This window comes from Amblyraja radiata, chromosome 3, assembly GCF_010909765.2.
Source record: "Amblyraja radiata isolate CabotCenter1 chromosome 3, sAmbRad1.1.pri, whole genome shotgun sequence".
Taxonomy (NCBI): Eukaryota; Metazoa; Chordata; class Chondrichthyes; order Rajiformes; family Rajidae; genus Amblyraja; species Amblyraja radiata.
In genome coordinates, this window is record NC_045958.1 from 70,358,400 (window position 1) to 70,430,488 (window position 72,089).

At 42.1% G+C, this 72,089-nt stretch overlaps 1 long non-coding RNA gene across 1 annotated transcript; it reads right to left on the reverse strand.

Annotated features, from left to right (window-relative positions):
• Positions 1-17,498: 17,498 nt before the first annotated feature.
• On the reverse strand, positions 17,499-32,597 carry LOC116970683. Its single transcript, XR_004411261.1, has 3 exons — positions 32,555-32,597; positions 18,079-18,082; positions 17,499-17,509 (listed from the first exon to the last, which is right to left on the reverse strand). It is a non-coding gene; the product is annotated as an uncharacterized LOC116970683 (long non-coding RNA).
• Positions 32,598-72,089: the final 39,492 nt, after the last annotated feature.

The window sequence follows — 72,089 nt, forward strand, 5'->3', positions numbered from 1 at the left end:
ATGTTATTTATTTTATTCAGTTGCATTTGTGACTTGTTCACTGTGGATTACAGAATAATAGGGAAAGAGCAGGGAAGTGGAACTAATTAGAAAGCTCTTTCTGGTTTAATGGATCTATTGGCTTCCACCTGTGCTGAATTATTCTCTGGTGTAATAATAGCTAGTAATTCATCCTTGGGTGCATTACCTAATTACACAACATAGCAGTGTCTGAGTTTTGGGCTTAGCTTTCTAAACTCAATTTCATTAAAGCCAATGAAATTGAATTCTATAAGCAGAGACCAAGGTATATTAATATTTTGTATTCTGGTTGTGAGCAATGGAGGATTTCTATGTTTTCCTTTCCTTGGAAAATAAATGTTTTTGTTTGCCATTGCTATTTCATAAAAGATATATCCTGAAAATTAAAATTCTACATTTGTTAAAATTCTACAGTAAATCACTTTAAGCATTTTAATCCAGAATTATATTGCCCAGATTTTCCTGGAACCTTGGGCGGCATGGTGGCACAACAGTAGATTTGCTGCCTTATAGCTCTTACAACTCCAGAGACCCGGGTTTGATCCCGACTACAGATGCTGTCTGTCCGGAGTTTGTATGTTCTCCCTGTGACCGCATTGGTTTTCTCCGAGATCTTCGGTTTCTTCCAACATTCCAAAGACATACAGGTTTGTAGGTTAATTGGCTTGGTATAAATGTAAATTGTCCCTAGTGCGTTAGGATAGTGTTAATGTGCAGGGATCGCTGGTGGTCGGCCCAAAGTGTTTCCTTGCTGTATCTCTAAATCAAACTAATCTCACAGTGTTCACAGTGAACTGTGTTTCCATACTCACTCTTCAGCTCAGTTAATTTGTTTGAACTTTGTGTTATTAATGTGACTTCCAGGACCTTGCTGAATAATAGAGCCAATATCTTTAATATAGTAATCAGTGATTTTCAGGGATAAAACAAGAAATAGCAAACGATGCAAAGGAAACAGCACAGACCAAAGTCAAAATAGATCCACAAAGAGCAAAAAGGATAAAGGGAAAAGGACACCAAAAGAGTTTCAAAGGTTGTAAGAGAAGATTTTCAACATATGCAAGTAAAACTACAGTTTCAACTATTTCTTTTTCAGAGCCAACAAGCTTGAGTGGAACATCAAGGCGAAAAAAACAGCCCAATAGATATTATTTTAACCAGCATCTGCAGTTCTTTCCAACAATCTTAGTGTCTGTAATAAGATAAAATATCTAGGGCATATTATTACAGAACAAATGACAGATGATAACCATATAACCATATAACCATATAACAATTACAGCACGGAAACAGGCCATCTCGGCCCTACAAGTCCGCGCCGAACAATTTTTTTCCCTTAGTCCCACCTGCCTGCACTCATACCATAACCCTCCATTCCCTTCTCATCCATATGCCTATCCAATTTATTCTTAAATTATAACAATGAACATGCCGCCACCACTTCTACTGGAAGCTCATTCCACACCGCTACCACTCTCTGAGTAAAGAAGTTCCCCCTCATGTTACCCCTAAACTTCTGTCCCTTAATTCTGAAGTCATGTCCTCTTGTTTGAATCTTCCCTATTCTCAAAGGGAAAAGCTTGATCACATCAACTCTGTCTATCCCTCTCATTATTTTAAAGACCTCTATCAAGTCCCCCCTTAACCTTCTGCGCTCCAGAGAATAAAGACCTAACTTATTCAACCTATCTCTGTAACTTAGTTACGTTGTCTCGTTGTAGGACATTGATCATCTTTTAATCTGGATTTTTAACTTAAGTATTATGATGTGGATATTTATAGGCAACGACGCATGCTGTATGTACAGGCGAATATCCTCTTGCGTAAATTTGGTGCGTGTGCAGATGTGGTGAAGATGTCGCTATTTAGAGCATACTGCACACCCCTCTACACTGCGCACCTGTGGTCGAACTATTTAAAGACAAGTATGCAGAGACTAAAGGTGGCTTATAACGATGCCATGAGACACTGCTAAGGCAACCTAGATGGTGTAGTGCCAGTAATATGTTTGTGGCTGCAGGAGTCAGTACTTTAGAAGCTATCCTAAGACACCACATGTATAAATTCATTTGCAGGATAAATGACTCTAAAAATGTGCTTATTGTGGCCTTGACAAACATAAGGGTTAGCACTACACGCTACCAATCCCAGCTGTGGAGACACTGGTATCGTTGTTTCGTTGTAGGACATTGATCATCTTTTAATCTGGATTTTTAACTTAAGTATTGTGGGGTTTTTTTAAATATAAGTTATGATGTTTTTATGTGATATACCATGATTTTATATGTATTTATGATATTTGATATGCAATGCATTTTTAATGTAATGTTGCCCCTTGTCTGGACCTTGAGTCTGTAATAAAGTTTATTACTATTATTATTATTATTATTATTATTATTATTATTATTATTATTATTATTATTATTATTACTATATTATTGTACCTTGAAGTGACAATCCAAACATAATGTTTAGGAAGGAACTGCTGGTTCTAGCTTAAACTGAAGATAGACACATATAAAGCTAGAGTTACTCAGTGGATCCGGCAGCATCTCTGGAGAAAAAGGATAGGTGACATTTGGGTCTTGACACGAAATGTCACCGATTCTGTTTCTCCAGAGATGTTGTCTGACCTGCTGAGTTACTCCAGCTTTTTGTGATTATCTAAACACAAAGTTTTGAGTTTAATTTTATTCATAATGCCTATTCACATGGATAAAGAAATGGAAGATAGGGTCAGTAGGAGTATGGTGTATCATCGTTGAGGATTGTAAACGCCTAAAAATCATCATTCAACATCTGGAAGTAGTCTGCAAGATCAATCCTTGGTTCCAGATCAATCACTGTGGGAAAGGTCGGGACAACTTATTCGTACTGATTAACAGTTATTTGAGATGATTAGAAGTAAAGCATGTGGGGCTCATGTACCTCCATGACATACAGTGCATTCAGAAAGTATTCAGTCCCCTTCACTTGTTCCACATTTTGTTACATTACAGCCTTTTCTAAAATGGATAAAATTCTTTTTTTAATCATCAATCTACACACAATACCAGTTAATAAAAACGCAAAAATAGGTGTTTAGAAATTTTTGCAAAGAAATTAAAAATAAATGACTGAAATATCACATTCACTTAAGTATTCAGACCCTTTACTCAATAAAGTTGAGGCACCTTTGGCAACGATTACAACCTCAAGTCTTCTTGGGTATGATGCTACAAGCTTGGCACACCTGTATTTGGGTAATTTCTTCCATTCTTCTCTGCAGATCCTCTCAAGCTCTGTCAGGTTGGATGGGGAGCGTCGATGCACATCTATTTTCAGGTCCCTCCAGTGATGTTCGATCGGGCTCAAGTCCGGGCTCTGGTTGGGCCAATCAAGGACATTCACAGACTTGTTACAAAGCCACTCCTGCATTGTCTTTGCTGTGTGCTTTGAGTCTTTGTCCTGATGGAAGGTGAACCTCCGCCCCAGTCTGAGGTTCACAACGCTTTGGAGCAGGTTTTCATCGAGAATCTCTCTGTACTTTGCTCCGTTCATCTTTCCCTCGATCTTAACTAGTCTCCCAGTTCATGCCGCTGAAAAACATCCCCACAGCATGATGCTGCCAACACCATGCTTCACCGTAGGTATGATATTGGCCAGGTGATAAGCGGTGCCTGGTTTCCTTCAGACGTGACACTTGGCATTCAGGCCAAAGCTTTCAATCTTAATTTCATCAGACCAGAGAATCTTGTTTAGTTGCTTTTTGGCAAACTCCAAGTGGGCTGTCATGTGCCTTTTACTGAGGAGTGGCTTCCATCTGGCCACTCTACCATAAATGCCTGATTGATGGAGTGCTGCAGATATAGTTGTTCTTCTAGAAGTTTCTCCCATCTCCACAGAGGAATTCTGGAGGTCTGTCAGAGTGACCATCGGGTTCTTGGTCACCTCCCCGACCAAGGCTCTTCTCCCCCAATTGCCCAGTTTGGCTGGGCGGCCAACTCTATTAAGAGTCCTGGTGGTTCAAAATTATTTCATTTAAGAATGGCGGAGGCTACTGTGCTCTTCGGGGCCTGCAATGCTGCAGAAATTGTTTTATACCCTTCCTCAGATCTGTGTCTCGGCACAATCCTGTCTTGGAGGTCTAAACTCAATTTTGAATGTCAAAGCAAATGATCTGAATACATATAAATGTGATATTTCAGTTATTCATTTTTAATTACTTTGCAAAAATTTCTAAACACCTGTTTTTGTTTCTTCATTCTGGGGTATTGTGTGTAGATTGATGATAAAAAAATGAATTTAATCAATGTTAAAATAAGGCTGTAATGTAACGAAATGTGGAAAAAGTGAAGGGATCTGAATACTTTCTGAATGCACTGTATATGATTAAAACAATTAAGATCTACTGCCATCTAGGCATGAGGAAAACGTTCATATTAATTATGTGTTTGAAGTTTTGATCATATCAGTTTGAACAATTTATGAAAACCAATGGAATAAAGCACAATTTCAATTCATTTTGCTCTCTATCTTACCACATTGAAGGTGGCATTGAAGAAACAGGCCAATGAAGATCAAATGCAAATTACTTTGAAATACAAATTTGCAGTATATCCTCTAATATATAAAACATTATCATACTTCACACTAATGGAAATGCTGGTGTTCAGACGATTCACAATGCGGATAAGTTTTAATCAGCTGAATTTGGTGCAGAAAGTGGAGGGATGCTGATTTAAACGTTACGATGCAAGCCGCAAGGAGAAATGGGGCAAAGTACTGTAAGAGATTTTGGACCTGAAAACTCCCAATAGATCAAACAAGTATAAGTAAAGGATTACGGAAATAGTGTTCTCTAAAGGGCCTATCCCACTTTCACGAGGTAATTCACAAATTTTCCCGAGTTTTTCCCTTGATTCAAACTCGCAGAATGTTTGTAACGAGTCCGTAGGAGGTCGTAGGAGTTCGTAAATATATCGTAGCGGCTCGTTATGCTAGCCGTAGGTATTCGTGGCATCAGGTAAGTCGGAACGTTTTCTCCAGCCCAATAAAAAATGTCCACAAGTAAAAAAATGGTCGGGATGAAAGAAATTGCAACTTTTTACTCGTAAGGAAAGCATCGAAATAGTCGTGGGAATTCGTAGACATAGGAGTTCGTGAACATAGTCATGGAAGGTCGTAAGAGTTCGTAGATTACCACAATCATGATTTATTTTTAGGTCCTTTAAACTCGGCAAAGGTTTTGAATTAAGTCGTGAAAGTGGGACAGGCCCTATAGTATACTGTAGGTAGAGAAGCTACATCCTCCGTTCTGGTATCTTTCTCTCAACTTTTCCTTTTGTACTTGATTATACGTCACATGCAGAAAAGTGGAGCTTGATGGCAAGATGAGATCAACCATGAAGATGGGTAAAATATTTTTAAAAATCCATGCAGACCTCTTGCTTCTAGCAGAGGACAGTGGCGTGGATTACAGGGTTGAAGTGAACCAGAACTAAGAACTCTCAAGAACTAAAAAATAAAATTTCCAATTGAAGTAAAGCTGAGAGTAAATGAATGACTCCAAGCTGGATGTTACACAGACACTTGCAACATCTGGTGAATCTACAAATTCAATCAAAGTAACACTGGAAAAATCTGAGAGAATGTGAATCTCCGATTCAATTAGATTTGTAGCATTTGTGAATATGTTCAACAGTTTAGAGTTTTTGTTTTTAAAAAGGGGTATCAGCAACACAGTATTGCACTGAGTGCACCCATCTCGCAATGTCGGAGACCTGGATTTGACCTGTATTTCTGTGTGGAGTTTGCATGTTGTACATGTGACAGCATAGGTTTGCACAGGTGCTTTGGTTTATTCCTGCATTCCACGGTCATGCTTGTTGGTATATTATCACGAGTGTAAGTGGGTAATAAGACGGTTCGGAATTGTTAATGCCCGTGTATGAGAGAATAGGTTGCACGTTAAAGTACAAAGTCAATGGGTAGAAAAGCATCCTTCTAAATTGTAAGGAAAATATGAAAATATGAGTGTTCTATCTTAGGCCCCCTTCAGTCATGGCTGACCATGGGTGTCTCCAGGGTTGGAGGACACCTGTGCGTGACTTTGTTTAACGTGTGGGGACTGGTGCACACACAGCCACCACACGGTCTGTGACAGATCTGGGTCAGGATCCAGTGGCACAGAGTCCAAGTCGACCAGAGACCCTTTTCTGCTGCAGCCTTCATCCGCCTTCCCAGCCGTTGTGACGCTCCACTAAGGTCAGCCATCATCTTCCGCCTGTTCCAGCGTTGAGGTCTTGGTTGGATTGCTCTTTGTCAGAGTCCTCCCCCTCGACCTTACCGCCATGGGAGGCCCTACCAGGACCATAGCTCCAGATGGCATCACTCTCAGGATATCAGGATCAAACAAGCTTCTCCATCACAACAAGGTGACAATCCACGGAGAAGAGTGTTCTATATGTAATAAGTAATATTGATTGTTAGCTATGTTTTAATGTTTAAAATAAGTTATTTTAGGTTGTATCATGTAACTAACTGCAGTCAGGCTAGCAAAAACATAGAACATAGAACAGTACAGCATAAGAACAGGTCCTCTGGCCCACAATGTCTGTGTCGAACATAATGTCAAGCTAAACTAATCTCGTCCATTTGCACATGAACCCCACCCCTCCATTCCTTGCACGTCTATATGGCTAACTAAAAACCTCTGAAACACTGCTATTGTATCTGCATTCACCCCCTGGTAGTGCATTCCAGACACCCACCACCCTCTTTGTACAAATCGTGACCGAACATTTCCTTTTAAACTTTGTCCTTCTCTCCTTCAAGCTATGCCATCAAGATTTTGACATTTCCTCCCTGGGAAAATAGTCTGACAGTCCATCTTGTCGATATATCTATATTACTAAAAGTGTGATCTTGACCAATTCCTGTTGTTCTGTATATTGATTTTAGAAAAATCGCTGCCACTTACGGCTGTGATTTTTGGTCATCTTACTCAGAGTCCCCCTCCGCTGCGCAGGACAAGAGGATTGTTCCCATCGATTAAAAATAAAAGAGTTATTAGTGTTTAAAAAATGTTGAGATTATCTCTCCTGAAGGCCACACCCTTCTGGAGGGACTATAAAACCCGGAATTGTTGAGTGCCTCAGTCAGTCTCTGCAAGATGGGGGAGCGAAAGGATCACGTCTCTCAGTCTGAGCTGCGAATAACACTGAACACATGTCTACTAAACTGTGAGTGGTTTTACTGACCTGTCAGTGCCCTTAATGTGGTTTGAAAATATAGTTTGGAAATGCTAAAGCTGTGTTGCCTTTGGTTTGGAAATGTTAAAGCTGTGTTGCCTTTGGTTTGGAAATGCTAAAGCTGTGTTGCCTAATTAAAGTTGCCTTGCCTAATTAAAGTTGCCTTGCCTAATTAAAGTCGCCTTGCCTAATTAAAGTCGCCTTGCCTAATTAAAGTCGCCTTGCCTAATTAAAGTCGCCTTGCTTACTATATAATTAAAAGTCTAATCTTGACCACTTCCTGTTTGAGCTTTATATTGATTTTAGAAAAATAAATGCTACCACATATGGCTGTGATTTTTGGCCATCTTACTCAGAGTCCCTCTCAGCTCATCAGGTGCTGAGGATTTTTCCCATTTACTAAAAATAAAAGAGTTATTAGTGTTTAAAAAACGTTAAGATTCTCTCTCCTGTCAATAACACCATGAAGGCCACGCCCTTCTGGTGGGAGGGGGAGGGACTATAAAACCCTGAAATGTAGGCGTGGCTCAGTCTCTGCAAGATGGTGCTGGGAGAGGTCACGACTCTCTGTCTTTAGTGGCCTTGCACCTTGCTTGAAATGGTTTGAAACTGCACTTGAATTTGGTTGCCTTGCACCCTGCTTGAAGTGGTAAGAAACTGCACTTGAATTTGGTGGCCTTGCACCCTGCTTGAAATAGAATTTCAAGGAATAGGCATGAGTCGACTGCCAGCCCACCAGCCATGAGTGAGTGAGCAGCCAGCACAACAGGCTTGAGTGACTGAGCCGCAAGCCCAATAATCCATTCGGCCCACAACGTCCATACTAGCCCTCTGGAAACCAGTCCTTTCAGCCCACAACACCCATACTAGCACTCCAGAAAGCCCCCCCCCCCCCCCCCACTGGCCGCCAATATTGGAATTGGTGGAGAGGTGGAATATTGCATTGGGGCCCAGCCCTCCCGTGTGATGCTGGGACCCAACGGGTCCCACTTAGTCTAGTTTCTTTCTAAATTTGTCCAATCTCTCTTATAGCTAATTATAGCTAATGCCCTCTAATCCAGGCATCATTAAGATAAACTTATTTAGCACCATCTCCAAAGCTTCCACATTTTTCTTGTTATGTGGCATGCAGTGACAAAAACTGCACTCAATATTCAAAATGCAACCTAACCAAAGTATTATATAGTTGCACTTACAGTAACTTCCTGATTCATATACTCAATGCCCTGACCAAAGAAGTTAAGCATGCCACATGCCTTCTTTACCACCCTATCTACATGTGTTGTCACTTTCAGGGTCATGCCATTAATTGTATACTTTCCCCTTACATTCAACCTCCCAAAGTGCAACAACTTGCACTTGCTCAGATTAAACTCCATCTGCCATTTCTAACATTTATAGAATGTTCCAGAGGTCTGTGGAGACCCTTGAATATATTACATACACACGATCTGAACAATTCCCACCTCACATGTGTCACTCTTTGCACTCTGCAATGGTCTTTCTTAGGTTAAGTACTCACTGACCATGCATATTTTATATTAATGGATCCCAAGAAGAAATTGAGGAAACTAAACAATTGTTTAGGATAAATATAAATCACCCAAGAATAAACACCTGGTTGAACAATAACTGAACTAGCGTTTAGCATGTCAAGCAATTATGACAGCAAACCTGCACAAACTGAAATGTCAGTCAACCAAAGAGACCAGACTTTGCAGGTGTATATTCTTGTAATGATCAATTATGTATCTCAGGTTCTCTGTTATTACTGGATAATTTGCTTTTTCTACTTTTGCAAAAGCTTCCATTTCAAGCATCTTACAAACACCAAGGATGACAAATACCACAGTACAGCAGCAATTACTTCAGGAAGTATGCAACCTATTTAAGTTTTGTAATCCCAAAATTGAATCTTCATGGCCATGCTCCAGTGGTGCAATAGAGAGATCTGTGCAAATGCTGAAGAAACTCACCTATATACAAATTAAAGCTTGTTGGTTACAGGCAAGAAAATGGAGCTCAGACCAAGATCCGATCAACTATAATCGCATTGAATAGTGCGAATCATATTAGTTGAATAGTTGAATCATATTGCCAGTTCCTACTCTGATTTCATCACTGATGTTCATGAAATAATGGAGTTTTATTGATGAAACTACTGAGCAAAGACACATTCAGTGACAGGGAAACTGTCAGCTGCACTTATTACTGCACAACTTACGTGTTCATGTTTTCCAGAGATATGCTGTAAAACAGACGGTTCATGTTTTTATGAGGGTGACAAAGTCAAGGGTCTGTCCCACTTGGACGACATAATCCACGAGTTTAGTAGACCCTAGACGAGTTGAAAAAAGTGACTCGCCGAAGTAAAAGACCTCCTATGACCTCCTACGACTATGTCTACGATCTCCTACGACTATGTCTATGACCTCCTGCGGCTTTGTCTACGACCCCCCCTCGATCTCAGTCTTCCACACCTAAGACCAACTACGACTAGCTACGAGTGGAAATGATCACATGATAAATGATGTCATGTTTGCATTTTTGTTATCGGGCCAGTTACCGACCTACGACTACCTACAACTACCTACGACTACCTACAACAACCTACGAGTAAAAAAGTATCATTTTTTTCCATGCCGACCTTTTTTTTACTCGTGGACATTTTTTATCAGACTGGAAAAAACGCCGCAACCTTCTTGAGGCCACGAGTACGCTGAGACCACTCATGAGCATGAGGAAGAGTTACAAAGACTTCCTACGACCTCGTGGCGACCATGATGTGAGTATGAGCCAAGGGCAAACTGTGAGTATGAGTCAAGGGCAAAGGCAGAGGTCGCCAATTAGGTCATGAAAGTGGAACATGGGCTTAAAACTGCTTGAAAACAAATTCAATGCAAAGAGTCACCACATAAAGTGCGCTGACAAAGTTACAAAAGCATTCAATATAGTCCTTCCTTCTCCGCCCCCCCCCCCCCCCCCCCCCCCCCTTATGAGCATATCCAATACCAAAGGCACATTCATCTATTTGGACATGGAAGTTATGTAAGATCTCAATTATGCTTTTGAACACGTTTTCCGGGGATTCCAGACGGGAGAGCCTGTTGCTTAGTTCAAGGCCTGTTTGATAATTGAATTAGGTTCACATTGTGAAGTCAATGGGTGATAGATTTCTTTCCCCACTGTTATTTTCAGCGGAGCTTAAATGTTTTTCTTTTAGCTTGGAGTTACTGGGAGTGTACTCATGAGTGAGTGGACTTGCTGCTCAGTTTCTGTAATATCATAAGTGATTAGAATTAGGCTATTCGGCCCATCACGTCTACTCCGCCATTCAATCATGGCTGTTCTATCTCTCCCTCCTAACCCTATTCTCCTGCCTTCTCCCCATTTCATAGAGAGTTATATAATGAAAGCAAGCCCTTTAGTCCACCAGTTCCAACCAAACCATCAACCACATATTTATGTTAATCCTATATTGATCCTTTCTTCTTTCAAAATATTTTCCTCACATTTTCATCAACTCCCATCTGATTGTGCAACTCAGCAAAACACTAGGGGCAACTTATAAAGACCAATCACCCTCCATGCATATCTTTGGAATGTGATAGGAAACCACAGCACATGGAGGAAGTTCATGCAGACACAGAATAGGCAAACTCCACACAGACAGCATCCCAAGGTCAGATTTGAACCCAGGTCCCTGCCTCCATGAGTTAGCAGCTCCACTGGCTACACCACCGTGCCGCAAGTATTTGTTTTCCCACTTCTCCCTTACATAGATGAACGCTCTAAATTCTCAGTGCAAGATTGTATCATTAATTTATACTTGAACTTCTCTTTCTGTCACATCACAAAAATCTTGAGTAATAATTTAAGGAGCTGGCTAAAGGTGTAAATGTTTTTTTTTTAATATTCATTTTTGTGTGAAGTTTCATAGGTTTGCATTAAGCATGGACGTGAAACCTACATTATGTTCTCATCTACATTTATATTCATTAACTATTCAATGAGATGCAGCGTACCAGGAGAACGTTCCCACTTAGCAAAGCTAATATTCAAATACACTACAGATAGATTTAGCTATCTGTGTCTGCATAATTCAATGACCCAAAAATTAAACTTGGAAGAATTATCAACATATAGTTCCACCGTAAATTATTTTGTGTTGGCAAAACTGATCAGATTGCTAGAGATTTTGTTACCATAATTGGACTGTTGTCAAACTAAATATTTCTCTCTTCCAAAAAGTGTTGATTTATCCAAACACAAAATGAGACAAATCCAAAATCTTTCCTCATTCAAAAATCCACGGAGCAAATGGCATAATGGATAAATAGATCACACAATCTTACTCTGAGCCATGTATGCTGTGATATTCTTTAATCCTTGCAGTTACCTCATCTGACCAGAAGGACAGTGGTCAAAAGACTCAAGATATGTATTTAACTTGTCAGTTGCATATCAGTCTTACCAGTAGTGTGAATGGTGATATAACTGCTCTGTTTTCTGTGATTAAACGGCCCTTTTGTAACACTACTGAGGCTAGATCTGCTGGGGAGGGAATTGAAATGAACACTTGAAACTGGCACACTACATCTCTTGACTGCTATGATGGATGAGCTTGCTTGCATTGATACGGTTGCAACCACTTAGAGTTTGGATTTCATGCAGTTATTCATGTTGTATTCCTTGTAAATATAACTTGAAATTTTCACTGCAGCAAGTACACTGTCATAATGTTTACCTTTGAAGACTTTTATTCGAGGAAGTGTAACGTGCATTTTGCTTGCAAAATGGGGGGAAAAAATTAGCTCAAAATGATTTTCACCTTTCCAGCATTCCTTTGTTGTTCCAACTTCAGAGCTGCTCATTCATTTTGCCTCCTCCATTTTGATCATATTCATACACTCCTAATCATTGATATCTGACAGCGTTTACATTTAGATATCATTTTTATGATATTCAAGTTTGGTTATGATTCTAGACTCCAGTTGGTGGACATTTTGCTTTATAAACTGGGACAATCATTTAAAAACTTCACAAGATTCTAGAGGAACCTTAAGCAGAAGATTTTTTTATCAGGTTTAGATCCATTCCTTACAAATCCAAGTTGAATAATGTATAGTTAAAAGGACCAATTTAGATTAGGCTTTATTAATATGAAGAATGATTAAACAGCACTGAATTTGACACTGGCCAAATTTGCGCATTATTATGATAACAAATAGGTTTCATCTAGCTTGGGTCCAAATCATACTGTTGAACTATTGCTACGAAGTGGAACAGAACTTATTTTTCTAGTAAATAAATTGTTACTGTCCTATTAAAGAGTTGATAATTACATTTATTCTTGAGACTTTAGAAAATAATTGTGAAGATTTCTCGTTTGTATTTTTCAAATAATTCATGTGAAACTTTGGTTTTTAACTTCTTAAATTACCATTCCTTTTGTTCCTCTGCAATCTCCACCGATCCCAAAATATATCTGCACTCCCCTAGTTCTGATCCGAATTTAGTTATCTCACCATTGATAGGCGTGTCTTGGAATGGTAATCCACGATAATCTGGAATTGCCTCCCCAAACCTTTCTGCTTCTCTGGTACCCTTTCCTCCATCAGGCCACTCCTTGAAAGACACTGAGCTTTTTGACCATCTTTTTGAATGTGTGAAGTGTACTCAGATGTCAGGTTTGCTTGGTTTGAGTCCCTGTTTCTGGTGCTGGTGTCGACCAAAGGTGCTGGTGGCATCATTTGCTGCACTGCATCCAGCTCTTAAATCTTGCCAAGCAGTATGATCTTCCACTCATTCCCCTTCTCTGCTCAATGAATAGGAGAAAATGGCTGCCAAGAGAAAAATAAGTTGTTATTTTCAAAGTTTTAAATTGATTTTAAATTGATTTTTAGTGGGGATTTTTGTAGGTGTATGCAAAAATAATATACTTATTTTGTCAACATTTTAACATTTTTTTTAACATCTGTCAAATGCTACTGACTGTTTGCGAATGTTAGAGATATTGTTATTAAATTGGTTCCACTACGATGATATCCTGACTCATCAATCTGGGGCTGGGTCTTGGCGCTGTCAAAGCCATCATGTGAGTGCAGTGGGCTGCTTGTGCTACATTGCACTACGCAATGCTAGGCTCACAGAAGATTATGTCCTTAGGGCCACACTGCACAATTGGTGTGGGTGACCAACAATCCTGGGGCAACTGCTCTGGTCCCTTTAATGAGACCTTTGGCACAACATGAGGCTCCAGTTTATACATGTTCTGCAACATATTTTCTCTTTTAAAGTCTCTGTCACCTAATGATAAACGAGCTGGAAAACAAATATGCATTTTATTTAGAAACACCTTTCTCAATCATAATTGACTAACACAAAGCACGCCTTGTTCGGTTTCTTGAATATCTTTTCAGGCTCAACATTTTGGCTCTATAATTCACAAATGAATCTCTGTGCCTGCTGGTTAATGTTATTGTAAAACAAAACTATTGTCTCATTATCCAGCGTTGTCAAGCCTCAGCTAATAAACCCAAACACTTCAGCAATGGGTGGCCAGATCTAATGGTTCCTGACAGAAAGCTCAGTTATTTCAGTTCATCTGTGGCCGAGGTTGAACACCATTACTCACCAGTGGACAAACCAAGACCCTTTCCTGAATCTCAGTTTAAGCTCTGTCCTTCTCATCAAATATGGATTATTATTGCTGTGTCCCCGCCTTTAAATGCAAGATTCTTTTTGCAAAGGAATATAAATTTGATTATTAATTCCCAAGGCTTTCTGATGACACAGAGCTACAACTGGTTAACTACTGAAAGAACAGCTATTCTTTCTCCTTCTACTACTCTCACAGAATCTGCAACTTCATGGCCAATTTTTATAAGGAAACTATCAAGCTGACCCTCTGCAGTGCAATTACTTTTTTATGACTTTCTGAATGCAACACTATTTATCCAGGTAAATTAAATTTAAAGGGTATCAGAATTATTGAGAGCTTGCATATTATTGGTTGCTGGATGGTGCTTAACTAACAGCAGACAAGATGATTAATTATTGCACTGCTGCTGCAAGGCGAGATGGAAAGTGATTTATTACTTTGACTCATTAAAAGAAGAAGCATAAGAACTGGCACATTCAGAGGCACAACTCAGTCTCCTCATTGCACTTGCCACTTGTGATTTGTGGCACATCAGGTTCCTTAAGGAATAGCTGCAAATTGATTTAATTTCTTCACCACATAAGTGGAGACTCACAGAGGTCTGGGGGCGGGGAAAAAAAAGAAGGCTGTGGCACCTTTCATGCTGGAGGTTGCTGGGGGTGGTTGTTATCTTATTTCCCTGAATTGTCACATCACTCCCACCCAATGCCCTACATTCAACAGATTACTAACTTCTACCCGCCCACCTCCGATTCTCAATCTCATGTATTGTAGCTGTGCTGCTAACTCCCTGCACTTTTCTTACTTTACCCTGTTGGAGAGTGAATAACTGGCTTCTTATTACTTGCAGCACAAGTAATGTTAAAGTGTCCCATGGCAGTTTACCTACTGCTGCAAATGGTCCATGGCAGGCAGGCACCATCTCCCTGGCCATACACTCATCCTTGGAAACATCTGGATAACAATGACACCTACGTCAGACTCCTATTTGTTGACTTTTGCTCTGCCTTCATCACTATAATCCCAACAAGCGTTATCTCCAAACTCCTGGACATCGAAGTCAGCACACCCCTCTGCTATTGGAACCTTGACTTCCCAAACAACAGACCACAGTCAGTAAGGAAAGGCTATAAAATCATCCTCCGTGATAATTCTCAACACTGGTGCCGCACAAGGCTGCTTTCCCATGCTTTTACTAACCTCCCTCACGCTCACGACTATATGGCAAGATTCTGCTCTTAACTCCATTTACAAGTCTGCAGATTACATGACCACACTGGGTCAGATCTCAAACAATGATGAGACAGAGGGAGATTGAGGGCTTTAGTACCACGCTGTCAAGAGAATAATCTCTCCCTCGATGTCAGAGAAATGAAGGATTTGATCATCAACTTTGGGAAGTGGGGTTGAGTGGGAATGAGTGGGATGGGTGAGGCCAGGTTGAGTTCACAATGTGCTCAATGACGATTGAATATCTATATAACTAAAAGTCTCATCTTGACCACTTCCTGTATACACAATACAATACAATACAATACCATTTATTGTCATTTGAGCCTCAGTGAGGCTCAAACGAAATTCCGTTTCCACAGCCATACAAACAAAGACAATTTCCTACAGACATACACACAATTTAATTCACACAAACATCCATCACAGTGAACCCACTGTGATGGAAGGCAAAGTCTTTTCTCTCCCCTGTTCTCCATTTCTCTCCCAATGTCCAAGCCCCAGGCGGGCGATGCTAAGTCCCACGGCCATTTTAGGCCGTGCCGGGCGATTTACGGCCCCGCTCCCGGTCTAAAAGTCACAATGTTGGAGCCCCCGGCGTGCGCTGGAATGTCCCACAGCCATGAAGCCGTGCCGGGCGATGTACGTCCCCACTCTGGGTCGTTCCAACCCCGCGACACGGGCTGGAGAAGTCGCGTTGCGGGAGCTCCTGGAAGCGATCTCTCCCCCCGGACCCGCAAGCTCCCGATGTCCCATTCCACCGGACCTGCGGCTGCGTTGCAGGAGCCTCCGAGCCCCAGGAGTCGAGTCGCAGCAGCGAGTCACCACCGCTCCCCACGCTCCGAGGCCGGCCAGCCCCAGGATGGTGAGTAGTCCGCAGCTCCGCAGTCTCCCAAACCCCCGGGTCGTTCAGGTTGGAGGCCGCTCCATGGTGCTAGGCCCCAACAACAACAGAGACCCGACAGGGAAAAGGTCGGGTATCCCGGACAGGGAAGATATTTTAAACAGTTTCCCCCTCCCCCGCCCCCCACATATACACATTTAAAACCAGTATTAAAAAAACACCAACATTACATTTAACTAGACAAAAAATAAAAAAAAGACAGACAGGCTGTAGGGGCCGCTGCAACGGGTGAGTCGCGCCGCCAATACACTGTTAATTGATTTTAGAAAAAAAGTAACCGTATAACGCTATGATTTTTGACCACCTTACTCACAGCCCTCCTCTGCTGCAGCAGGCCCAAGGATTTTTCCGATTGCTGAAAAATAAAAAAAGTAATGAATGTATAAAAAATCTTGAGATCAGCTGATTGATCCTCTTGCCTGTCAATCACCATGATGAAGATAACGCCCCTTCCGGGAGGGAGGGGGGGCAGGAGTATAAAAGCCCGGATGCCTGGACGTCAGTAAATCACTCTGGACGATCGTGAGGGAGAGGTAACAACTGTGATTCTGCTGTGAGTCAACTGAACTGTGAGTCAACTGAACTGTGAGTCTACTGAACTGTGAGTCTACTATGTGCTTGCAATAAATGCTTTGTTACCCCGCAATGAGGTTGCAATAAATGATGATTGGTTAACCCTTTCTGTGCTTGCAATAAATGCTGTGTTACCCCGCAATGTGGTTGTAATAAATGATGATTAGTTAACCCTTTATGTGCTTGCAATAAATGCTTTGTTACTCTGCAATGTGGTTGCAATAAATGATGATTGGTTAGACCTTAATGTCCTTGCAATAAATGGTTTGTCAGCCCCCACTGTGTTTGCAAGGAATAAATGGTTTGTCAGCCCCCACTGTGTTTGCAAGGAATAAATGGTTTCTCAGCCCCACTGTGTTTGCAAGTTCCGCAAGGTGCAGAGGTCATGCTGATTGCGTAACTTCCGCTAAGTGCAGATGTGACGCTGATTGCGTAACGTCCAGTAATTGCAGAGGTCACGCTGATTGCAGAAGTTCCGCTGACTGCGGAAGCTCCATAGTGGATAGGCCACGCTCAGCCGTGCAAGTAGGTTCAAGAAAGTTTACTGTCATATATATTGTGTGTGTGTGTGTGTGTGTGTGTGTGTGTGTGTGTGTGTGTGTGTGTGTGTGTGTGTGTGTGTGTGTGCGCGTGTGCGTGTGCGTGTGCGTGTGCGTGTGCATGTGCGTGTGCGCGTGTGCGTGTGCGTGTGCGTGTGCGTGTGCGTGTGCGTGTCTCGGTGTGTCTGTGTGTGAGAATGACAGTGAGTCTGTGTGTGTGTGGGGGTGGAGGGTGTGTGTGAGGTGGAGGCTGTGTGTGTGAGTGTGTGAGCGGAGGGTGTGTGTGCGTGACTTGAAATGGATTGAATTCACTTGAAATGGATTGACTTGACTTGAAATGGATTGACTTGACTTGACTTGAAATGGATTGAATTCACTTGAAATGGATTGAAATGGATTGTTTGCCCTGCACTCACTGCGCTTGACTTAACTTGACCCACAACACCCATGCTAGCACTTCAGAAAGCCCCCCCCCTCCCTCCCCCCTCCCCCCCTCCCCCCCCCTCCCCCCCCCCCTCCCCCCCCCTCCCCCCCCCTCCCCCCCCCTCCCCACACACACACACACACACACACTGGCCAGCAACATTGGAATTGGTGGAGAGGTGGAATATTGTGTTGGGGGACCAGCCCTCCCATGTGAAGCTGGGACCCAACGGGTCCCACTTAGTCAAGCATATGATAAAACTAACATCTGCGGATCCTGTAAACATTGATTGAGAGATGTCTCGGGGAGCAAATTTCAAAATTCTATATAATTTCTATCCCTGGTTATTAGACTCATGAAGTCAAAGAGCTATAAGGCACAGAAACAGGTCCTTCAGCCCATGCACCCATGCTGTCCAAGCTGCCTGACTGAGATAGTCCCACTTGCCAGCCCCAAGCCCCCATCCGTACAGACCTTTCCCATCCATGCACTTGTCTCAGTGTCTTTTCAACATCGTAATTGTACCCAGGTGAACCTCCTTTGACAGCTTACTCCATATACACACCATCTTCTGTGTGAACAAGGTCTTTTTAAAATCTTCCTCTTCTCATTTTAAATCTACGACCTCTAGTGTTAGACTCGCCTATCTTGGGGAATAAACTGTGGCTGTGCCTCTCATGATTTAATAAACTTGGTCTAACTTACCCATCACTGACATAATTCTCACCAGTCTGTTGCCCCAGAAGTTTTCTTATAGCCTTGTAGACTTTCTTACACAGAGGCACAATGCAGGCCACCTTCCAGTCTTTTGACACCTCTCACCTCACTCGTGGCTAACTGGGCTGCTAATGTCTCCTCCAAGGACCCGATAATTTCTTCCCTAGCTTCCCACAATGTCATAGGGTACACTGGATCAGATCCTGAGAATTTATGTACCTTTATGACTTTTAAAACCTCCAGCACCTATTCTTCTGTAATGTGGTCTCAGTTTGCTATTAATGTTAAACCTTAACTTTCTTGAGTTCTCTAACATCTATGTCTTTCAGTTGAGAAATTTTCACGTAACACCTCACCATTTCCTGTGACTCCACATGTAGACAAATGTTTTGATCTTTAAGGGGCCAATTCTCTCCCTACTTACTACTTTACATTTAACATATTTGTAGAATATATTTAGATTTTCCTTAACTTAACTACCAAATCTATTTCAAGTCCCTTTTTTGCCCTACTGATTTTCCTCTTAAGTTCCACCCATTACACTTTTGTGAATATGATATAACTTCATATGCCTCCCTTTTTCCTTCACCAGAGCCTCGATATTTCTTGTCACCCAGAATTGTATACTTCTACCATACTTGTACGCTAACAGTAACATACTATCGTGAACACTCCTTGTCTCATGCTTAAAAGCCATTAACTTACCAAACATGATTTTACCTGCAAACAGCCTCCCCCAATCCATATTTGAGTTCTAAAGGGCCTGTCCCACTTGGCCGTAATTACTGCGCCATTGATGCGACCTCATCATCGTGTTGAGATGCATGGGTAGCGTGTGGGCCACGCGGGACGGTCGCATGGAGAGGCGCGGAGGGTTATGGAGTTCCGCGCGAAATCGCGTGGCGCTCCAGGATTTTTTAGGGGGACTGCAATACGCCCGCATGCGTACGCGATACGGAGGCGTATTGCAGTCACACACAGGCGTCCTGACCTCGTATGTGTAGCGCGTGGTCACACATGATTACGTCACCGTGCGTAACCATACGCTGCCGCGCTGCCCATATGCAGTCGGCCACAATGAGAAAATAATTACGCCGTAAGCATCAATGCTTTCAGAGTAATGCCTTCAGAGTAACACCTTAATAAGTATTTCTGAAATATCCTTAGTTAAGGATGTTTCAAAAGTTAACATCCAGGTAAGGATTGCAGATTTTATATCCTAAAAGAACACTAGTAATCAAATTTGTTTTGTTTTTTAAATAACCACTAACAATTTTACTAACACCATTTAAAAAAAAATTTGCAAATTAATTCTTAAGCTGGGTTCAAACCCTCAAACTGCTATAATGGAATACAATTTTGTGTTTGTTGGGAATAATTCAGAAAGTAAATGAATTTTTCCAGCAAACAATAATTTTATCAATGTTTCACTTAACAAATGATGTCAACACGCTGATTAATTCTACTTGCAGAGCAGATAAAATATTTGAAGGCGCATGATGACGGGTGATGACGCGCGCCACTGTCGCTCATCAGTCATTACCGGCCTGTCGCGTGAATGACGGCCATGTGGGACAGGCCCTTAACTCAGTGGGTCAGGCAGCAAATCTGGAGAAAAAAGATAGGTGACATTTCGGGTTGGGCCCTGACCCGAAAAGTCACCCATACTTTTTCTCCAGAGACGTTGCCTGACCCATTGAATTACTCCAGCACTTTGTGTCTATCAATGAAATAAGTTAGTTGTTTTTAGCCAAAGCAGTTTGCAGCACATCAGTTCTCCACGTTCTAGATTGACACGTTAATCGCAAAGATAGCTCATTCACTAAGACACCTAATTCACTTTTATATCTTCAGTATTAAAAAGGTTATGGCCATTTTCATACTCGGAAATTAGCTTCTTGTTCCCTATTGCTTTTCCATGGACTTAACACAAAAGCTGTGATCGAGGACAGTCAAAAGCCCATAACTTTCTTAAAAATTAAGAGAACTGAAAGAAATTTTCAGTTATTATAGATTGAAGCATTCTGAAACAAATATGAAACAATCTTACTTAGATGACTTGAAATTAAAGCATATAATTAGTTAGTTACCTAATTGTAGCTAATTACAACATTTAATTACTAGATCTAAACATCTATCAATTTCTTAAGAATAGATTAACATTTTTAAATAGCCTAAGTGTCCAAATAATATTCACACAATAATTCACAATATAACATAATTTAAAAATCTCATTGTCATGGATTTATAGGCCAAATGGAAGGAATTTAATGTTTAACACCTGTAAATTAATGGCCATTTAAATCATCTTGCGAGTGAGTTTTTCTGGAATGCGATCATTTGGAACGTTGCGTAATGCGGTGATTTTATACGGCATATCGGCAGGAAAAATACTGGCGGTTCATATGGGGGCTAAATCACCATTTCGCAACATAAAATGTGAATTAAAGGCATCTTAAGAGTACTTTTATACATAAAATAAACGGCTTTCTTTTACCTGTTCCGTACCTGAAATCCGTCCCCGTTGTCGGCGTTGACGGCTTGAAGCTGATTTTAAAATTACTCCAGCGCTGAACTTGTCAGGCGATTAAAAAAAGAAAAAATACACAGAACGCCCGTCGGAACTATTCTTCAGCAAAAGCTTGCACTCCAACTAAATATATTCCAGGACAAGGTAGGAAAAAAGGCGCCGAAATCGCGCACACGGCCAGTGGCCGAATTGCAGCGCCGCTGAAGGTAAGTATTGTAACATACCTACTCAATGCCCAAGAACGAATGAGGGTGCAGAAAGTGGTGGAATTTTCCCAGTCCATCATAGGTACTGATTCCCCCCCAGCTCCCCCACGGAGAAAGGAATCTACAGGAAGTGCTGCCTCAAGATGGCAACTAATATCATCACACCTCACTGGTCACACTCTCTTCTTGTGGCTACCTTTGGAAAGAAGGTACAGGAGCCTGAGAATCATTACCTCCAGGTTCAAGAACAGTTACTTCCCATCAAGCATGTTCAACCACAGAGCACAACCCTAACCACAACCCTACCTCAGCACCAAACTTCTGTGGACTTGGTACAGGTTGCATTATGTACTTCAGCTTGCCTACTATGGTCTGGTTGCCAGTATAACTAATGTATTGTATTATTTTATATTTATTTGATGTGGTGTTGCGTTAATGTGCCTATAAAGTTGCAACAAGAATTAATTTCATTGTTCCAGTCCTGGGGCATATGACAATTAAATACTCATGACACTCTTGAAAACAAACATGTTGCTGATATGTTGTGAGCCAACAATGTGAATTATATTCAGCACTGTCCCAGATGGAACCCAATGCCCTTTTAGTTAAGAAAAGCCTAAAGTTTTATTCTTTGGCATCAGAAAACAAGTGAAATCCTTAACATTATAGAATGTTTTACTGACTCATTTGGATATTGTAGAAGCAGTCAGTAGGACTTTTTAAACTATTTGTCTCTAGTTATGCCATCAGCATTTATTTTGTGTGCTCCCATTATATTTTTACCACTGAATACAAACACATGAAGGATCCAGTTTTCCATAGCGAAAAAGGCTTTAGTTGCAGCCACGAGATTTACTCTCTGTTGGTCTTTCCCTCCTTTCCTTTACCAGAGAGAAGATGGGTCCAACTCTTCCCAAATCTAAATGGCATGAATCTGAAAGAAATGGGTTCTGGAGAAATGATGCTTCTCTCAGTAGCTCCAGCTCCTAGCTTGTAACTGTTACTCTTCATTCATATTCAGGCTCTGGAAATCCTTACCAATCATGGTTACGGCAAGGAGCAGTCGACAAGGGTATTTAGTCATTTTTCCTCTCTGTGTCTGGGAACTTCATGGTGCATTGAATTGAAATACTGCTCTGCTTTAGAAGCAGGTAAATGAATAAGCTGGAAGGACTTTCAACTTTGATCAAAGCAACATATTTTAGTCATAATTTGGAAGAGCAGCTGTCCCATGTGCAAATCTATTCCAGCATGAGCCAGGGCCCCCAGGATAAGCGGAAAGAGCATTTGGTTGTAAAATTAAAAACATATACTTAGAAAGCACATTAAAGAGAATCTCAAACCAATGTGTAAACCATGCTAGAAAAAATGGTTCATGTCTGATAATGATCACATGTTCCTTTCTATTTTAGTTTATTAACATCGTGTAGAATGATTTGCATTTTGATATATTGAACAGAAAGGAAAAAAAATATTGCACCTCTTATCAATTACATGATGGCATACATTACAATAAACATCTTCTGGAGACATATGCCTCCATTCTCAGGTGTATTTTCTTTACCTACCCATCATTTAAACACTGGACTTTAAGCTTGATTTATCTTGGAGATATGGGTTGATTTCCATGTTTATGTCCAGGTCAGGTTGTGTGAATTGAGTGTAATTCTCTACATTTATACTTGCTTCTGTGCTCCACCCAGGTGAAGAAAAAATGCCCTGACAATAACGGCAGACCTCTACCCCAGGAATTTCCTGAATTAATGTTTCATACTGTGATGATGCTATTGTTTCCTTAATGGCCAGTTCTCACGGTGCGACCTGAAGCAAGATGTCACCCGAGTGAAGTGGTCGTGGTCCAGCACGAGTTCCGCACGATAAAGAGTTCTCACGATAAAGAGTTCCCACGGTACTCGGCATTTCTGTTATTTGTGCGAGTGACTTGTCCGTCTCCCGATCTTTCCCGTTAATCTTGAATGAACATCGTGGAATGTAGTGTTGTTAATCACGTGGCACAAATGATGTTACTTTTTTTCACACACTATATTGTTTTTTTTCACCCGAGCTCTTTAATGAGCTGAAGAATAATCTGTTTTTTTTTAGACAAATGTTGTTTGGTGTGATGCACCTTCTCTCAATATGTGCAAGAAGTCGTCTTTTTATTTTGTCAAATAGGAATAAAGACTGTGTCTCACATTGACCGTGATGATTGTCTTATTTTATTATCTACTTAGAGGTGAAACTTTCAGTCTGAAGAAGGCTCTCGACCCGAAACGCCACCCGTTCCTTCTCTCCAGAGATGCTGCCTGTCCCGCTGAGTTGCTCCAAGCAACTGGTGTCTATCTTCAAAGGACTGACCACCGGGCTGGATGTCGGGGCTGGCGTGTTGCGTTTCACAGACCGAACTGTCCAATTAATAGTAACAGATAGGCACTCCCTCTCAACCACATTCTCTTGCCTTCTCCCCATAATCTCCTGACAGCCGCACTAATCAGGAATGTATCTATCTCTGCCCCTATTCTTCACCCTTTTGACAGTAGTTTTGTTTTATTGGAGACGCGGGAGACAGCGGATGCTGGAATACTGAGCAAAACACGAAGTGCTGGAGGAACTCGGTGCATTTGTGTTTAAGAAGGAACTGCAGATGCTGGAAAATCGAGGGTACACAATAATGCTGGAGAAACTCAGCGGGACAAGCAGCATATCAGAAGGGTCTCGACCCGAAATGTCACCCATTCCTTCTCCCCAGAGATGCTGCCTGCCGTCGAGTTACTCCAGCATTCTCTTTAAACCGGCATCTGCTGTTCCTTCCGACACATGCACAAGAAATAGGCAACTTTTCGGGCCGAAACGTTGCCTATTTCTTTCGTTCCATAGATGCTGCTGCACCCGCTGAGTTTCTCCAGCATTTGTGTGTGGGGGTGGGAGTTGGGGGGAGGGGGGGGGGAGAGATAAGGCAGCCTGAAGAAAGGGTCGCATGTCCATTTCCCTCCGTAGTTGCTGCCTGGCCCGCGGAGTTCCTCCAGTCTTAGAAACTGCTTTAGACAAAAAGAGACACAAACTGCTGGAGTAAAATAGCTCAGCAAGTGAGGTACCTGAACACTCAAAAATGAAAAAGAATGAAAATGTGATTATTTCACCTCCCTTCAACGATTTTGTGTTTCAGCATGAGAGGGATTATAACATTAGAGACATTCATCTTGTAGTGATGTGTTAATGAAGAATTGCAGACATCAATCTGATAGTAAAAAATATATTTATTTAACAATGTGGTAAAACAAGCACTGACAATCAAACTGCCCAGTTACTCACCGTTCGCAGGAGTTCCCACGGTACCCGCAAGAGTTATTACGGATATCGCACGGGCCACTGCGTTCATACAATGTTGCAACGCTCACCAAAAAGTGCTCTAGGCACTCTTGGAGAAATTCAAAAATGTTTGAATTTTCTCCCGACCTTACCAAGTCACACGACTGCCTGCCGTTAGCGCCACGGAGGTCCTCTGTGGTCCACGAATGCCGTACTGCTATCGCAGAAGGTTCTCACGATGTTAAATCTTGTTAAGTCTTGCTTCAGGTCGCACAGTGAGAAAGCCCTTTAAGGATTGACTACTCTTGTTCAGCTGACCCCTTCTGATGAAAGAATTTCTAGTCCAAAACAAAGATTCCATTGCAAAGTGCATTTGTTGCAAAGTGTCATTGGTGGCTTAATTGATGTGTCTCTACATTAATTGTATTTTTTATGATCATTTGTATGTGAGGTGCATAATTTCTATCCTTGACAAATAGAATGAAAGAACTGCATAGAAAAAGAAATACAGAGTCAATCAACACAAACATTTTGAAGTCACTTTGTATTAATGTCACATTTCATGCTAGGTTAGAAGTTAAACTAATGACCTGGCGCTAGGCACCGCTGAGTTACATATTAAATAGTGAGCAATGCTAAATGAAACTCACCAGTAATAACTCGAAAAGCAGTCTTAACGCCAAAATACAACTGACACTTGCAGCTTAAATGCCCAAAACACTATGACAAACAGGAAATGCTGACCCGATAATACGGCACAAGTTACTGAACTGATGAACAATTTAACGTTACATTGGTGAATCATCTTTCTCACCAACCTTTCAGCGGTCTGTCCTCCATGTAGGAAGTGTAGCTCAAATGGATGTCACTTACTTGACAGGCTATCATTTTAAATGCCTCCTGGGCTACACCTGTTAATGACTTCTTCACGTTTTGTCATTCAAGAAGCAAAAATATCTTCATGAAGAATATCAATGAAATAATGACAAGTGGTCTTATAATAGAACAATGAAAAAAGATTACTCTATCTTAGGTTTTGTCTGGGAATTTCCTTTTTAGTTTTATAAAATCCTTTGTATCCATCACATTGAAAATTGATTTCTGTTTAATTGTCTCTGTGTTCAAGTTCTCTCCAAAGTATCAGTATAAAATAAATATGTCAAACTGTTTGCAAAAAACCCCCAAAACTAATACTATAATTATTTTCCCCAAGAAAAGTTAATAATTTATCCCCCTGAGTACCTCCAGAATTTTGTATCTATCTTCGGTACGAGCCAGCATCTGCAGTTCCTTTCTACACATAAAAGAACCGAACAGGTCAGGAAATGTGTAATTCGATTGTATTCTTAGTCATAATTATGAAAGGATTTTATTAACAATACAGATATTTGCTAGGAACGCTACCTATAATGCAGAAGCTCTTTTGAGGTTTTGTTTTACTTATTATCAAAGAAGAAAACTATTATAATGTTGCCAATCTTAACTTAATGTTCATTTTAATCTGCTTTGTCATTGTTCATCATTGTTCAGCTTCTCTAATGCAATAACCACATTCATTGGCCATGAAGTTTGCTGAGGAATGTTATTTTGTTGCATTGGATGCTGATTTGTTTCCAATTCTATTTGTAAGTGACTTGTACTAGTTGGTATTTTGGTTAGTGAGGCAGCAGGCATGTTATGCGCGCACACCAGAACCATACAATCAACAGCCGGTGACTTCAATCCTTGTATAATACTGATAAAGCACCATCTTTGCCCAATAGGAACACAACAAAGTAGATCATTCCATAAATTACGCATGAATAATCTAGTGTGCAGCTCCAGGAAGAAACCCCATCTTCACTCCATTCTTACTAGAGTTAATTAAATGATTCTCATTGACATGTATACTTTATTCAGCATAGTTTAGGGATACAAAATGAATACAGGCTTTTTGGCCCATCGAGTCCACTTTGACCATTGATCACCCATTCACACTAGTTCTGTGGTATCCCTCTTTCACATCCACTCCCTATGCACTCAGGGCAATTTACAGAAGCCAATTAACCAACAAACCTGCATATCTTTGCAATGTGGGAGGAAATCAGAGCACACGGAGGTCACAGGGAGAATGTTGAAACTCCGCACAGCCAACTCCTGAGATCAAGATTGAACCCACTGTGAGGTAATGGTCTGCCAGCTGAGCCACTGTGCTGACCCTAATCACGCATTGGAGATTGAGTTGAAGTTCAATGGATCTCAAGTGAACTGCATGTTCTTTGGATTGTGGCAAGTGGCAAGGTTTGAAAGGAGCTTTGAATCTCCATTTGGTCCTTTAGCTAGTTAGTTTGATAGACATATAGTTTGATAGATCCAGACATCCAAAATGCTGCTGGATGTCTAAAAGGGAAAAAAAGCATAAGAACTTAGATAATGTTAGAAAAGAGGTCAAACAAAATGAGTATGTTTAATTGCACTTTGAGGCCAGATGAAAATGTGGGATCAGGAGGTCTATGATATGAGCAAGTTTACACATTCAGCATATGATCTCTGATTTGTCTGCCTCAGCAATAGCCAAAAACACGAGCCAATGTGCAAGGTAATGCTTGCCTCCAGCTAAAGTTGGCATTTTTTATTCATCACCTTCTCCTGTTGAGGAGAGGAATGGCTGTTGATATGAGCACTGAAAGATGGGACCAGTGATGTGATGGCCATGAGTCCATGATTGAGGAGCTAGCAATGTTTGGTAGAAGCATTGGAAATAGCAGTATTTGTATGAGTTTGAGGTAAGGAATATCAATGGTAAGAATTTGCACAGGTTGCAAGGAAGGTGGCTGGAGGAGCCATTATTCAGAGATGGGATTTAGATATTCTATTTTGCCTTGAAATGCACATGTGAGGTCATCTAGGATGGTTAAGAAGGTATATGGTATACTTGCCTTCATTGCTTGGGGCATTGAAAATAAAAGTCAGCAATTCATGCAAAGTATGACATTGGTTAGGCCACCTTTAGAATATTGCATGCAGTTCTGGTCACCCCATTATAGGGAAGATGTGGAGGCTTTGTTGAAGGTGCAGAAGAGATTTACCAGATTGGTACCTGTATTAGAGGGTTTCAGCTTCAGGGTGAGGTTGGATAGACTTGCGTTGATCTCTCTGGAACATTGGAGGTTGAGTGAAGACTTGATAGAAGTATATAACATTATGAGAGGCGAAGATAGGGTAGACAGTCAGAAACTGTTCCCCAAGGTGGAACTGTCCAACACTAGAGAGCATGGCCATAAGGTGCCAATAAAGATCTGTGGGGCAAGTTTTTTACACGGAGAGGTGGGGGGCTGGAACGCACTGCTAGGGGTGGTGGTGGAGGCAGGAGTATGATTGTAGTATTCGAGAGGCTTTTGGATAGGCACATGAAACCGCAGGGTATAGAGGGACATGGATCACGTGAGATCAGTTTCACTTGGCATCGTATTTGGCATAAACATTGTGGGCCAAAGAGCCTGATTCTGTGCTGTACTGTTCTATGGTCTAAGTATCTAACTTTTTCTGTCATCTGAAAGTTCTACTGGGGTTATGTCTGATGTCCTCAGTTCTCCTGGACACATCCACGCAATTTCACTGTGGCTGTGGTCTTGTTCAATTAGGATCCATCTTCTCTTCTCCAGTTTGAGATAAAAATTAGTGCTTCTGCTTCTGTGCAGCAAGATTTTTAATGCAGTGACTTCCAATGGCTGGAGGAGATGCAGACATACATTCAGTCAATGCCAATTGGGTTCAGCTGGTGATAGCATCTCCATAATTGCATGTGAACTGACAGATCAGGAACTAGGTTTGGCACTGATTAATATGATGCACTCGTCTGGATGAAGCATGCCTGTGAATCTAAGGTGTAACCTGCAGCAGGTCAAGTTGACATTTATTCCACCACACATTTTCCAACACATTCTAATTCGCAGACTTCAGCTTAGGAATTTGCAAACAAGAAATAAACTTTAAAAAGCTGATGGTTAGGTCAATGCCGAGAGGGAAGGTGACAAATTGCAGGGAATCAATACCCTAATAAAACCTCCAGGTGAAGCAACAACGCACGTGCTTTATACAGCTCAGTGTACCGTCTTCAGTACTCACAATGCAATCTCCTCAGTAGTGGAGAAGCTCAACATAGAGCAGGTGACCATTTTGTGGAAACCAGTGTAATCTATGAGGGTCACCCTGAACTTCGTGTTGCTTCTCAGCTCCACTCTCCATCCCACCCTATCCTGTGATATATATCTGGATATATTGATAGGAAGAGCATGTCGGGGTAAGAGCCAACTACAGGCAAAAGGGACTGACACAGAAATGTGATTTGGTCAGAATAGGCAAGGTGGACTGAAGGGCTTGTTTCCAAGCTTTAATGTTCATTGACTATACCTGTCTTTGGCCTCCTGCACTGATCCAAATTTAGCCCAAGGAACAGGGCCTTATCTTCCATCAGAGTTTCTTGCAGCCCGAAGGACAAAGTTTTGAATGTTATAGTGTGTGTGTGTGTGTGTGTGTGTGTGTGTGTGTGTGTGTGTGTGTGTGTGTGTGTGTGTGTGTGTGTGTGTGTGTGTGTGTGTGTGTGTGTGTGTGTGTGTGTGTGTGTGTGTGTGTGTGTGAGATTTTGCCTTTGAAACGTATCTCCGCAAAAGCCAGACGCAAATATGCGGAGATTTTTACAATTTCGGCAGGGATTTATCTTATGAGTTCAGAAATCCACTCCTTTGTCAATTATTTCCCCAGATTTTGAATAAAATTGGTCACAAAACTCCCTTTAAAAAAATTAAATTGCCGCATGAGCTGCTGACGTCACAATGCCCACATGCACACCAATCGAGGCCCATCTGCATCCTGGCCCCCCCCCCCCCCCCCCCCCGCTGCCCGCGCCTAGCCCAAGTACGCTCTTGCTACATTACCCGCAGCTGGACTCCCACGCCCGCCCGCCCGCTCCATCCTATAGCGGCTATAGGATCTTTGGAAAGATTGAGCGTTCTGCAGATCGGGAGGTCACAGCAGGTTACAGCCAGTAGGACAAAGGCTTGCTTCTGAAACCTCTCCGTCTCCCCAGCCCGATGGTAGAACATGGCGGCCGTTATCATCACGCGGGGCACGCGATGAGAAGGCGGCCCTGGTGGCCATTACTGCCAACGGGTCTGCACTTGGTCTAGTTTGTATTAAAACTAGCAGGTCTGCTCTATAATAATACAGTAGTAATCCCTTTCTATTGACACTGCCTGACCTTTCTGTGCATTTCCTACAGCCATGACCTACATTTGACAGATTTGTGTGCCTCTTTATTTGTGTTTTCTCTAATCTGCCTCACTAATCCATTAACCAGATAGCTTCATCAACTTCTGAACGTCAATAACCTGACCCCACCCATTCAGAGAGATTCCCATTATCCAAACTATCCCCTATCCCCCTGTTTTTTTTTCTTTCATAGTATCCCTACCAGAAACTAAATGATCTTCAGAATTTTCCAGCATTTTCATTTATTATTTCAGATTTCCTGTCTCTGCATATTTTTGGTATTTCCAAAACATATACTTGTGGATTAGGCATATAATTTATATGAGCTGAGAGAAGGAGCAGTATGGGAGATTTAAAAATCAACCTTTCGTGTCCTGGAGTGACTGCCACTTGTGGTATATAAAATAAAGGCCTGCACTACTAGGCCACATTTCGAGAACAGGAGCTTTAGGAGGGGTTGTGTGGAGGCCCAAGTCTTATGGGAGTTAGTGTTAAGGCTTTGGGTCTAGAGACTTCAGCGAGGAGGCTGAGAAGAGGGGAATGGCAAGGTAAGGCATTTTATTTTCTAACTCTTCTTTGAACGTAGTGTAATTGGTATGGCATTTAATTTGTCACATGCATCGAGGTAATGCCATAAAAATGATTTTCCTTCCGCAATTACTGTACCTCTTCCAATCAATCCCGATATATCTTCCAAACATTTTTTTTTAAAGTTGATGCTATTGTCACAAGTTCTATTTGGGATTATAAGAACCATAGAATAAGTAAAAAACATTTATGTAAATCCAAGACGAATGGAGGATTAGCTTTACCAAATTTTTTATTTTAGTTCTGGGCAGTTAATATTAAAAATATGAACTTCTGGTTGGAAGATATGGATCAGCAACCAGACTGGTTAAACATGGAAAAGGAAGATTGTTTGCCTTTTGAAATTGGCTCGATTCTGTTAGCTCCCACAAAACTGACTAAAATAACCTATAGTGAAAATCCTAAAATATATAGTGGTATACGAATTTGGAAACAATTAAAAAGTACTTAAAAATTGGATAATTTATCATTCTTCGGCAGTGAGGAGAGCGGTCGCCGACTTTTTCATCTGGAGCCTAGGAGCGCCAAACCGGCGCGGCCTTGTCGGCTTCGGCAGCCGCGGGCTCCAACCAAGAAGCGGCCGTTCCAAGTGGCCCAGCCGCTGTGAGGACTCTCCCGACGCCGGGGCAAGACCACCCGGTGAGAACGGCCAGGGACATCGGGCCTCCGTAGAGGCAATTGCGGTGGCCCCAATAGGCCTGACTTTGGGGTGAACATGGGGTGGGGACTGGACATTGTGCCTTTCTCTACAGTGCTACCCACTGTGGGGGGATGATTTTTTTTTGTCTAACTGTAGTCTTGTAGGTTTGTGTCCAAGATGGCTGCCGTGAAGGGAGAGTGGACGCTGGCACGAATTGGTTGCCGCTGCTCTCTCTTCACACTGTGTTTTTGATTTTCTGTTTTTGGATTGAATTCTGTTTTTAATTTGTGTCATTGTGATGTCTTTAATTACTTGTTTTACTCCGATTATATGTTTTAATTTCGATTACTATGTAAGGTGTCCTTGAGATTTTGTATGAAAGGCGCCCATTAAATATAAAATTTATTATTATTATTCTTTCTCCCCATTGTAAATAACCCTTCATTTAAACCCTCTGTGTTGGATAAAGGTTTTATACAATGGAAAAATTATGAAATTAAAAAGGTGGGACATCTTTATAGAAAATATATTTTTTTTTTCATTTCAGGAGTTACAACAGAATTATGGACTACAATCAAATTTTATGGACTACAACCAATTATTGCCCTCAGGTTCATATTAATCTTTCCCGTTCACCTTAAATCTAAGCTCAAGATAGACCCAAAATGCAGGTGTAACTCAACAGATTAAGCTGCACCACTGGAGATAAAGAATAGGTGACATTTCGGGTTGGAATCCGAGTTTCAAGTCTGGAGTCCGAAAGAGGGTTCTCACCTGAAACATCACCTATTCTTTTTCTCCAGAAATATTGTCTGACCTGTTGAGTTAGACCAGCATTTGTGTCTATCATCTGTATAAACCAACATCTGCAATTCCTTCTTATACATTAAATCTATGCTCTCTAGTCTCTCTAGTGGGTTTCTGAACTCGCTGCCTATTTTCTTTCCGTTTCATGGTGATCACCCGACTACTTCCTGCCTGCACCAAAAGTGTGAGCACCTCACTGTTATTCTCATTTATGACACTCTCATTCTCCCAGATGATCCAGCATGCAGCTCCAGATCCCCCATGATCAGCCGTGAACTGCACCTGGACGCACTTCCCACAGGTCTAATCATCAGAGACATGGGAAGCTTCCCTGACTTCCCACATCCTACAGGAAGAGCAAACCAGTGCCCCTGCAGAGGATTGTGGATGCAGCCCAGACCATCACACAAACCAACCTCCCTTTCATTGATCGATTTCATTTCAATTTCCCAACCGTCTGAAGAAAGGTTTCGGCCCGAAACGTTGCCTATTTCCTTCGCTCCATAGATGCTGCTGCACCCGCTGAGTTTCCCCAGCAATTTTGTGTACCTCCCTTTCATTGACTCCATTTACACTTCATGCTGGTGAAATGTAAATGGGTTCAATGGAAGGGAGATTGTTTCAGCAAGGCCACTAGCATAATCACATATGAGTCTCACCCAGTCACCTCTGGGTTCTTCCCTCGAGCAAGAGGTACAGAAGTGTGAAAACACACACACATCCAGATTCAGGGACAGTTTCTTCCCAGCTGTGATCAGGCAACTGGACCATCCTATCAACAACAAGAAAGTAGCCCTGAGCTAATATCTACCTCATTGGAGACCCTTGGACTATCTTTAATCAGACATTACTGGATTTTATTTTGCACTAAATGTTATTCCCTTTATCATGTATCTGTACACTGTGGATGGCTCAATTACAATCATGCATTACCTTTTTGCTGACTGGTAAGCACGCAACAACAACCTCGATGCATGCGACAATAAACTAAACACCATACCAATTACACTACGTTCAAAGAAGATTTGGAAAATAAAATGCCTTACCTTGCCATTCCCCTCTTCTCAGCCTCCTCACTGAAGTCTCTAAACTCAAAGCCTCAACACTAAGTCCCATAGGACTTGGGCCTCCACACAACCCCTCCCAAAACTCCTGTTCCAGAAATGTGGCCTAGTAGTGCAGGCCTTTCTTTTATATACCACAAGCAGCAGTCACTCCAGGACACAAAAGGCTGTTTTTTAAATCTCCCACATTGCTCCTTCTCTCAGCTGCTCAATCAACAGTGAAATTTATCAATTATATGCATAATCCCCAAGTTTATGCTTTGGAAATACAAAAAATATGCAGACAAGAATTCTGAAATAAATAAATGAAAATGCTGGAAACATTCTAAAGGTAATTTAGCTTCTGGTAGGGAATCTGTGAAAGAGGAAAAAAAAACAGGGGGAGGGGGGATGGTTTGGATAATGGGAATCTATCTGACTGGGTGGGGCCGGGTTATTGATGCTCAGAAGTTCATGAAACTACCGGGGACACTGTCCTGTATGTTATGGCTGCCCAGCCTGCAGCTGTCCGTTTTTTCACTTTTTTTTTAATTTTTAGTGAGTTATAGTGTTTTGTTTCTGGAGCTCTAGTCTTTTTTATGTGGGGGGTGGGGAGGTGGAAACTGCTTTTCAGGGTCCCTACCAGATCGGAGAGGCGGCTTTTCTCCAGGCAGCACCTTCGACCCGTCCTCGCGGCCTACCAGCGGGCCTGGAGCGGCGTTTCCTGTCGAGACCGGCCAGAACCTCGGCTTCGGCGGCGGCCAGCGCTGGAGCACTATCGCGGAGCGGGCGATGCCTTGCCCGGGTCGCCGCGCTGGAACTTCGGTGAGCTGAGACCGCCGATAAAAACATCGCGGAGCTGCGGGTCTGTGGCCAGCCGCGTGCGGTGGCGCTGAACTTTACATCGGGATCCTGGGATCTCTCGCCGAGATCACCAGTAGGGGAGCTCCATCCAGCGCAGCTTGTCGGCTTTGGAAGCCGCGGGCTCCGGTAAGGAAGCGGCTGTTCCAGGTTTCCCATACCGCTGTGAGGATTCGCCCGACGCTGGAGCACCATCATCCAGCGAGAAGGGCCTGGAACATCGGGCCTCCCTAAAGGCGACTGCGGAGGCCAAATTAGGCCCGACTATGGGTGGACATGGGATGGGGACTGGACATTGTGCCTTCCCTCATAATGGGAACCATTGTGGGGGGATGTGTTTTATGTTTAAATTTCTTTATTATTGTTATGTCTGTATTCTTTTTTTATGTGCTGCATTGGCAATAAACATTTCACTACACCTATTGGTGTATGTGACCAATACATAACGTTTGAACCTTTGAACCTTTATCTGGTTAATGGATTAATGAGGCAAATTAGAGAAAACACAAATAAAGAGGTATACCTGTCAAATGTAGGCCAGGGCTGTAGGAAATGCACAAAAAAGTCAGGCAGTGTCTTGGAGGAGCAGCACCTCATATTTCGCTTGGGCAGTTTGCACCCCAGCGGAATGAACATTGACTTCTCTAATTTAAGCTAGTCCTTACTTTCTCCTCCCCTTCTCAGCTCTCCCTCAGCCCACTGGATCCACCTCTTCCTTTCTTCTTCCCGCCCCACCCTCACATCAGTCTGAAGAAGGATTTCGGCCCGAAACGTTGCCTATTTCCTTCGCTCCATAGATGCTGCCTCACCCGCTGAGTTTCTCCAGCACTTTTATCTACCTTCGATTTTCCAGCATCTGCAGTTCCTTCTTAAACAGTACATTGGTCAGATAGGTTTAGTGGAAAATAAGTAAATCTTTGGCAAATAGGACAAGCTTAGGTGGGGCATCTTGGTAGATGTGAACAAGTTGGGCTGATGGGCCTGTTTCCATGCTGTATGGCTCTGACTCTATAAATATACTTAATACATATGTGCAAAATGTTAGACTGTAAAAAAAAAAATTACATTTTTCACTTGAGAAATATGAATCTAGTTGGGATGCATATTATTGTATGCTGACAATACCAAAATCTTTTTAAAAGATACCTTCCTTAAACTATCCACTGTCTGAATTATCAAAGAGTTCATATTCAGGCCAGGATGTCATGGTTGTTAAAATTATTAAACGTTTTGAAAGAGCTACCGATGAAAAAGCGGGTTCAAAGGCCATCAATAAAATAAATCAGTCACTAAAAGCAAATGAAACTTCACTGCTTAAAGAGCTGTGAGATTGTGGAATTTACTACCAAAGAGACTGGGGGATGTGTTGATGCACTTAAGGGAAATCTAAATGAGCACAGGGGGGGAAAGAAGAATGAATGAAGGATAAGTGTCAGCATGCACTGGCTAAGTTGTAAGGCTGAATATTTCATGTGGTTTTCTGTTGTTGGCCCAGTAGCGCAGTGGGTAGAGCTGCTGCCTCACTGCTCCGGAGACATGTGTTCGATCCCAATTTCTGGTGCAGTCAGCATGTAGCTTTTGCATGTTCGGCCTGTGGGCTCTCCCCGTGGGTTTTCCCCTGGACTTATTTTTTAACCGCAATCTGTTAATTACTAGTCTTTTAGAAAAGATTTAAAGGATATTTAAATAAAGATTTAAAATGCGATTAGCCGACTTGAATGCAGTGGCCAGATTGGGCGAAGGGCCTGTTTCTATGCTCCACAGCTCTATGACTTTACAACTTTATGTAATAATTGCATAAATCATTGTCATCGGATGAAAGTGATCATCGTAAATAATAAAAAATGGCGCGTACAAATTCTCTTGATGTGTACCAGCTTGCATGAAGTAAAAGCAGTCTTGTTCGACTGAATCTCCCCCCCCCCCCCCCCCCTTGGCAGTTCGTTCCATATACCACCACCGTCCAAGTGAAAATGTTGTCCCTCGGGGCCCCTATTAAATCTTTCCCCTCTCACCTTAAACCGACATCCTCTGGTTCTTGATTTACACACTGGGTAAAATATTCTGTGCTTCTATCATACCGATTTCCCTCATGATCTTATGCACCTCTATAAGATCACCCCTCATCCTCCTGTGCTCCATGGAATATAATCCTACCCTGCTTAACCTCTTTTTTTCTGGCTACATCTTCGTAAAACTATTCAAGTCATCGAGTTATCCAACATGAAAATGCTTCTTTAGGCCCAACTTATCCATGTCAATAAAGGCTGTCTACCTGAGCTAGTCCCATTTGCCTGCATTTGTCTCGTATCTCTCTAATGTCTTTTTGACATTAATGTTTAAATATATTTTTACTTTGTAATTCTACCTGCCTCTCCATCATCTTCTGGCAGTTTATTCCAGATACCCTCCACCCTCTGTGTGGAAAAGGTTGCCCCTTTAGTTCTATAAACCTTTCACCTCACATTTATGCTCTCTAGTTTTAGACTCCCCTACCCTGGGAAAGAGACTGTGACTACTCACCTAGCTATGGCCCTCTTGGATTTTATTAACCTCCCTAAGGTCATCCCACAGTCATCTACCGTCCAGGGGAAAAAGCCCCAGCCTATCCAGTAACTACTTATAACTCCAGCCCTCCAGTCCCAGTAACATCCTTCTGCTATATTAAGAGCAGCCTGTACCTTTATGGAAGGATAGCCTAGTTGGTTGCTGCTCATCTCTAAGGTGGCTTGCAGCAGTTACCTGTTCTATTGGTGGGTAAATATGATGCTTTGCAGATTTACTGCAAATCGAATCTGTAAGCTCTAGAGAAAAAGCTGAAACAACTGCCAGTCCAAAGCAACCATATGATATGTGGTCTTCCTGCATATATTTCTTTTCACGTAAATACTTGTGAATTATGGTGCATAGCTCCAAGTCACAATCACAGTTGGGAAGTTGGTGACAATATTCCTCCAGCTCAATCAGGCTTTTCTTAATTAGTTTAGCTAAGTTTAGTTTAAAGATACAGCGTATGATCAGGCCCTTTGGCTAACCGAGTCTGCACCGCCTGGTGATCACGCGTACACTTCTACTTCTTGCGTTTGAGGCAGCAGCAGTTATGTAACGCCCTCCAGGTGCTGTAGCCAGTTCAATATGCTGTTGTCGAGGGCCATGAGGTCTACCTCTCCACCAGGGGGGCAGAGGACAGCGCAGTCGAAAATGTCATGCTGCGCTGTTTGCTGGTCTGCTCCACACATGCAGGCTGCTGATGAACGCAGCCCCCAGCGATGCATGTTGGAGTTGAACCGGCCGACACCTGTACGGAGCCGGTTCAGGGCGACCCACTCTTTGCGGGGCAGGTCCGAGCCGGGTGGGGCTGTGGTGTTCGGTGCAACAGTGAATTGCGGAGATCGCGAAGTCTGTTCCCATCTGGTTCTCCATGCTCCTAGTGTGTTGAAACCGGAGCCACAGAGGATCGCTGCATAACGGGAGAAGGGGCGACGAGATGACGGGCGTTGAGGTCCCAGTTGCTGTGAGTTCTGGGCGAGGTAGTGCAGAGGATATTTGGTGTCCGATGTGACCTTGCACACCAGCCCGTGTGTAAAGTATTCTCTGCAAAGCTTGACGGGTGCGATACCAGCGAGCACCGGCAGAAGACCCGTTGGAGTAGGGCGTAGGCAACCGTATACTAGTTCTATCCTACACACCAGGGGTAACTTACAGGAGCTAATTAACCTACAAATCAGCACCTTTGGAATGTGGGAGGAAACCTGACCACCCGGAGAAAACCCACACAGTCACAGGGAGAACGTACAAACTCCGTATAGACAGCACATAAAGTCAGGATTGCAAGGTACCACCTTCGTGACCATCATTTACTTTTAATTTTAGAATTTGGGTGGAAAATGCAGGAAGATGACACAGCAGGTCAGGCAGCATCTGTGCACAGAGAAACAGTTAAAGACCTGTCCCACTTGGCGATTTTTTCTTCGCCGACTGCCAGCATCATTGACTTCTTCTTCTTTCGTGTGGCGTGCACAGCCTAAAGTTGTTGGAAAACTTGTTCTATTTGATCTTCCATTTGTGCACGTCGAGTTGATTGCATTAGTCGAAACAGGGCAGACCACGTGAAGGTTGCAATCTTCCACCCCAGCATCATTGACTGACTTATCAGGTCACCGAAAAGTTTGCGGCGTGATGTGGCGGTGACGCGATGTGATGACGTATGACGTGCGGTGTTTTTTTCCAGTGTTGTAACTTTTTTTTGTCGCCACTGGATTTTGAAATGTTCAAAATCTTTTGGCGACACTGATATGACGCCGGCGGTCGCTGAAAAAATGGCCAAGTGGAACAGGCCCTTTAGTGTTTCAGGTCTGTGACTTTGTCATTAAAAAGAAATGAAGAAGTATCACAGAAGTATCAAATATGTTAATTGGTTCTCTTTCACAGATGCTGCCTGACCTGCTGGGTTTTTCTACCATTTAAAAAAAAAACATTCCAGCACCTGCACCTTTTTTAGATTTTCATCTGGGTTATCAATCTGATAACGATCAAGGAAGGAGCATTCACGTCGCGGCCCTGTTTTCACCAATCTTTCCACCACCACCACGCACAAGAAGCACAAGAAGTGCAAGACAGACCCATTGTGTGCAGATGCCGAGAAGTGTGTTCAGTTCTGGCTGAACAATTTCTAATCTTGTGTGTGGACTTGATAAGAAGAATCTGATAACTAGTGCATCACTGTGCTGGCATGAATCATTTTGGATCTCTTATTCACACTCTCTCTCTCACTGACGAAGACATCCTATCCTCCTGTGGATTATATTTAAAGTGGAAAAATGACACACACGAGCTTTCTGTTCTGCCAACTCACTGAGCCAAACTTTTTACAGTTTTTCTGCCATTTCCTCAGCTAGCCATGGCAATGTTTAGTCAGATCTGGCGTTTTAGTCTGCAATGATGTCTTGATATTTCAGCCTAAGGAAATGCATCATAGACAGTCAGTGCTTATTTAAGTGAGCAACTCCCCCATATTATGACAGTGAGGGTAGTATGCCTCTTTAATCATGTGCAGTTGAGTAAATTTCAAAGAGAAATCAACACTTGTTTAAAGAAACATAAATTATTAAAGTAGTTTTCAGGTTTAAACATGATCATCACAATATCACAGCAGCACACAGCAAAGAACTTTGGAACATTGCAAATGGCTGACCTCTTCAAGTACTCTCACTGACGAGCAAGATTGTATTCATCACCTCCTCCATTTTTTTTTATTAGGAGGAGTGAGGTGGGGGTTGTTGAAATGAATGAGTGTGTGGGTAATGTTTATCACAACCAAGCATTGTTGGGCAAGGTTCGCAGATACAAGCCACAAATCCAACATGACTGGGTTTTTCCAATTGATCCACTTTTTTTTCTCTCATTTCTTCTTTGATAAAGGGGGTGGTAAGGGAGTTAATACCTGCCTTGGGCAAATAGATGATTTATGTGGCATCTTAGCATGTATGCAATATGCACACAGGCACTCGTGTTGACACGTGCAATCATACCGTATATAGTTTTAAATTAAATGTTTTAAACAGCATACACCAACAAGGAAAGTTATGTCTTTTATTAATTAAGTCATAGGCATGATGAAAATCAGATATCACTTTTAATCATTCTTTTTGGGCTCTAAAAGAGCAAAACTTTCACTAAAATACAGATAATTTCAGTTAAGTGATGAATTGCCCTCATCTGCACAGCTTTAAAAGTATATGTTATCACCAGTCAAGAGGGCACATGTTAATATTCCCTTAGGTCCCATTAGCAATATAAGGTTATTCAATAGAGTGAGCATAGATTTGTGACTTTTGCCTCCAAGTCACAAAGTTGTCGATGAAATCCCCTCCAGGGATGCAATCACATGATCCAGGCTGACACCATATTGCAGTAGCAAGGGAGCGTTGTATCGAGGAAAAATATTGCCAAGCATAGAATGTTCATTTCACAACTTTGTTGGAATATAAAGGAATCATAGAAACATAGAAAATAGGTGCAGGAGTAGGCCATTTGGCCCTTCAATACAGCACTGCCATTCAATATAATCCTGGTTGATCATCCAAAATCAGTACCCCGTTCTGGCCTTTTCCCTCATATCTCTTGATTCCCTTAGCCCTAAAAGCTAATCCTAACTCTTCAAAACATCCAATCAATTGGCCTCTACTGCCTTTTGTGGCATAGAATTCCACAGATTCATAACACTCTGGGTGAAAAGTTTTTCCTCATCTCAGTGCTAAATGGCCTACCCCTTATTCTTAAATTGTGACTCCTGGTTCTGGACTCCCCCAACATCGGGAACATTTTTCCTGTCCAATCCTCCAAGAATTTTATATGTTTCTATAAAATGGCACTATAATCCAGGGCACTAGTCATACTGACATAGACCTATACAGCACAGGAACTGGTCCTTCCGGCCATGCTGACCAAATTGCCCTTCTGAGCTATTCTCACTTGCTAGCACTTGCCCCATATACCTCCAAACCTTTCCTATCCATGTATTTGTGCTAGTTTGAATTGTACCTGTCGACCACTTTCTTTGGTGTGTGAAGAAGAGCAATGGAGTTAACCTGGTGAACATTTATTCAACCATCAAATACTTTCATAAAAGTATATTATCTGTTCATTTGTTCCACTGATATGAGTGACAGTTGTGTAGTGTAGCCACTTTTGCTAGTAAGACCAATATAACTATAAATGGATATACATCACAAATCTTAAAATGCTGTGAGTAACTATCTATGTTTTGTTTAGTTTAGAGATACAGCATGGAAACAGGCCCTTCGGCCCACCGAGTCTGTACAACCAGCGATCCCCACACATCCTACACTATCCTACACCATCCTAACACTATCCTACACGCACCGGGGACAATTTTTACACATACACAAAGCCAATTAACCTAACCTGTATGTCTTTGGAGTGTGGGAGGAAACCGAAGATCTCGGAGAAAACCCACGCGGTCACAGGGAGAACGTACAAACTCCGTCCAGACAGCACCCGTAGTCGGGATTGAGCACGGGTCTCTGACGCTGTAAGTGCTGTAAGGCAGCAATTCTTCCGCTGTGCCACCATGACTGCCCTATTACTTGGTTGCATTTCAATTAAAATTTCTGTCAAATTAGCATACTGCTAATATTCATCTTTTCACGATTATTGACTCAATTCTAGAAGGAGCAGGATTGAGTGTCGGGCTGAAATGCTAAAGGGCATGTCCCACACGCAATTTTTTCGTCGATTTGCCGGCACCCTTCGTAGGTGCAGCAGGTCGCCGAAAAATTTCAACATGTTGAAAATCCAGCGGCGACCAGAAAAAGGTACGACTCTTTGGGCACCAACTCACCACCATACAGGCTTTTTTCTGGTCGCCGCTGGATTGTCAACATGCTGAAAATTTTCGGCTAACTACTGCGACTATGACAGGTGCCGGCAAGTCGCCGAAAAAAATCACATAAGTGGGACAGGCCCTTTAAGCTACACTGCTGATTAGCATATTAAATGGTTCCACATGTACTTTCTCATTCTGATTTTTGTTGCTTATAATCAAACAAAAAAAATTGTTTGTCAAGATTATATGACTAGATTGCTTTTTGTCTACATGAATCAAAAGTAACGGGTTAGAAATGTATCTTTGCAGTACGGTGGTTCAGCAATAGAGGTGCTGCTTTACAGTGCCAGAAACCCAGGTTTGATCCTGACTACGGGTGCTTATCTGTAAGGAGTTTGTACATTCGCCCCGCGACCTGCGTGGGATCTCCGGTTTCTTCCCACACTCCGAAGACGTACAGCTTTCTAGGTTAATTGGCTTGGTATAGTTGTAAATTATCCTTAGTGTGTATATGATAGTGTTTGTGTGTGGCTATCGCAGATTCGCGTGGACTAGGTGGGCCGAAGGGCCTGTTTTCACGCTGTATCTCTAAACTAAACTAAATTGTGTCGCATTAAAAAGACGATGTATTGCCCTTCTACATTGTGGTAGTGTTCAGTCACATGACTTGTGGTGTACATAAATGTGCAAAGCATGCACACATGTGCAGCATCACCTGGGAGTTGAATAAACCAGTTGTGCATGTTTTAACAAGCCGTCTGTGACCTCCCTGTAGCTGGGGTTTGAAGTGAAAATGCTTGCATAGAACATCAAAAATAGAAGAAGCAAAGTTGATGAACTGCACTCATAGTGTGTACATGATAGACATCAGCCAATGGAAATTATGCAATAATCACTGGAAAAGCAATGAAATGGTCCAGGAGCGGAAACTGTATCTGGATAACATGGGAACAGTATAAAATGTTGGATTAGGTCAAAAGCTTCTCTGCCTTCATTTGGGTGTCTGAGCCTTAGTTCATGCATATAATGGATAAAAATATATTTTACAGAAAATGACATAATGGAGATTCTTAGTGATAACGAGCATGACGCAATCTACCTGAGAGCACACAGATGTCAATCTCCTATGTGAAATATATTCTCAGAAATATACTACATAAACAAACTGTCAACACTCCAAAATGTTGTTAAACTTGTGCAAAGCCTCAGCACCCAGCACTTCATCATCCAACATTCCGTCACCTCTAACGTGATTCCCCAACCAGTCACATTTTCCCATCCCCACCCCTTTCCGCCTTCTGCAGAGATCACTTCCTTGGTTCACTAATCCCTTCCCACTCAAACCACCCCCTCCCCAGGTACTTTTCCCTGCAACCACAGGAGATGGAACTCGTATCCTTGTATGTCCTTCCAGGTGAGATAGGGGTTCACATGCACATCCTCTAACCTCATCAACTGCATACAATGTTCCCGCTGTAGCTTCCTGTGCATCGATGGGACCAAACGTAGACGTTCCACAGTTGGTCCACAAGCTCTACTGGATATTCTGGATGCTAACAATTTAAGGTAGACACAAATTGCTGGAGTAACTCAGCGGATGAGGCAGCATCTCAGGAGAAAAGGAATAGGTGACTTTTCGGGTCGAGACAGCATTTTTTAATTTGATTTTGACCTTCGATTTTATCCAGCATCTGCAGTTCTTTCTAACACATGCTAACCATTTAAACTCCTCTTCCCATTCCCATACTGACCTTAAACATAAAAATCTGGAGTAACTCAGCGGGCCAGACAGCATTTCTGGAGGAAAGGAATAGGTGACTTTTCGGGTTGAGACCCTTCTTCAGACTGAGAGTCGGGGAAAAGGGATAGTGGCTGTGATATAGAGAGAGATATAGAACAAATGAATGAAAGATATGCAAAAACAGTGGGATGATAGCTGTGGCCTAGGTGAAAATGGGTACAGACAATGGGACTCAACAAGACAATTTTGAGGCTGGTATGACGGGTGGGGGAGGGATGGAGAGAGGGGGGATGCAATCAATGTTCATACCACTGGGTTGTAAGCTGCCAAAACAAAATATGATATGCTGGTTCTTCAATTTGTGTTTGGCCTCACTCTGACAATGGAGGAGGCCTAGGACAGAATGGTAAGTGTGGGAATGCGAAGGGGGGTTAAAGTGTTTGGCAACCAGGAGATCGAGTATGTGCAGATGGACGGAGCAAAGGTTTTCAGAGAAACATTTGCCCAGTCAACATCTGTGAGACCAAACATAGACTGGGAGCTCATTTTGCTGAACACCTTTGTTAATCCACCTGGACCTACCTGATTTCCCAATCCCAAACACTTTAATTCCCCTTCCCATTCCCGCACTGACCTTTCTATCCTAGGCATTCTCCATTGTCATAGTTGAGCCAAATGCAAATTTAAGGAACAGTATCTCATATTTTGCTTGGGCAACTTACAACCCAGTGGTATGAATATTGATTTCTTGAACTTCAAGTAACCCTTGTATCCCCTCCTCTCTCCATCCCTCCCCAACCCAAGTCATACCAGCTTCAAAGTCGTCTTGTTTAGTCTCATTGTCTATACTCGTTTTTACATGGTCCACAACTAACAATAGCCGATTTTCTTTATCATTGGTTTTTTTTGTTGCATCTTTCATTCATTTGCCCTATATCTCTCTACATTGTCTATATCTCTCATTTCCCTTTCCCCTGCCTCTCAGTCTGAAGAAGGGTTTTGACCTGAAACGTCAACTATTCCTTTTCTCCAGAGATGCTGTCTGACCTGCTGAGTTACTTCAGCTTTTTGTCTGGTTTAAACCAGCATCAGCAGTTCATTCTTACCCATAATAACATTTCCGTCCTGGCCCTCCTCCATTGTTAGTGAGGCCACATGCAAACTGAAGGGACAGCACCTCATACTCTGCTTGGGTAGCTTACAACCCAATGGTATCAACAGTGAATTTGCCGATTTTAGATAACTACTAGACCAAGTTGGACCCGTTGGGTCCCATGTTCACACGGGAGCGCTGGTCCCCCAATGCAATATTCTACCTCTCCACCAATTGTAATATTGGTGGCAAGTGGGGGGTGGGGGTGGGGGGCTTTCTGAAGCATTAGTATGGGTGTTGTGGGCTGAAGGGTCTGGTTTCCAGAGGGCTAGTATGGACATTGTGGGCCGAAAGGATTATTGGGCTGGAAGCTCAGTCACTCAAGCCTGGTGGGCTGGCAGTTGACTTACGGCTATTCCATGAAATTCCATTTCAAGCAGGGTGCAAGGCCATCAAATTCAAGTGCAGTTTCCTACCACTTCCAGCAGGGTGCAAGGCCACCAAACTCAAGTGCAGTTTCATTCCACTTCCAGCAGGGTGCAAGGCCACCAAACACATGCAGTTTCATACCACTTCAAGCAGGGTGCAAGGCCTCCAAATTCAAGTGCAGTTTCATACCACTTCAAGCAGGGTGGAAGGCCACCAAAGACAGAGTTGTGACCTCTCCCTCCCCCATCTTGCAGAGACTGAGGCACGTCCACACTTCCGGGTTTTATAATCCCTCCCCTCTCCCACCAGAAGGGGCGTGGCCTTCATGCCATGATTGACAGGAGAGAGAATCTCAACATTATTAAAACATTAATAAGTCTTTAATTTTTCATCGATGGGAAAAATCCTCTTGTCCTGCGCAGCGGAGGGGGACTGAGTAAGATGGCCAAAAATCACAGCCGTATGTGGTAGCATTTTTTCTAAAATCAATATGCAGTGCAAACAGGAAGTGGTCAAGATTTGAGTTTTAATTATATAGATAAAATGACCCTCACCCCTTACTTCCCCAACCCTTCTCTCCTCCCCTGCACCACAACTGGACTCTCATCCCTTTTATTCCCAGCCCATTTGCTTCCATCTATATTTCTTCCTCTAGCTTCACAATTCACAACACTTCAATGATTTTGTCTCACACCTTTGGTCTTTTCATCTCTGACCTTTGTCCAACCATCTGCCGATCAAAACACCCTCTCATCTGTATCTGTCTATTACCTGCCAGACTTTGTCCTGCCCCTCCTCTCTTCTAGCTTTCTTTCCCACCCCTGCACAATCAGTCTGAAGAAGGGTCCCGACCAGAAACATCATTTATTCATGTTCTCCAGATATGCGGATATGCTGAGTTACTCCAGCACTTTGTGCCTTTTTTTACTTGTACTACTGGGCCAAGTAGTGGTAGATAGAGATCTAAATTGGTAGCAATTGAGGAAGTGTACAAATTTGGAACCAATTTGGAACAAATGAGAAAGACTGTCAGTGAGTAAATTATCTTGCTGTAAAATGAATCTGGCAAAGCAATTACACCTACTTTTTGGACTGTGTTGTGTGACATGGTTATTTATGACTTAATCAATTAACAAATCAAAACAAAGTTGTTAAGCACATAAGTAGACTATTAAGGAAAGTAGACTATTACCTGAATGGTGGCCAATTAGGAAAAGGGGAGATGCAAAGAGACCTGGGTGTCATGGTACACCAGTCATTGAAAGTAGGCATGCAGGTGCGACAGGCAGTGAAGAAAGCGAATGGTATGTTAGCATTCATAGCAAAAGGATTTGAGTATAGGAGCAGGGAGGTTCTACTGCAGTTGTACAGGGTCTTGGTGAGACCACAACTGGAGTATTGCGTACAGTTTTGGTCTCCTAATCTGAGTAAGGACATTCTTGCCATAGAGGGTGTACAGAGAAGGTTCACCAGACTCCTGGGATGTCAGGACTTTCTTATGAAGAAAGACTGGATAGACTCGGCTTGTACTCGCTAGAATTTAGAAGATTGAGGGGGGATCTTATAGGAACATACAAAATTCTTAATTGGTTGGACAGGTTAGATGCAGGAAGATTGTTCCCGATGTTGGGGAAGTCCAGAACAAGGGGTTGCAGTTTAAGGATAAAGGGGAAATCTTTTAGGACTGAGATGAGAAAAACATTTTTTACACAGAGAGTGGTGAATCTCTGGAATTCTCTGCCACAAAATGTAGTTGAGGCCAGTTCATTGGCTCTGTTTAAGAGGGTGTTAGATGTGGCCCTTGTGGCTAAAGGGATCAGAGGGTATGGAGAGAAAGCAGGTACAGGATACTGAGTTGGATGATCAGCCATGATCATATTAAATGGCGGTGCAGGCTCGAAGGGCCGAATGGCCTACTCCTGCAACTATTTTCTATGTTTCTATGTTTCTACATAAGATCATTGTAGATAGGAAGTAATTCCTCTCCTAAAATGCAGCAATTCATGAATTATACCTGAACCCATCTTGGAGGGATAAAACTGGTTAAAGCTCATAACTCGAGAGTTATTTTAAAACATAGAACATTGAACAGTAGAGTACAAGGACAGGCCCTCCATCCACTATATCTGTGTCAAACATGATATCAACTAATCTTCTCTGCTTGCCTATGATCCGTATCCATCAATTCCATGCATATCCATGTGCCTATCGGAAAATCTATGAAATGCCACTATGAAAACTGCTTCCATCAACACTCCTGGAAGTGCATTTGAGGCATTCACTACTCTCTGTGTAATAAACTTGCCTTGCAAACCTCCTTTCAACTTTGGCCCTCTCACCTTAAAGCTATACCTTCTCATCTTTGCCATTTTGATAAAGGGATAAAGGAACTGACTGTCTATCGATGCCTCTCATGATTTAATATAATTCTATTAGTTTTCTCCACAATCTCCGATTGTTCCAGAGAAAACAATCCAAGTTTGTCAAATATATCCTAGTTATGACGCAATGTAGATTGGAAAAAGATCTTGGTGGATTAGTATCCAAAAATGTTGGTGATTAGGTTTTGTTTTATCAACAATGTAGGTGCTAACAATTCCAAACCTTCTAGTGACAAATGTAGACTTTGCATATGTACATTTGTCATTTGTCGATCTTGTTAACAGCCTAACCACATGAGTCTGATGGACAGGACAGACAGCTGAACTTGAACAAATGCATGTCATTGTCAGGCCTTTGTTTATTCATATGATCAATCAATTCTGTCTGTCTCTGAGTATGAATGATCAATCAATTCTGTCTGTCTCTTTTCAGCTCACAGCTTGATTTAAAAGTTTACTTAAGTCCCATTAATTCTTCATTCTTAATGCTTCTTCTTCTTATCGAGTCCACACACAAGATTAGAAGTTGTTCAGCCAGAGCTGAACACACTTCTCGGCATCTGCACAATGGTGTCTGTCTTGCGCTTCTTGTGCTTCTTGTGCGTGGTGGTGGAAAGATTGGTTGAAACAGGGCCGCGACGTGAACGCTCTTTGCTTGGCCCCATTCTTAATGCTGAAATTAACAGCTTGGTCAAATTTTATAAATAAACATTATGCATTCTCACATTATGAAGCTTGCATTCTCACATTTGTACTTGCATGCAAAACTGCAACCTTATTGAATGTGGCTTAGAGGATGCAACATCCATTTGTCCATTGAAAGATATATTGAAAGATCTGAAGAAGGGAAGAAACGTCACCTATTCCTTCTCTCCAGAGATGCTGCTTGTCCCGCTGAGTTACTGCAGCTTTTTGTGTCTATCTTTGATATAAATACAACCGCAGTTTACTGAAAAAGGCTGGTAGCAGGGGTAACATTATGAAGTATAATCGAGGTAGATGGGTGGGATGGGTGTAAATTGCTGCTCTAGAAGTAATGGAGGTCATTAATTCAAAATGACAAATATTTTTACTGCCAGAAAAATCACTGCAGGCAATTTTAAACCCATTGTCAGACAATTTAAGAAGTATGAAAGCTTTTTACAGAATTGAAGTTTTCAAGACAAAAAGGCACAAAGTAGAATTCTACACAATAGCGAAGGCAAGGTGAACAATGGGTAATGGGCCTTATCTTTCATTTATGTCATGGGCAACAATGGCAATAAAGCAGGGTTACTTCAAGATAAAGGTATAGTTACATGGTTAGTGAACTGACATAAACATCAATGTGACAGCAAATTGCTTTATCATGATACATACTCAATGTCAACTCAGCAAATGCTATGACTGAAGAGCATAGGGGATGTGATAATTGAACATAGTGGACTTGATAAAGTATTTGGGTGAAAAGACTTGAGACCAGTTACGTAAATGTTTAATGCTTCATAACTATGGCACTAACAGTTATACCTTATTACACCAAAGATACACACACAATGCTGGAGTCACTCAGCAGGTCAGGCAGCATTCCTGGAGAATATGGATAGGTGATACTGTGGTTTGGAACCTTTCTTCACACTTATTATTTATTTATTTATTTATTTAATAAAAATTTAAAAAAAGATTTTGTTTATTTTATTAGAAGTTAATACAGTACAAAACAGTACAGTGGAACCTAATTTTAGGTGCCAACTATGTCATACCGTAATCCATTCTATGTACAACCTCTACTTTTATGTTTTGAGAAGGGAAGTAAGACAAGAAAAAGAAAACAATAGAAAGGGGAAAAAGAGGAAAAATAGATGGTAGAGAATAGAAAAACGTGAAGTGTGTACAGGTGCACAACCTTTTATCCGGAGTTCCGGAAACCGAAAAACTCCGAAAACCGGCCATTTTTTCCAGGATGTCGTCTGCACACCAAAGCTCGCGTTTGGCGCCAAACTTGACCCGAAACGACCCACGGTCAACCCAGGTCTGTACTACTGTAGCGGCTGCCTCCTCCCAGGAGACCGGGGAGACACTTAAACATCTGTAAATCATTGCTTAAATGTTAGTCAGTTAGTTTGGAGGGCTTTTATGTGAAGGGGGAAACTTTAATTCTTAGTCCCCTACCTGGTCGGAGAGGCGGGGAGCGGTCAATGCCTTACCGGGTCGCCGTGCAGTAAGCTCCGGAGCGCTGTGGCCGCCGACTCCCAGCTGGGGCTGCGGGCGTCCGGCCGCAGGCGGCGCCGGTTGTAGCTCCGACCCCGGCAACTCTACCCCTGGCTGCGCGGCGCTCCAAATCCAGCGCGGCCCGCGGCCGGACGCCCGCAGCCCCAGCACCGCTGTGGCCGCCGACATGTTGTGTGTCGGCGGCCACAGCGCTCCGGAGCTTACCGCACGGCGACCTGGTAAGGCATTGCCCGCTCCCCGCTGGTATCCCAGCGCTGCGACGCCGCCGACTCCCAACATCGCGGCGCTGAGGCTGCGGGTGTCCGGCCGCGGGCCGCGCTGGCTTTGGAGCGCCGCGCAGCCAGGGGTAGAGTTGCCGGGGTCGGAGCTACAACCGCGGCCGGATGCCCGCAGCCCCCAGCTCCGCGATGTTGGGAGTCGGCGGCCACAGCACTCCGGAGCTTACTGCACGGCGACCCGGTAAGGCATTGCCCGCTCCCCGCCTCTCCGACCAGGTAGGGGACTAAGAATTAAAGTTTCCCCCTTCACCCCCCCCCCACCACATAAAATCCCTCCTAACTAACTGACTAACATTTATGCAATGATTCCCCGGTCTCCGGGGAGGAGGCAGCCGCTCCAGACTTTTCAAGCCGCCCGCGCTACCTACCTAATCTACGCTAAAAATCTTCCATTCGGAAATCCGAAAAATTCCGAAATCCGACAAGTGTCTGGTCCCAAGGCTTTCGGATAAAAGGTTGTGCACCTGTATATAAAAAAAGAAAGAAAAAGTAGAAAGTAGAAAGTAGGAGAGAAGGCCCCTTAAAAGAGAAATTTTCAAATCTTTATTCGGAGATGTAGATCTATCCGCGGCATGAACTGAAATCAGCAATCTTTACGGTACCGCTGCATCACATGATTCCAAAAAGTCGATGAAAGGAGACCAACTCCTTAAGAATTGGTCATATTTATCTATTAGTCGGAGTCTCATTTCTTCAAGGCGTGATATGTCCATCATATTCCTAATCCACATTTTAACAGTTGGTATGGTTGTATTTTTCCAAAATTTAAGTATCAATTTCTTTCCAATTATTAATCCATAATTAAAAAAAACGTTTTGGTCTTTATTTAAATTGATATCTTCTACTATTATTCCAAATATAATCCATTCCGTTTTAGGTTCTATTGTGGACTTAAAAAGCTTTGTAAATATATCAAATATATCGCTCCAAAATGTATTCAACTTTGTACATCCTACAAATGAATGTGTTATATTAGCGTTTTGAAACAAACATTTATCGCATCTGGGAGAGACGTTTGGATAAAATTTATTCAACCTCGTTTTTGAATAATATAGTCTATGTAATAATTTGAATTGAATTAAATTATGTCTTGCATTAATAGAACAATTATGTGTATTCATCAAATACTTTTCCCATCTATCCTTCGAGATCTTTATCATTAGCTCATGTTCCCAATCTTCTCAGTGCTTCTGTTGAGGGTAATTCTCTATTTAATATATTATTATAAAAGTATGATATTAGTTTTTGTGAATCAGCCTTAATATTCATTGCTTCTTCTAAACGGTCTAAAAATATAGTTTGAAATCTATGTATATATTTCTTCATAAAGTCACATATCTGTATATATTTAAAATATTGATTATCCTTCAGATTAAATTTTAATTTTAAATGTTGAAATGATAACAGTTTGCCCAATTCATACATATCCCCTACTTTCCTAATCCCCAGTCTATCCCATTGTTGATATGTTTTGTCGATGAGAGATGGTTTGAATGCGGGATTGTTCACTAGTGGGGTTAGTACTGATAGGTTATTTAATTTCAAGGATATTTTATTTGTTTCCAAATTGTTATTGTATTGTGAATAATTGGGTTCTTCTTATATATTATACTATTCAATTTTATCGGTGAGAGCAAGATCGTTCTTATATCGTGCGGATAGCACTCCTCTTTCTCCATTCTTATCCACTCCAACTGCTGAGTGGAACTATCCAACCAGTACATTATGTTCTTAATATGCACTGCCCAGTAGTAATACATTAAGTTAGGTAATGATAAACCCCCAACTTCTTTAGGTTTACACAAATGCTTTCGTTGAATTCTGTGTGCTCTGTAATCCCATATAAAATTAGTGATAGTAGAATCTAGTTTTTTTTTAAAGTATTTTGGAATATATATTGGGATCGCTTGAAACAAATATATTAATTGTGGTAAGAAAGTCATTTTTATAGCGTTAATTCTACCTATCAATGAGAGCGGGAGCGTTTTCCAAAATTTAATCATATCATTCAGTTTATTTAATAGTGGCATAAAATTGGCACTAAATAATGATTTGTGTCTTCTCGTAATTTGAATACCCAGGCACTTGAATTTTTCTGTTGCAATTTTGAAGGGGAATTTTAGTAAGTGTCTCGAATCCTGTGGTTTTAAAGACATAATTTTGCTTTTATTCCAATTTATTCTATATTCTGAAAAAGAGTCGAATTCCTCAATTAATGTTAATAATGTGGGTATACTCGTTTGTGTATTAGTAATATATAAAAGGATATCATCAGCGTATAATGAAATTTTATTCTTTGAGTCGTTAGTGTTATATCCGTGAATATTCGGGTGATTTCTAATCTTTTCGGCCAGCGGTTCTATCATAAGGGCAAATAGCAATGGTGATAAGGCACAACCTTGCCTATTACCCCTTGATAAGTAAAATTTTGGAGATAGCATATTGTTAGTTAATATTCTTGCCGTAGGTCTATCGTATTGTATTCATTGTATTGTATTGTATTCAAATTTATTGTCATTTTCTCAGTTAGAGACAACAAAATGAATTTCCCTTTACAGTCAGTATCATAAAAATAAATACATAATAAATAAATAATAAAACATATTAAAAATAAAATTGAATTTAAAAAAAAAGCACAAACACAAAGTCCACGACACAACATAACACAATGGCACCAAGGTGAGGAAGGCACCATAGTCCAGCCAGCCTCCCCTCCGATCTTCCCAGATGTTCACCCGTGTTCGGGACCTTCCTAGCACCCGCAGTCGCCACCCCGGGCGGCCCGATGCTCAGACCCTCTCGCCGGGCTGATAGAACGCCGACGCCGAACCCCGACGGTGAAAATCCTCCTCAGCGGCCCGGACCTCCCGATCAGCCGCTTCCCACCGGAGTCCGCAGCTCCCGAGTCCGCAGGCCGAGCCGGGCAGTGTCGCAGGACCCCACGATGTTTGTCAGCGCCGCCCGCGTTGGGAGCTCTACGAACCACAGCTCCAGGATGTCGGTGCCGCAGGCCCAGCACTCCGGGCTCCAGACGGCGATCCCCGGTAAGGCATCGCCAGCCCCGCGATGTATCAGCGCTGTCCCGCCGCTGCTGGAGCTCTGGTCGGTCCAGGCAGGAAAGGCTGCGCCAATCCAGTAGGTAGGCCGCTGGGGGGGGGGGCGGGGGGGCGAGGACGCGACTCGAATAATAGTCGCGTCCTCTCCAGGAAGCGACTGAAGGACGGTATCCCCCTTACCGTACCCTCTTCCCCACATCAAAACATTTAAAAAAAAAAAAAAAACACACTTCAACATAACAAAAAATCGTAAAGTAGTTTAACCCATCTAATAAAATTCTCTCCCGTATTAAATTTTTTGGAGTACCTTGAATAAATACTGCCATTCTACCTGATTAAATGCCTTCTCTGCATCCAGCGTAACAACTGAAATATCTTCATTGTTCTCATTGTGAGAGTACATTATATTGAAAAGCCTTCTCAAATTATTAAATGATTGTCTTTTGGGTATAAATCCCGTTTGATCCGTATTTATTAAATTGTTAATATAATTATTTAGTCTTCTAGCTAGAATCTTTGCTAAAATGTTCTGATCCGTATTTAGAAGTGAAATAGCTCTATAAGAACCCGGTTCATCTAAATCTTTATCTTTTTTTGGTATAAGCGTTATTGTTGCTTCTGCTAGGGTTTCTATTTTTATTTATTACACTAATTGACCAAAATTGATATGCAACCTTGGAAAACTGAAAGTAAACGAGAAACAGGGTGTTTGGTATGGATGCTTCAAAATAATTCTTCGGCTTTACTTTTGAGAAGGAATCCAGTGATGTTCAGGGTACCTACATGGGCATTACTGGTTTTAATGTCTTTATCTGTAGCAAGCCAGTGGCAAAATGAATCTGCAACAAGCATTGACCTATCTGAAATGCATTGGAGAAGTATAAATTAAATATCTGGCAAGACTGTCAGTGCATCTGACCAATGTCATCATCAACCTATTGCAATGTTTTGACAATGCAAGTTTGGCATCTTTTTCGATTGTGCGCAGTGTGATCAGTTTATTTATAGAGACACAGCACGGAAACAGGTCCAACTTGTCCATACCAACCAAGATGTCCCATTTGCTTGCATTTGGCCCATATCCCTCCAAACCTTTGCTATCCACGTACTGTACCTGTCCAAATGTCTTTTAAATGTTGTTATTGTACCTGCCTCATCTGCTTCTTCTGGCAGCTCTTTCCATGAATCCGCCACATTCTGATATAATTGTTATCACAAAAACTGATATGTGCGAAGCCAAACTGGAGTGACTGGGAAACATCAACTATCGTGATGTTAATGGTGGTCAATGCTATTGTGTGTTGATTACAAAGTGAGATTGAACCAAGCAGTTTATAACAAGTAGAAGTTATTGCCTATTTCACAAGATCAATATGCTGAGATATTAGAGGTCAAAGTTCTCAGCAGAGCAAATTTATCATATGCAAATTTGCAGCTGAAAGTGGATATGAAAGGTCAACGATAATCGACAATTAATGCACATGAAGGTGATGATGTACTAATAGCCTCAATAACTGAAAAATAAAAATAATTGACCATTAGCATTCTTAATAGATGCAAATGCATTGCAGGGAGACCCAAAACCTTTATAGACAATACTGGGTACTTAATTGGCAATACTAACAGTGGCTGTTTTGATAATGCAAAGGTGGACCACCCTTTTAACTTGCATGATTACATAATCTAACATGCCTAAAGGGAATGAGAGACAGATAGAGAAATTTCCTGCAATGTTGTGATGATGGAAATTAGAGATGCACGATTAGGCAGGTTTCAAGGAATGCAATAACCATTGGTAAACAGTGTTCAAAAGGGAACTGCAGATGCTGGAAAAGTCTGAAGAAGGGTTTCGGCCCAAAACGTCGCCTATTTCCTTCGCTCCATAGATGCTGCTGCACCCGCTGAGTTTCCCCAGCAATTTTGTGTACCATTGGTAAACAGTGTTGTGTGGAATGTCTTCATCAGTCAGCCTCCCGAGTATGAGAGTTGAAGCATCATCTTACAACTATGCCAGTCATTGGTAAGACCATATTGTGTGCAGTTCTGATTGCCTTGCTATAGAAAAGGTAATTAAACTAGAAAGCGTGCAAAAATGACTTACAAGGATGTTAACAGATTTGGAAGCTTTGAGTCATAGGGAGAGGCCGACTACACTGTATTTTCTCCCTGAAGCAAAGGAGGCTGATTGTGAACTTGCAGATTTACAAAATCATGAGGTGAATGGTAAATAGCCACAGTTATTTTCCTCATGGTAGTTGTGTACAAAACTAAAGGGCATAGGCTTAGTGTGAGATGGGAAAGGTTTAATAGGACTTGAGTGGCAACTTTTCACATAGAAGGTGGTGTGTACCTGGAAGAGTTGCCAGAAGAAATGATAGAGGTGAATAGAATTATGACACTTAAATTTTTTTTTGAATAGATACATGGATAGGAAAGGTTGGGAGAAATATGGCCAGGCACAACCATTGGGGCTAAGTTGATTAGACAACTGGTTGGCATTGAGGAATTGGATGAAGGGCCTGTTTTCATGCTGATAATTCAATGACTGTAATCACAGAGTTGGGACTGGAGGAATTTACAGAGTTTAAGGAAAAAGGGTGAAGTTTTGAAGGGATATAACGCACAAGACATTTAATTTGCAATGGTGCATGTGGTTAAAAATAATGTTGATGACTGAAAGGGATGTAGTTCATGTTAGGATACAGGCAGTTTTACATGGCTTGTAAGATTGCAGTTTATTTCTTTAGATACATGTTTTCTAGTATAAGTCTGGTAATAACTGCTGCACATTTAGACAAATGTGAGGTTATCCACTTTGGTGGCAAAAACAGGAAGGCAGATTATTATCTGAATGGTGTCAAGTTGGGAAAAGGGGAAGTACAATGAGATCTGGGGATCCTTGTTCATCAGTCACTGAAAGTAAGCATGCAGGTACAGCAGGCAGTGAAGAAAGCGAATGGCATTTTGGCCTTCATAACAAGAGGAGTTGAGAATTGGAGCAAAGAGGTCCTTCTGCAGTTGTACAGGGCCCTAGTGAGACCACACCTGGAGTATTGTGTGCAGTTTTGGTCTCCAAATTTGAAGAAGGACATTCTTGCTATTGAGGGAGTGCAGCATAGGTTCAAGAAGTTAATTCCTGGGATGACTGGACTGTCATATGTTGATAGAATGGAGCAGCTGAGCTTGTATGCAATTTAGAAGGCTGAGAGGGGATCTTATTGAAACATATACGATTATTAAGGGTTTGGACATGCTAGAGGCAGGAAACATGTTCTCGATGTTGGGGGAGTCCAGAACCCAGAACCAGAGGCTACAGTTTAAGATTCAGGGGTGAGCTATTTAGAATGGAGATAAGGAAAAACTTGTTCACACAGAGGGTTGTGAATCTGTGGAATTCTTTTGCCTCGGAAGGCAGTCGAGGCTAATTCTCTGGATGCTTTCAAGAGAGAGTTAGATAGAGCTCTTAAAGATAGCGGAGTCAGGGGATATGGGGAGAAGGCAGGAACAGGGTACTAATTGTGGATGATCAGCCATGATCACATTGAATGGCGGTGCTGGCTCGAAAGGCCGAATGGCCTACTCCTGCACATATTGTCTATTGATATCCATTTTCACAGACACCATCAGAAACTGTGAACTTTGGTCATTCCTAAGTAACTGACCAGCATCTCAGGATTGGAAGCTGAAGATTCTACTGTTACTAATTCCACTAAATCATGTTGATTTAAAAAAAAACTATTCAAAATGTATCAAACTAAGAAGGGCGCTGGGATCTAAGAAGGCAAAACTCAGGAATTGCTGATATGTTGCAAGCGAGCAGATGAATGGAAGATGTCAGATGAAGTGTAAAGTGTTACAAGTGGCAAACTCACCCTACTCGTATATAATAAGTTATATTGAAGTTCAAACTAAATGATACCTGGGAATTGTGTTGTGCTCAATTCCAAATATGTCCAAGTAATATGGAAGTGCAATTAACAAAGCAACTGAGATGTTGCTCTATGTAGTCAAAGCAGTAAATCAAAGAGGATAATTATAAGTACATACTGGATTGCTCTCGTAACGCTGCCCTTGAATACTGCAAACAATTAATCTTGCTAAAAAGCAAGCGAGACATTCAATTACTCGTATCAGTCCAGAGAAGAACAAGTAGCCTGATTCCCAGGAGGTAATTTTAACCTAACCTAGGGCAAGTTCAAGTTGGGCTTGGAGTCAATAAAATGCAAAGAAGGATGAGATGTCAAAAACAGGCTCCCGACCTCAATGTGACCCACCAAGCAAACATGTTGGGATAAAAATCACCCTTCATCTGCGAAATTCAGTAGTAACCGAGGACATATCAGGCTATTGCAGCCCCAAAAGGAGGAATTGTGGTGTAAACTCATAAAAAATACAACAACGTATCATGTATACTTTTAATTGAATTTGAATGTTTCCAAGCCAAAAAAAGATTACGCCAAAGATTAACCTGGACACTTGGAAACCTTGTTATCTATTTCCATCTGTACTGCCAGAGCTCCAATTCTGCTCAAAGCCTCAACTGTTGGGTATCCTAGAGACATGTTGGTTCTAAATGGCTGAAAAGCACCTTTTAAATAATTTATGTATAATTTATGCATGTTGTTTTTTTATGTTTGAGTCCAGATGCCTGTAATGCTGCTACAAGCAAGACTTTTCACTGTACATGTACAGTGGCTTGCAAAAGTTTTCATACCCCTTGAACTTTTCCACATTTTGTCACGTTACAATCACAAACGTAAATGTATTTTATTGGGATTTTATGTGATAGACCAACACAAAGTGGTGCATAATTGTGAAGTGGAAGGAAAATGATACATGGTTTTCAAATTTTTTTACAAATAAAAAACTGAAAAGTGTGGCGTGCAAAAGTATTCAGCCCCCCTGAGTCAATACTTTGTAGAACCACCTTTCGCTGCAATTACAGCTGCAAGTCTTTTGGGGTATGTCTCTACCAGCTTTGCACATCTAGAGACTGAAATTTTTGCCCATTCTTCTTTGCAAAATAGCTCAAGCTCAGTCAGATTGGATGGAGAGCGTCTGTGAACAGCAATTTTCAAGTCTTGCCAGAGATTCTCAATTGGATTTAGGTCTGGATTTTGACTGGGCCATTCTAACACATGAATATGCTTTGATCTAAACCATTCCATTTTAGATCTGGCTGTATGTTTAGGGTCGTTGTCCTGCTGGAAGGTGAACCTCCGCCCCAGTCTCAAGTCTTTTGCAGACTCTAACGGGTTTTCTTCCAAGATTGCCCTGTATTTGGCTCCATCCATCTTCCCATCAACTCTGACCAGCTTCCCTGTCCCTGCTGAAGAAAAGCATCCCCACAGCATGATGCTGCCACCACCATGTTTCACAGTGGGGATGGTGTGTTCAGGGTGATGTGCAGTGTTAGTTTTCCGCCACACATAGCGTTTTGCATTTAGGCCAAAAATTTCAATTTTGGTCTCATCTGACCAGAGCACCTTCCTCCACATGTTTGCTGTGTCCCCCACATGGCTTGTGGCAAACTGCAAAGGGGACTTCTTATGGCTTTTTTTCAACAATGGCTTTCTTCTTGCCACTCTTCCATAAAGGCCCGATTTGTGGAGTGCACGACTAATAGTTGTCCTGTGGAGTAACCATGGGCCTCTTGGCTGCTTCTCTGATCAATGCTCTCCTTGCCCGGCCTGTCAGTTTAGGTGGACGGCCATGTCTTGGTAGGTTTGCAGTTGTGCCATACTCTTTCCATTTTCAGATGATGGATTGAACAGTGCTCCATGAGATGTTCAAAGCTTGGGATATTTTTTTATAACCTAACCCTGCTTTAAACTTCTCCACAACTTTATCCCTGACCTGTCTGGTGTGTTCCTTGGGCTTCATGATGCTGTTTGTTCACTAATGTTCTCTAACAAACCTCTGAGGCCTTCACAGAACAGCTGTATTTATACTAAGATTAGATTACACACGTGGACTCTATTTACTAATTAGGTGACTTCTGAAGGCAATTGGTTGCACTGGATTTTATTTAGGGGTATCAGAGTAAAGGGGGCTGAATACTTTTGCACGCCACACTTTTCAGTTTTTTATTTGTAAAAAAACTTGAAAACCATGTATCATTTTCCTTCCACTTCACAATTATGCGCCACTTTGTGTTGGTCTATCACATAAAATCCCAATAAAATACATTTACGTTTGTGGTTGTAACGTGACAAAATGTGGAAAAGTTCAAGGGGTATGAATACTTTTGCAAGCCACTGTAGTTGTGCATTTAACAATAAATTCAACTCGACCCAACTATCTTCCATTACTGTGGATGGGAATTTTCATATTGTGATAAATATTAATTACTGCAGAGTAGCATTTTTGTCATTGAAAATGAATATTTATATGGTGTTTTATTCCTTCAGCTTTTAATTATTGTTAGTGATTTTAAAATGTTTTTTACTTTATCACGCAGAAAATTAAGCAGTGCAGCACTGAAACAGGCCCTTCGGCCCACAATGTCTTTGCCGAACACAATGCCAGACCAACTCTTATCTGCCTGCACATAATCCATATCCCTCCATTTCTTGCATTTCCATATGCGTATCAAAAAGTCTCTTAAATGACACTGTCATATCTACCTCAACCACCAACCTGGCAGCATGTTCCAGGCAATCACCACACTCTATATAACAAACCTGCCACGCACATGGGGGTGGCACCATGACGCAGCGGTAGAGTTGCTGCGTTACAGCGCCAGTGACCAGGGTCTGATCCTGACTATGTGTGTTGACTGTATGGAATTTGTACATTTTCCCTGTGACCATGGGGGCTTTCTCTGAGTTCTCCGGTTTACTCCCACACTCCAAAGACATACAGGTTTGTAGGTTAACTGGCTTCAATAAATTGTCCCTAGTGTGAAGGATAGTGTTAGTGTACAGGTGATCACTGGTCGGTGTGGACACGGTTGGCCGAAGGGCTTGTTTCCACTCTCTGTCTAAAGTTTAAATATCCTTTAAACTTTGGCTCCCTCAGCTTAAAACGTGCCCTCTAGTTTTAGATTTTTCCATCCTGGGAAAAAGCTTCTGACTGTCTAGCCAATCTATGCCTCTCATAATTTTATATACATCGATCAGGTTCCCCCGCAAACTCCAGTGTTCTGGGGAAACCAATCCAAGTCTGTCTAACCTTCCCCTGTAGCTAATACCCTTCAATCCAGACATCATTCTGTTAAACCTCCTTTGCACCCTTTCCAACGCCTCCACATCCTTACTGTAATGGGGCGACCAGAACTGCATGCAGTCCAAATGTGGCCAAACCAAAGTACTATAAAGCTGCATCATGACTTCCTACTCAATGCCCCGAATGATGAAGGCAAGCATACCATATGCATTCTTCACCACTCTGCTTGTGTTGTCACGTTCAAGGTGGTCAAGGAAAGAGCATTCGCGGCCCTGTTTCCACCAATCTTTCCACCACTACGCACACGAAGCGACGAGACAGACACTATTGTCTGCAGATGCCGAGAAGTGTGTTCACCTCTGGCTGAACAACTTCTAATCTTGTCTGTGGACTCGATAAGAAGAATAAGTCACTTTCAAGTTATGGACTTGGACCCCATAACTTCTTCTCTCTCACAAAGCCATCTTTCCCTCCTTTTAGTTTGTTGCTTGCACATGATTGGGACTAACTGACTGATTGCACTTTACACAGTAAGCATACACATCAAGGCTGTGTGCTCATCCCCTTAGAGGAAGCCAGATACACTTCATTGCCATCTTTAATTTGTTGATGATACCCAACCGTTATTGTTGGGCAAATAATGGTTCGTTATGAGTCAGAGTACAAAAGAGAGATTGAAAATCTGATTGAATGATGGCAGAACAAAAATCCTGCTCTCCATTCGAGCTCTTGCTCACATTTCACTGTGAAATGTTCAACACGAGTGTGGTCAGTGGCATTTTATTGCAGTTACCTCATTATCAATTGCATTCTGGGTTTGCAGGCTGATCATTTGCAGGGAATGTGATTCAGATGTGGCACAATGTGATCTACCAACATAGTCTTTGAGCCCAGCCAACCTAATACAAGTGAAGGAGAATTAATTACGCACATATTACAGTTGCCAGGAATGCACAGTACATAAACTATCAGAAAGTAACATATATAGCTTCTAATTATCTGCTTAATCTATCTGTTGATTGTATCATGCCTAACATCTGTGGAAGATAGGTTACTGGAGCGCATTCTAAAGGATAAAATATATTTGGTTTGAGAGACATAGACCGATTAGGGATAGTCAGCATAGTTTGGTACATAGAGTCATAGGGTGATTCAGTGTGCAAACAGGCTCTTCAGCCTAACTGGCCCACAATAGCCAACATGTCCCTGCTACAATGGTACCACCTGCCTGTATTTGGTCCATATCCCTCCAAACCTGTCCTTTCCATGTACTTGTCTGACTGTTTCTTAAATGTTGGGATAGTCCCTGACTCAACAACCTCCTAGAAACATAGAAACATAGAAATTAGGTGCAGGAGTAGGCCATTCGGCCCTTCGAGCCTGCACCGCCATTCAATATGATCATGGCTGATCATCCAACTCAGTATCCCGTACCTGCCTTCTCTCCATACCCTCTGATCCCCTTAGCCACAAGGGCCACATCTAACTCCCTCTTAAATATAGCCAATGAACTGGCCTCGACTACCCTCTGTGGCAGGGAGTTCCAGAGATTCACCACTCTCTGTGCAGCTTGGTCTATACACTCGCCATCCTTTGTGTGAAAAAGTTACCATCCACAGTCCTCGGGATAGAGGATTCCAAAGATTCATCGCTCTGAGAGAAAACATTCCATCTCGTCTCCATCTTAAATGGGTGACTCCTAGTTCTAGATCCCCACTGATCATTGACCACCCTTGCAGCAGCAAGCTTGTAAAATCCTCTCAGAATCTTGTGTTTTAATATGGTCACCTCCCTCTCTTGTAAACTCCAGAGGCTAGAAACCCAGCCTGCATGGAACTAATCCATCATCATGAAATCTCTTAGCAATAGGGCCTTGCTAGGGAATGAACTTGCACCAAGGATGCAGAAACATCTGGTACTCCCAAGCCAGGACGATGCCCGTGCATTTCGAATGATTACATACAGGAAAGTCTACTCTTTCATCTTTTACTTTCTTGATCTCTCTGCACATTTTAGAGTTATCCCCAGCCACCCAGATCTGCACACTCTCCCAAATCTAGCGTGAAACTTTCAATAATTTGTCTTCGACATTTCAGGCGATTCTCTGTCTGATTTCAGAGATTGATTTAGCTTTCATGTTAAACTAAAAAGCATTTGAAATCTAAGAAAATACTTTGGAAAGTATCTTCTTGTTTAGTATAAATTGGCAACAACAACCTCTTCGATAACCATCAGCACGGGGAACCTCAAGGATGTTTGCTCTGCCTCCTGCTCTACTCGCTGTGTAGCCGAACACAGTTCCAACTCCATCTTTGAATTCACCAACTATACCATAATTGTTAGACGAATTATGGATGATTATAGGAGGGAGATCAAACGTCTGACCGAATGGGGCCAGAACAACAACCTTGGTCTCAATATCAGCAAAGCCAAGAAGCTGATCATTGTTTTTAGAAAAGGAAAGGCAGAGGATCCACAAATCTGTCTTCATCGACACCTCAGTGGTGGAGAGAGTCAACAACTTCAAGTTCATAGGTGTGCATATTTTTGAAGATCTTTCCTGGACCCAACAGATTGATGCAATTATAATGAAACCCCATCATAGCCTTTACTCTCTTGGAAGATTGAAAAGATTTGAAATGTTGATGAATACCCTCTTGAACTTCTACAGGTGTCCGTTAGAGAACATAGTGACTGGTTACGTCACAGCCTGGTTTAGCAATTCGAACACCCAAGAAGGAAGGAGATTACAAAAAGTGGTGAATTCTGCCTGGTCCAGAAAACTGAAAATTGTATCGTTCAGGAACAACTTCTTCCCAATAACCATCATACTATTGAACACTGCGAACTCCATAATGACTTGACAGTGTGGCTTACATCATGTAGCATGGTGTATGAAAGTACTTGGTTTTCGAGATATGGTTTCAGCTTGGTAATAAAATGCTTCTTGAATTTTGTTTGAATTGTGTTTGAATGAAGTTGTCACAATTCCTGCAATTATCTACCAGTAGGAATTACACTCTGTATTTTCATCATTGATAGCTAGTGTGTGGATCTCTTTTGTCAGCGATGTTTTGCTAGATTCTACTTTGGAACAGTTTTCAGTACTTGGGGGAATGCCGTCCTAGGCACTGGATGCACTGAAGCAATTGAAACTGCTGAAGCATCAAGGAATGTCATTAGAAAGCTAATTATTTGGAACTCTTGACTCTGCTTGGTCCCACTGTTGTTGAAGTATTGAGCAATGTAACAGAGGGAGAATTGAAAGCTAATGACCATGATTGAAAAATAAACCACTACTGCAGCTAGTTATTCAGCTTGGCAGTGTTTAGGAAGAACGAACCATGAAGTGTAGACAAACGTTCCTGTATCTGAATGGATAACGCTCTGCAGGCTGGGGAATCTTACCAGATAATTCAAACTGAAGAAGGGGTCTCGACCCGAAACGTCACTCATTCCTTCTCTCCGATCCTGCTGAGTTACTCCAGCATTTTGTGTCTACCCAAACTGTAGGTCTGGCAGTCCCCTTTCTACAACATGAATATCACTCACTCAGTGTAAGTGCAAGGCAGTGGCAGTAGGTTTAACTTGATAGTTCAATAGGCCAAAAGATAGGGGGCAAAAACAGGCACAAGGGGAGAAGTCTGCCGAATATATAATGATGATATGGATATTTTAGGAAAGTTCTATGGAGGATTGTTGAATATTCATGGCAGTTGCATGTTTTTTTTTAAATCTATTCATTTTTCTGGATAATGCTGGCAAGGTTAGCATTTATTGTCCACCCCCATGCCACTTGAGAAGATGTTGATGTAACTGCTTCTTAAACATGACTGTCCTTCTATTACAGAACTTCCCACAGTGCTGTCATCACAATGAAGAAGGAAGACCATGATATATTTTCAGGCCAGGGCAGTGTCTGGCTTGGGAGGACAATTGCAGGAGGTGGTATTCCCACATGACTACATTCCTTGTCTATCTGTAAAAACGTGATATTCTTGGTTCAGCTACATTGTTAATGACTGATCAATGCTTTGAGTACAGCTTTGACACTCTGCTGGAGCCTGTCTATTTGAGAAATGGGAGTGAATGCATTTGAAATTTAAAGGGAAACAATGACATAATTAAATTATTAGGGACAAAAATTCTCAAGCAGAGTTGAAAGTTGGATTTCAACATAATTGCAGGCTCTTTCTATCACAAATAAATGGAAAGAAGAAGAGTTAAAGTGGTGGCATTGTGCATACCTTGAACATCTTGGGTGGCACAGCTGGTAATGCTGCTGCCGCATAACACCAGAGCCCCAGATTCGATCCTGACCTTGGGTTCATTCTCCCTGTGACCGCATGGGTTTCTTCCGAGTGCTCCTGTTTCTCCCCACATCCCAAAGATGGGCAGGTTTGTAGGTTAATTGGTCTCTATAAAAATTGCCCCTAGTGTGTAGGGAGCAGATGAAAAAAATGAGATAACATAGAACTACTGTGATCGGGTTATTGATGGTCATTGCCAACTCGGTGGGCCGAAGGGTATGTTTCCATGCTGTATCACTAACTAATCTCTAAACTAAAAAAAAGCATTGGTTCCATTACACTTTGGTGCATGACATACATTGTGGTCTCTGGGAATGGCTTCTCTCCCTTGGTACTGTTCCTTCAGAGTGAACATATAGTATGCTGACACCAAGCCTGTGGCACAAGAGGATTGATCGCATTCGTGACCACAAATCAGGATGTGTTACATTGTAGCTTGGCTTTCTATATCCCATATTGAATGTCCTGTTTGGCTCCCTGTTGATGAGTCATAGATTCACAATAACCAGATGGTTGGTCTGAGGAAATCTGTGTGCCTGGCCAATATGGTCAAATGCTTTCTTAAAATCCAGGAAGGCCTTCTGATTTTTGTGCCAATGTTATCGAATATCAAAACGGAGTCTGGTCTCCAAGAATGAATTGTAAAAATACACTTTGGGAGAAAACCATAAAAATATTGTTATTTTACTAAAGCAACAGAAGAATATTTTTTTAAAAACACCCTAAATGCCGGTGACAAAAATCAATACAACATTTCTTCCTGCTGTAGAGGCCCATCATACACAAATCATACCTTACACATTCAACCCAGCTCTAAAGAGGTAAAGTTCAATTGATGCAAACTCAACGAATGGCCGCTCTGCCGAAATGCCACCTACCCGAAAGGCGCGTCGCCTACAAGCCAGAAAAGTCAAATAACGGACATGACATTGCTGGGGGGCGGGACTTGTCAGCAATTGGTCCAGAACCCCGCGTCCATCACATCACTGTGGAGCGATGAACATTGTCCCACACCTCCGCTCCACCCGACCCACAGCCCGCGGAGGGTGGCCGTGAGCGAGTGGGGGCTGTCCCGAGGGATGCGCACCTTCGGCCACTTACAACCTGATGCTTGGGATCAGAATGCCCAGTCACCTATGGCTTGTGTGGAAAAATGACCCCCACGCTTCTGTCTCCCCCTTCTTCCCTCTTTTCTCTCTCCCTCTTCTCTCTCTCACCCCCCTCCCTCTCTCCCTTCTCTCTCTCTCCCTTCTCTCTCTCTCTCTCCCTTCTCTCTCACCCTTCTCTCTCCCCCTTCTCTCTCTCCCCCTCTCTACACCTTCTCTCTCTCCCCCTTCTCTCTCTCCCACCTCTCTCTCCCCCCTCTCTCTCTTTTCTCCCCTCTCTCCCCCCTCTCTTTCTCCCTTCTCTTGCTCCCCATTCTCTCCCCTCATCTCTCTCTCTCTCCCTCTCTCTCCTCACTCTTCCCTTCTCTTTTTCTCCCCCCTCTCTCACCCCCCTCTTTCTCTCCCCCTTTCTCTCTCCCCCCACTTATGCAGAGCGGCAATGGAAGTTAAGAAAACTGGCACTGACAGCAAAGATAGACACAACATGCTGGAGTTTACAGATTCGTGTGTTTTGTGCGTGGGAGCTTGTGTGTTTTGTGCATGGGAGCCATTTACTATACCCCGATCCATCTGTCCCCGTGGCCGGGGTGGGGGTGAATCACCCGGTGTGGGTGTCAGGATCCTGGGGTCGGGGGGGGGGGGGGCAGACTGCTCGGGGCATAGTAAATCGCTTTTAAAACTTGGGGGGGACACACATTCCCTGGTGGGCCGATGACAAGTGTGCATGACAACGAACAATTTTATCTCCTCTCACTCCTCCCCCCCCCCCCCCCCCCCCGATAACAAGAAGCATGTTTTATTTATTACTGTCTGGTTGCTTGCGGAATGCACACAAACTCCCACGCACAAAACACCAGAATCTGTAAACTGTTTTAACCGAAGATGGACACAAAAAGCTGGAGCAACGCAGCAGAACAGGCAGCATCTCTGGAGAGAAGGAATGGGTGACATTTCGTGTTGAGACCATTCTTCAGACCTGAAGACCGAGTCTGAAGAGTCTCGACCCGAAACGCCACCCATTCCTTCTCTCCAGAGATGCTGCCTGTCCCATTGAGTCACTCCAGCATGTTGTGTCTATCTTTGCTGTTGGTGCCAGTTTTCAAAACTTCCATAGCCGCTCTGCATAAGTGGGTGAGAGAGAGAAGGAGGCGGGTGGAGAGGGGAGGGGGGAGAGGGGAGGGGAGAGAGGGGAGGGGAGAGACGGGAGGGGGAGAGAGAGGTGGGCAGTTTCCCACACAAGCCATAGGTGACTGGGCAATCTGAACCCATGCACCAAGTTGTAAGCGGCCGAAGGTGCGCATCCCTCAGGACAGCCTCCACTCTCCCACTGCACCCGCTGTGGGTCGGGTGGAGCGGAGGTTTGGGACAATGTTCATCCCTCCACAGTGATGTGATGGACGCGGGGGTCTGGACCAATTGCTGACAAGTCCCGGCCCCCCGGCAACATCATGTCCGTTATTTGACTTTTCTGTTGAGCGGCATTCGGTCCGTTGGCTTGTAGGCGACGCGCCTTTCGGGTAGGTGACATTTCGGCAGAGAGGGCATTCGGTGAGTTTGCTTTTAGGTGATGCAGCCTTTCGGTTAGTTGGCTTTTAGGCGTCCCGCCCTTTTGGTTAGTTTGCATTTCGGCGTCCCACCCTTTCGGTTATTTGCCGTTTTGGATTAGTTTCCATTCGGTTATTTGGCTTCCACTTCTTTGCTTCGGCTTCTCGTCTGTCGGCGCCACGTCCGGGTACCATAAAAACCAAGCCTTAATTAGATGTACAATTCACTGGAAAAATGTTAATATCTATTTGTTTGATGGCAGAATGAATTTGCCTGATATGTGACCTAGTCACATAGGCTGGAAGCATTCAAGGTTAAATCTCTTTGAATTGAATTGGTGATTTGTGGTTGGATAATGATGGATGCTGGTTGCACATGATCAGAAAGGGAGAGGGTAAAATCAATTAAGCTTCCCTTCTATTCACCTGATAATCTTTTTTTCTAATATTTTCTGTAAGTGCAGATGGAAACTTAATGAGAACTACTTAGATTTATTTGTAGTTGGCTGATCCTCATGGCTGTGCTAAAAGTTTTTGGTGCATTAGTCACAAAATCTTTCAGGTGTTTTTGCCTTCACTGTACCACCAAAATGGAGCCATCTGCGGGTGATGGGTTGCCCTCAGGAAGGAGTTGCTAATGCCATGTCTGAGCAAGCTATCATCACTTATTGGCCCTGCACCTATTCTGGCATTATGGTCAGTTAAATGTTTAGACCAGAGAACATGGCTTGTTCTGCAATTGAAATGCTTTAAAATAATTAGGCAACAATTACCAGTATATTGAAACATAATTTTATAAGCATCCCTCATCTCCCTGCAGGTCTCCCCTCAGTTGCATTGCTCCAGTGAAAACATTTGTCCAACCTCTCCTTTTACCTGAAACCCTCTATTTTGGGCATTATCCAGGTAAACCTCTTCTGCACCCTTTCCAAAACTTCCACACCCTTCCTGTAATGGGACAACTGGAACTGCACGCAATGTGGGGATGGAATATCAGTTTCAACGTCACATCATTTTTTTTACGTCAACAGTTTAAGTTGTCATTATTCTGGGAACATCATATAACTCATTGGCTACAGCTGGAGCTCCCTATCTTACACCGGGAAACCGCTGTAGGTATCTAGAACCACTGAGTCACTGTGAGGAATTTAGCATGATGGATTAGTGGGGAGGATAGGGGAAGATTTTGGGCCTTGAGATATGTCAAGGCTTTGGGATTTATTGGGAGAAAGAAAAACAGAAAACAAAACATTATGCAGAAAGGGAGACTTAGATTCAAAAACGCAACGTTGGGATGAGAGGGTAACTGGGGATGGATGAACTGGTATATCAGAAATGTGACAGTCAATAGAGCAATTGACATGGCATGGCAGGAAGTCATGATGCAGCTTTGTTCTCGTTGCCCCTTTGCAGAAAGAATGCAGAGATTTTGGAAAGGGTGCAGAATTGATTTCCCTGATTGATGCCTGGATTAGTAGCTATGAGCTGTTGGGAGCGTTTGGACAGATTTGGATTGTTTCCTCTGGAAAGCCAGAGGTTGTGAGGAGACCATGTGGAAGTGTATAAAATTTTGAGAGGCAAAGATGGGATAGACAGAACTTTTTTTTTCCCGGAATGGGAAAATCAAAAGGACATAGCTTTAAGTTGAGAAGACCAAAGTTTAAAGGAGATGCGCAGGCAAGTTTTATTTAGAGGCTAGTGATTACCTGCAATCTGCTGCCAGAGGTGGTGGGTGAGGCAGATATGATAGTGGCATTTAAGAGACTTTTGGATAGGCAAATGGTTAAGCAAGGAATGGCAGGATATGGATTATGTGCAGGCAGATTGAAGTTGGTCTTGGCATCATGTTTGGCACAGACAAAAATTGACTGTTCTAGTGCTGTACTATTCTATGGTCTATGTATGATCACCTTACAGCCACTAAACTCAAAGACCAGAAACATGAGGAAGTGGCAGTGACCATTGCCTGTTTGATTAAAAACAGAAAAGCCTGCAAACAATCAGCAGGATAGGTAGCACCCGAGGAAAGCAAAACTGCATCAATGTTTCAGGTCCATTTTATTTCATTACATACTGGATAATATTTATTTGTTGATTAAACTTCCACACAATTATTAAGATTTAACAGTGTTTAAGATAGATGATTAAATATGAAACTGAGGCCAAAATATATACAAATTTTCAATGGTAAGTACATTTTGCAAGCTTTTATTTCTGTTCAATATTAAACAGTAAAGTGATGCCCTCGGATTTCGATTGAGGATATGAAAGACTATAATAACCAGAAACCAGTTGTCAAGATAGTCTGTAATCCAGTTACTATTTTGAGTCACTACTTATGTTACTCACTCGGCAGTTACAGCATGCCCCTGGCTACTTGTACTTTTTCTGTAAAAATGCATAATTAAAGGAAAGTTTGATTCAGAAACTTGTTAGAATCTGAGGGATTGGAACATTAATTAAGGTATTTGTCAATCATTTTAGGCATGGCATACATTTCAAAATATTTCGTCATTTGGGATTGAGGAGTAGATTGATGGGCTGAATAGTCTAATTCTGCTCACAGAACCTATGAATGTCATCCCCAAGAGACATTCTCAGACATTTAGGTTTATTGTCATGTGTACAATGAAAAGCTTTGGTTTGCATGCTATTCAATCCAATTAGTCAATACTATAGAAAAAATTAAATCAAGCCATATTTGAATAAAATAGCTAGAGCAAAGGGGAAGATACAGAGTGCAGAATATCGTTCTCAGCATTGTAGAATACCAGTTTCAACAAAGTCCCATGTTCTCAATGGGGCAGAGGTGAATCAAATTGTACCTTAGTTTCTGGTAGGACAGTTCAGAAACCTAATAACAGATGGGAAGATGCTGTTCCAAGAAAGTGGCCAACATAATCAAGCGCCTCTCACACACCCCTGTCATTTCCCTTCTCCCAGGAGATATAAAAGTTTGAAACCATGTTTTATCAGATGAACAGCTATATTTCCACTGCTATCAGACTCTTGATAGGACCTCTCATATTCTTAGGATGTATTCTTGATCTCCCAATCTACATTGTTGAGGCTCTTGCACTTTACAAAAAATATATACTTTCTCTCGAGCTGAAACACTATATTCTTCTTCTACCTGTTTATGACTTGGTTGTATTCACATATGATTTGACTGGATAGCATGCAAACACAACTGTTCACTGTATTTCAGTACAAGTGACAACAATATATCAATACCCACTACTGCAAATTCAGAAGCATTTCATTTGGTGAAGCAAAGCAGTCAGTGGTACACCTCCACCTGCACAATGAACTTGTGGTACTTGCATTTGGCTATATTTGGTTATTTACCTAAAACTTATGGGGCATTTATGCTTCATCAGCCATGATCACATTGAATGGCGGTGCTGGCTCAAAGAGCCGAATGGTTTACTCCTGCACCTATTGTCTATTGTCTATTGTCTATTGTCTATTGTCTTAAGCAGCATAGATTCACATTAATTTCATCCTTATTATTAACATAGCTAACTTTGACCAGTTAAGAAAATGAAGTATTTAACTGTGATCTACAACTAAAAACTGACAAATAATTTTCGTCCTGATAAAGACATGAATATAAGCTTAATGTTCATGGGGTTGTTTAACATGGTGTAATTTGGAAGAGAAGTAAGCAAAATAAATATAAATTAAGTATTTACATTTTGCCAGGAATCTGCACTTTGCAAAGCTTAGAAGATAGCTGAACAAATTAGATTAAAATTCAGATTGGATCCATGGTTTTATACATTGAGGTATAGTCTATAAAACAATAAATGTTTACTCAAGAATAGGAGAAAATACAAACTGCTGGAGTAACAATGGGCCAGACAGCATCTGGGGACGAACCGGATAGGCAATTTTTTTTGGTTGGGATCCTTCAAACTGATCTTATTAGGGTGGGTGGGGTGGGGAGAGGGGGGGGGAGGTTGAAAGGTACGTGTGGAATAAAGGCTGGCAAAGTGATAGGTGAATACTGGTGGGGGGGTGGGAGGGAAAGGTTTGGCAGATTGACGGAGTAAGTGAGAAAGGCTAGAAATAAAAAAAGACAAAAGCTGACACAAGGATAGAAGAGGTGTGAAGTGTAAAGCCAGAAGGAGAGATATTGGTGGAAGGTACAAGGAGGGTGGGAGGGGAGGAGGAAGGGTAGGATAATGGTAGACATGGGTTGGCACAAGAATGGTGGGGATGGGGGTTGGACACAAGAAAGAGAAGGGGGGAAGGGGGTTGTTTTTAAATTGGAGAATTCAGTGTTCATACTGGTGGACTGTAAGATACCAAATGGTCTATGAGGTGCGATTCCTCCAGTTTGGAAGTGACCTTACTCTGACAATGGAGGAGACATAGGACAAAAGAGGTGGTATGTTTGGGAGTGGGAAGGGGAATTCCTAGAAAATTCATATGTTTATAAAATGTCATAAGAGTTTTACTGAAGGATTATTAACCAAATGTTCATGAAAATATATATAAAGAGCTATTAGACCAACACGTTGGTCAGGGAGGTAAATACTGAGGGGGTTTTAAAGAGGGAAGGGAGAGATAGACATTTGGATAAATGAGGAAATTCCAAACCTTATGGTATTGTATATTACTCGTTTCTAAGCTTCTCCCCCCCTCGTGGTAGAAGACCTTTATATGTCCTGGGACCTCAAGGGGCCGAACCACATGGGGATGGTCTCTTAATAATCCAACTACAGATATTGATTAACCCCATACATACAGACATTTCCCAAACCCAATAATACAGCAGCTCAATACATTGTATTTAAACTGGACTTCGCAAGGAAGCCAACATAAACATTTACCCTGATCTGCCAGAAACCCAGACACGGCTCAATACCTCATCTAATCAACACTTGGCAAAGTAGAACTCTGCAACATTATTTACAATTATTTACAAGGTGTACATCTGGTTTTCAGCCATCCAATCCATGCTATGCATTTTGCACCTAATTGACAGGGACTGCAGATGTTCTTATTCTTTTCTTGCAAATTGTATCTAGGCTCTAGACACACTGGCACTACTCCACAGCTTGTCTCAGCTTTGCAAAGATAAATTCCAAATTGACCAAATCTCCCAGCAGCCCTGAAGCTTTGTCCCCATTTTAAAGTCCTAGCTTCTCCAATTTAGCCAGGATTAACAGTATCAGAAACTGAAGGCATAGCCGAATTCTGGGATTAAAATCCCAGATTAGAATAGCACAAATTTCCTATCACTCTTTGTTTGTTTTAGAAATACAGTGTGGAAACGGGCCCTTTGGCTCAATGAGTCCATGCCAAACAGCAATCCCTGTACACTAACCCTATCCTACACACATAGGAGGGACAATTTACACTTTTTACCAAAGCCAATTAACCTACAAACCTGTATGTCTTTGGAGATGTGGGAGAAACTGGAGCACCCGGAGAAAGCCCACACAATAACGGGGAGAACATATAAACTGCGCACAAATAGCACCCGTTGTCAGGTTTGAACCGGGTGTCTGGCGCTGTAAGGCAGCAACTCTACCGCTGTGCCACTGAGTCACCCCGAATGAAGTCCTGAGTTCATTCAACAGCTGTGGTTCTGAAAATAAGAATCAATAGTCTAGCTGACTTTGTTGAACCAGCAAAGTGTTGCCAAAACATTGAACTATATTTTTATACTCTCTCTTCCTCCCCTCCTTTTGTAAACACGTACTCATCCCCCCAACACTCATCAAGGGACTCTGTGAACCAATACCTTAAAAATCTTGGCTTTGCTCGCTGGTTTCTCCATAGCCTCTTCATCATTTATCTCTGTCACCTCTTCTCTGGAGATTATTGCACAACAAATTATTGTGGGATGATTTTGTTTGGAGATTTAGCACGAAAG